General features: G+C 40.8%; 1 protein-coding gene across 2 annotated transcripts; it reads left to right on the plus strand.

The window, feature by feature from the left end:
• Nucleotides 1-28,239: 28,239 nt before the first annotated feature.
• On the plus strand, nt 28,240-58,246 carry LOC131253086 (glycine-rich protein A3-like). 2 transcript variants are annotated; one of them, XM_058253916.1, is made up of 3 exons: nt 28,240-28,397; nt 55,461-55,755; nt 57,784-58,246. In XM_058253916.1, the coding sequence occupies exons 2-3, from the start codon at nt 55,470-55,472 to the stop codon at nt 58,038-58,040; spliced, it is 543 nt and encodes a 180-aa protein (XP_058109899.1). In that variant the 5' UTR covers nt 28,240-28,397; nt 55,461-55,469; the 3' UTR covers nt 58,041-58,246. The 2 variants fall into 2 exon arrangements, with proteins under 2 accessions (XP_058109899.1, XP_058109900.1); XM_058253917.1 differs by having other exon boundaries at nt 28,262-28,397; nt 55,440-55,755.
• The last annotated feature ends 13,843 nt before the right edge of the window (nt 58,247-72,089 follow it).

Raw genomic sequence — 72,089 nt, forward strand, 5'->3', positions numbered from 1 at the left:
GGGAGAGGAAGAAACGGGAGAGAGATCGTCCGTAGGAGAAGAAACGTGAGAGGGAGAGCAGCGGCCAGCCGTTTGCTGGACGTGGCAATAAGAAAAGAAAGAAGAAAGAAAGAAAAGAAAAGAGGAAGAGAAGAGAAAGGAAACGAAAGAAAAGAAAAGAAAAGAAAGAGAGAGAAAGAAGGAAAGAGAAGGAGAGAGAGAGTTCGCCTGGTGGTCGAGTCAAACCGAGTCAACTCAGCTGAGACTTAATGTAGTACTACCCCGAGTTCAATTTAGGTTCGAATTCTTCTATCATCTTCCTTTTTCCCTTCCTTTTGGACCCTTCTTCTCTTTTCCCAGCAATAGAGGTAGAGAATTCCACCGAGATGAATTGAGTCGACTCGGTGGAATAACACTCGTATAACTCAAATATATATATATTCTAAGTTGAAACATGTAAAGCCGGAATTTTAATTTACCAAACTAAATTGAATCCAACAGTATTATGAAATCAAGCTTTAATCTTAATCGTTTGGGTCTTGTGAATTACGACAAGATTTAATCCTAAATTGTGCTTTTGAACATCTAACCTAGGTGGTAGACAGACCGATAACCAAGGTGAGGATTTTATCCTTTAAGCTTACACTAATTTAAGTTATTATATTTATGTTGTCTTTTTATGCCTTTTATGAAATGAATTATCCTGCCTTTTCATACCTTTAATGATGTGAATTATCTTGCCTTTCTATGTCTTTAATGATATGAATCATCCTGCCTCTCATGTTTATATATTTTTAAGAATTATCCTATCAATTGATTCAGTTATTATCATTACCATTGTTGGCCCCACTGGGAATTATGACATTATGTCAATTATAAGGGATTTCTCTGAATTTGTGTATGGCCATGGATACAAGCCTGCCCCTGCCTCATCAATTTATTGAGTTGGCCCTGCCACTCGTCTCTTTATTTAAGTTAGTCATTGCCGCTCTTCATATTATAGAGTTGACCATTGTCACTCTTTTCTTATTATGTTAGCCATTGTCACTTTTGTTGAGTTGACCATTGTCACTCTTCTTTTTATGTGGGCCTAGTGCTATCTATCGTTACGGCTTGGGCATGTGTCTTGCCATTCCAGAACCTCCATAATTCAGTTGATATTCTTTATTATTCGGATTTAGTTATATTCATTATGAATCAGTTTATATTCTTTATAAGTGCAAGTGATGTGTAAGATGTATCATAACTAATGATTCAAATATTCTATCATAGACGTAATGCGCTCTGGATAGAGACCCACTTGGGGCACGTAAGTCCTTGAGCCTTCGGGTAGTGGTGCGCAAATCGATGGGATAATTCTCAAATGTAGTTCCACATCACCCCGGGATTGGATGTCGCAAATAGTCGCTCCATGAACAAATTGTGTCACGTAAATCACCCAGCCCATGTGTTGTGCGCTCTAAAGAGTTCTCGTAAATCCACGGTAGCGTTGGTCATGCCGATGAATATCCGTATAGTGAGAGTGCGGGTCGAGTCGGTTATCTATGAATCGTATTCTACAATGTGATGATCACTACGTATGATGAGCTCCACATACTTTGCTAGACATGCATCTCATGTAGGCTGTTTGCACATTCTAATATCCTCATATTGGTGGACTATGGGACATATCAGAACCCTTTACGTTACTTTTGTGAATCTCTTGGATTATTGTTAATCTTAAAGGATAATCATCACTATGAGTAGGGCATTGACTCTCTCCCAACTGTACAGATTATATAGGTGACGTACAGGTTTAAAGACTTAGAGGGTCACTTCCTGTAGAAGACTACACTGAAAGAATTCGAAGCTAGAATTATTTAATTATATTTATACTTCCGCTGCGAACTCAATGAATGTAATAAGCTTCCATTGGAAATGCCTTGACTATTAGTTTTACTTTGATAATATATAATCAATACAGTTGATTTTATTCTTGTGAATATTACCTTCATGAATTTATCTAGATGTAAAAAAATGAAAAAAAATACGGTGCGATTTCAGAGCATCCAGTTGTACATTATTAACACCCTGTTTCCTCGGGCACGAGTACATACTCTAGCCGTGAAAATTCGGGATGTTACAAGAATGAATATCACTTCGTATTTATGATACACTATTACCTCTAAAACTGATGCAGTCATATCATTGTATAGTGTAAACATTGCTCAGTAAAGAAACTTGATGGCTTAACATGACCCAAGCTTTGTCGGGCCCACCATTTCGCTACCCAAGCTTTGTCAGAGAAGCTCATTTTTATCCACACTGTCCATATCGTACTAAAATTTGAGCAGGGAAAATATGAAATTCAGTGGGGCAAACATGAAATTCAACGGGGTATTCATGAAATTCAGCGGGGCAAACAAGCAAATTCAGCAGGGCAAAGAGGCAAATTCAGCGGGGCAAACTGAAATTTGAGCAGGGCAAACATAAAATTGAGCGGGGCAGACATGAAAATGAGCGGGGCAAACATGAAATTGAGCAGAGAAAAACATGAGATTCAGCAGGGCAAACATGAAATTCAGCGGGGCAAACTTGAAATTCAGCGGGGCAAACTTGAAATTCAGCGGGGCAGACATAAAAATGAGCGGGGCAGACATGGGATTGAGCGGGGCAACTTGAATTTTAGCAGGGCAAACATGAATTTCAGCTGGGCAAACATGATATTGAGCAGGGCAAACATGAAATTGAGCGGAGCAACTTAAATTTCAGCAGGGCAAACATGAAATTAAGTGGGGTAAACATGATATTGAGCGGGGCAAACATGAAATTGAACGGGGCAAACATGAAATTGAGCTGGGCAAACATGATATTGATCCGGGCAAAACATGAAATTGAGCGGGGCAAACATGAGATTGAGTGGGGCAAACATGAAATTGAGTGGGGCAACTTGAATTTCAGCGGGGCAAACATGAAATTCAACAGGGCAAATATGAAATTTAGCGGGGGAAACATGAAATTCAACGGGGCAAACATGATATTGAGCGGGCCAAACATGAAATTCAGTGGGGCAAACATGAAATTCAGCAGGGCAAACTTGAGTGAGACAACATGTACAATGTATATTCAACAATGAAATTTAGCGAGGCAAATGTGGAGTATACAACATGAAATAGTACATGAGTGGGACAACATGTACAATGTATATAATATAATATATATATATAATACAATATTTCACAAAAATTTCTCCCATGCCCTTGAATAATATCATCTACAGATGTCAGGCCCGTATCCTAGACCGTACCGTTCCGTAGGCTCCTGTGATCCTCCGAGTCGAATTCCGGCGACCCGCGATCTGTTATCGGTGTTTGCGCATGACCCTGAGACGTGTCCCATATATCAGAGTCGACTCGACTCGAGAGTTGTACCAGTGTGACCGTGCCGTCGCTGCGGTTCCGGTGCCGCGTCTCACACGCTGATGCGATACCTTGGCCAGGAGATGTGGACTCACGTTCAGTTCAGCAAAAAATGCCACGCGTTGCTAATTCCAAGAGAATCCATCTCATCAATCCCATCAATCAAGTACACATCACACCCCATCACACACCCATCCCCAAGTACAACTACCCATCTCCAAAGTCAACTCTCCCCATCACCCATCACTCACTCACCATCCCTCTCTCCCATCACCTCTCTCTCTCTCATTCTCTTTTCACCCAAGCAACTCTCAAGAGTAGCCAACGTCCAAAGCATTTCCAAGCACCATGAGAGCTAGGTGTGGCCCACCTTCCTATCTCCCATCCCCACCATCCAAAGTGTATCTCGACCGTTGAAGTCTAATCATTAGAGCTCTAGATCGCATCAATGGAAGGAAGAGTCCGTGATCTAACGGTGGGTGCTTCTATAGGCTAGTTTTCATATTTTTATAATGAGCCAAGTGAGGCCTACCGATCGATGGTATGGATCTCACTTTGGACCTTAAGATGTGGCCGATGGCCCACCTTGATTATCATGACCATTCCATGATGGGGCCATTCTCCATGGACCCCATCATGATGTTTACTTTCTAAGTTTGAAAAAGGTCATCTAGACCTTCTATTTTGGAGGAGAAGGAATCTCCATCGTTGATCTTTGATTTGATGGGCCCACATGTATTAGGACCCACTTGATGTAGTTAGCTTGTAAGGGAGGGCTCATAGTGGCGGAGCCCTCCATCACACGTGTCCCTCTCTCTTTCTATATCTCTTTGCCTCTCTTTTTCATATTTTTTTATGTGTTATGATGTGGCCGTGTGGCCCACTTGGATGGACCCCACCATGAGGCATGTATCTTATCCAAGTTATCTATTGGTGGGGCTCACTTTATATGTGTTGTATCCACACCATCCATCATTTGGTGGCCCACATGAGCAGGGCCCACCTTATATACATGTGAGCCCAAACCGTCCAGCGTCCAGGGACGCTGGACATTAACTGGAAAAATAAAAAATAAATATTAGCTTTGGTTCAAAGCTATTGGGAAAGGTTGTCCATGTAGGCCCCACCTTGATGTATGCACCCAATCCACGCCGTCCATTTCATTCCCCAGCCCATTTTAGGCGTTGAACCGAAATGTGAAGCTAATCTGATTTCTAGGTGGGCCATACCACAAATGCTAACGGGTTGGGCTACCCACGTCATTTCTTACTTTTTGCATGGGAGGTTTGGTGTGAGTTTTCACTCATGGGACCCATATTGATGTATTTCTTAGATCCACACCATATGTCCATTTTCTGGCACATTTTAGCCATGGAGCCCAGAAATCTACTCGATCCAACCATCAGGTGGACCACACTACAACCGATGGTGGTAGTAGGAGCACCCCCTCACATCAACCATGCGGATGTGGGGTGGGGGCATCCCAACCATGGACCCCACCTTGATGTATCTGCTTAATCCATGCCGTCCACCACCTTCCCCATGTAGTTTTAGGCTATGAGTTGAAAAATGAGACAAATCTTAGTTCTTAGTGGGCCGCACCGAGGGAAACAAAGTCCCACTGTTGGAATTTTCTAATACCTACTGTTGTGTGTATAAGTGGTGGACCTATCCATTATTAGACTCCTTTGGTCCATAAAGAGCCGGTCGATATAATAGACGGAATGGATTATCCACTTGTGGGCCCCACATAGTAGAATAAAATAAAAATAAAGGAAGAAAGAGAAGAAGAAAAAAAGTAAGTCCCTGGACTCTATTATCCAGTGACGGTGAGGGTGGAAACCTTACTGGGTTTGCCACCACATGTGGACTCTACCATGATGAATTTGTTTAATCCACATCGTCCACCATCTCCTCCTTATAATTTTAGGCCATGTGCCAAAATTTTGAGGCAAAAATGAGTCTTGAGTGGGCCGTACTAAGGGTATTGATGCCCATCTGTTGAAACACTCTAGGGCCCTCTTTGGAGTCCCTTGTCATCAAAACCAGTCCTAGTCAGAGTCTATTTGACCTCATTCGAGGTGGCCAAGACGGTGAATGAATTAAATTATCACTTGGGGTGGCCCACACGGCAGGAAACAGTGGTGTTGAATGTCTACATTGAAACCCTTTTCTGGGTCTAGAAGTTTTGTATCATTATGAAATTTGTTTTTCCTCTTCATACGGGTCTGTGTTACCTTATCAACAGATTGGATGGAAAATCAACGTTATAGTGGGCCCCACGTGGGACCCACCTGTTATTTGGAAGTGGATTGGTTGGCATACCACACACCAGCAGGCGACTGGTGTGATTGATGTCAACAAGTTCTGGTGGACCACACCTTGATGTACGTGGTGTATTTGCACCAGCCAGCAAATCTGGACGGTGGGCCACACTTTAATATATTTATTATATCCACATCATCCATCCCTAGATGTGGGTTCCACCTTGACGGATGTACTCTAATCCAACCAACTCTGTTTATATAATAATTATATTATATATATGTATTATATATATATATGAACGTGGTGGGCCCCATATGGGACCCACGTTGATGTATTTATATACTATATTATATATAATATTATATTGTATACGTGGTGGGTTCACGTTGATATATATATATTATATCTGGTGGGCCCCACGTGGGACCCACCTTGATGCAAGTATCTTATACCCACACTGTCCATATTTGGACGGTGGTGGGTGCAGCACACTGTGATGTAAGTGTAATCCACTCTGTCGGTCCAATAAGGGAACGTGGACCCCACCTTTGATATGTTTATGGCCCATCTGTGAGGCCCACCTTTGATATGTTTATGGCCCATCTGTGAGGCCCACCTTTGATATGTTTATGGCCCATTGTTGAGGTCCACCTTGATGTGTATGAGGCCCATTGTTAAGGCCCACCTTGATATGTATGAGACCCATTGTTAAGGCCCACCTTGATGTGTATGAGGCCCGTTGTTGAGGCCCACCTTGATGTGTATGAGGCCCATTGTTGAGGCCCACCTTGATGTGTATGAGGCCCATTGTTGAGGCCCACCTTGATGTGTATGAGGCCCATTGTTGAGGCCCACCTTGATGTGTATGAGGCCCATTGTTGTGGCCCACCTTGAGGTGTATGAGGCCCGTTGTTGAGGCCCACCTTGATGTGTATGAGGCCCATTGTTGAGGCCCACCTTGATGTGTATGAGGCCCATTGTTGAGGCCCACCTTTATATATATATATATGAGGCCCATTGTGAGGTATGCGAGGCCCATTGCAATGTATGTAAGGCCCAATTGGTGCGGCCTATTCGATGTATATATAAGGCCCATGTGATTAGGCCCACTATAAGTTTGGCCCCACGAGGGCCACTCCTTGGGAGCAATGTTGGTTGAATGTCCACATTAATGGGCAATGATGGTTAAATGTCTTCATTGTGACCTTCCATTCGGCCCTTTGTTAGGTTGATTACCAATTCTGCTTGTCGAGGCCGATTATCAGTGCCGGTTATCAATACCGATTATTGATACCGATTATGAGTATGTGACAGCATAGCATCATGATACATGTCCATACGCATTATCTACATGTTTGTTATAATGTGTGGTTGACCATTGCACATGTCATTGGGCAAATTGTTATGAGACTCCCTGATAGGTGGAGATTATCTCACATGAGCGCACGGTATGCACAGGACTGATGCGTGATTGGATTGTATGACTCATGCATCTTGCATTGTAACTTATGATTACTGTACGCCCTAGCGACATCAGGGCCGTAGTCTCCACAGGCATATTGTGGATGGCCAGATGGGACACCGAAAATCTGTTTGAGCATCGGGCTGCCATAGATGGCCCTAGGTGAAAATTCCTAAAACACTCTTAGTACCAGAGGACGCCCCAATGTCGAGACCGAGTGGATACATGAGCGCCCGAGTGCCGAATACCAGGAGGCCGCGTCTCCCACTGTGTCATGGTCAGTTGGGAGGGGGTGTGGCCTTACCCGCCCGAGCGTAGGGGGCATTGCTAGGCTGAGTTTGACCAGCTCGTGAAAGGGTCCGCTATCGATGTACCGGATAGGTATTGGCAGACTATTGGCCAGGCAGATAGTGAGGTTTCTTACGCTCACTTAGACTGTGCGGCTGGGAGAGCGGCAGTGCCATTTGGAGTGTACTAAACCCTGGTGATAATTCCAAAGAGGAACCATACTGATATGTGGATTTATTGAGCAGGAATTACATACTCATTCATTCATTTACTCGCTATCCACTCGGGCGGGTGGTACGCAACTGTTTGTTACATGTACCTTCGCATGGCCAGGATTTCGGTTGAGCACGCGACTAACCTGAGATCAGGAGTTTACCACATTGAGTCTGACTATCCAAATTTAGGTATGGGACTAGTTTGGATAGAAGTTCCTTGTGATGGACCCCGCAGTCTGCGATACTACGTACTATCATCCCGACCTCACACTTCTGCTTGGTCATTGCATTCGCATCGCATATTGCATCCACAGACATATGCCATTTTGGGTTGTTATGTTTTCTATATGTATATGGCGTAGACGGACCTAACAGGATTTACATATTGCATTATACCCTCGACATCTGATATTTGGCTCTTTATGACTTATTTTCATAACTGATCTGTGTTGCATATTCTGATATTGTATGACTTATGGACTTGTCAGTATTTTCGCTTACTCGGTTATCGTATGATTTATGATTTTGTCAGTATTTTCGCTTACTTGGTTATCGTATGATTTATGATCTTGTCAGTATTCCTGGTTACTCTGATAATTCATGATCTTGTCAGTATTTCTGCTTATTCCGATATTGTACGATTTATGGATTACCAGTATTTTCGGTATTGTATGATGACGGCATTGTATTGAATACTTGGCACTTACCTTGTGCACACACTTACACCATCCTCTAAGCTTTCTATAAGCTTATGCACGATAGATGCGTGCAGGTGATGTTAGGTTGCAGCAGTGTTGAGCTTGGAGCGTGCAGCGGTCTTATGGAGCATGATTTTCGATTGATGTATTTTCCTTTGAGCATTGTACTCAAATGATTATAATAGTGGATATGTGATGATGATGTTGCCTTTGTGAATTGGATAATCTTGTGGTTATGCTTATTACGAGTTAAATATACAAAAAAAAAATTCCTCCTTGTAGGATCCCAGGATCGGAATCTGGCGTATGGACGCTAGAAGCCGAAAATGGAGTACTATGGAGGCTGTCGGCACCAGATTCGGCGATCGGGATTCCTGTGAATCCGATTTCTAGGTTTGGGGCGTGACAGAAGACCAAAGATAAGCAATCATATGCTATTGACTTCCTCCAATTGGCGGTGAATGTTTTCAGGTCTGTTCTCGCCAAGGTGAGACCGGTACACAGAATGTCGATGAATTTCATTACGAATATACCGCAGTCATAACCATTGTCCTGCTTCAGCACCGATTCATCGACTCTGACAGTCCACTTCTTCCCTTCAATCGCAGTGCTGTCTCCAGTGGCATGGAAGAGAATGGGGAGTGCATCAATCATCTTCTTCATCTTCTGCTTGTACTTTAGTAATGGATTTGTTTTTAAGCTATCCACAATAACGATTTCTCTTTCTCTAGGATAGATGACCAGTAAAAACCAAAGCGAATTTTCATGGATTATGGGCGCATACACCTGTTCATGATTCAAAAAATAATATATTAGTCAAAACATGATAGAACACATTACAGTCAGAGATGATGTTTTGTGATGAATGCATTACCCGTTCATAACACCAAATCGCTTTGGCGCATGGTCTATCTCGTAACTTGGCAATTGCATAGGCCGTGGTCAACTCGCCTATTAGCGAGGCACGTTCTGACAATGACTTGGAGGCCTAGTATGCAATCAAAATCGGCAAACACCCCTCAAGGCTTTGCTCTTACAAACATGATCAAAGATCAATACATGTAAGAAAATAAAAAGGAAAATAGATTAAGGATTGTTTGAATTAAACAGTTACCGTAAAATACACGGGACAGAACTTGCAATCATGAGGATATGCTATTGACAAGTTGGACTGCCTTTTCTCAAGGAAATCGATATATTTGTCGATAGCCTAATCAATAGGATAGTACGATTTAACCATAGATTAATATAATAAATAATTATATGTCAATCAATGCATATATCGAATAAATTAGTAATGCTTACCTCTCTATTAACCCACGAATCCTTCACCCATATTGTACTAAACCATTTTCCCGCTGTCGTGTCCTTGTTTACTTCATACCAGTCATCTGCCTCTTTCAATTCCTGCATTGATAGTATCCTAAATGGATCAATCTATAAAGGAAATGGTATCAGAGAAGTAGCAAAAGTTGTTGCTTGCTCAGGTTCGGGAACCAAACCAGGGGTTGTATCAAATGCAGACAGGGACAAGTATGGAGAAACCTTATAATATGACGACTTCAATACCCTTTTAGTTCTCCTTTGATAGATGGGGTGAGAAGTGGATGCATCCAATACATTACCCTCGGCAATACTATACGATTGCACATCTAACTCCCCATGTCCAAGTTCTTTCTCTTTAATATCATTTACCTCCCTTCTCTTCTTCAACTCCTTACCCTCCTCCTCCATCATAAAATGTCCCCTCCGTGTACGACAATCTTCATTCTCCTTAATGAACTCCTCTCTCTCCTCCTCTAACTTTTCCCTACCCTCAAAAAATAAATCCTTCTCCCTCTTTAATTGTGTTCTCTCATTCAACTCCTCTCTCTCCATCTTCAATGCTTCTTTCTCTTTCAGTAACGCCTCCCTCTCATCAAACCTCACTTCTTTTCTTCTCAACTCTTCCTTCTCTTTCCTCAATTCTTCCCTCTCCTTCTTCAATTCCTCTCTCTCCTTCAACTCTTCCCTCTCAACCCGGAATTCCTCCATAAAAGGAACATTCTTCATAATACCCCCCTCGGTCCCTCTCCCTCTACACCTTTCTCATCATTTTCATCTGCTTCGTCATCCTCCTCATAATCATTCTCCTTACCCTCCTCATCATTTTCCTAAGTCTCAATGAGCTACAAAATGTATCGATGGATATGTAAGAGGAAGAATCGTCACGCCCCAAACTCGGAAATCGGATTCACAGGAATCCCGATCGCCGAATCCGGTGCCGACAGCCTCCGTAGTACCCCATTCTCGGCTCGTAGTGTCCATATGCCAGATTTCGATCCTGGGATCCTACAAGGGGGATTTTTTTTGTGTACATTTAACTCATAATAAGCATAACCACAAGATTACCCAATTCACAAAGGCAACATCATCATCACATATCCACTAATATAATCATTTTCAGTACAATGTTAAAAAGGAAATACATAAATCGAACATCAAGCTCCAGACGACCACTGTACGCTTCAAGCTCAACACTGCTGCAACCTAACATTACCTGCACGCATCTATCGTGCATAAGCCTATAGAAAGCTTAGAGGGTAGTGTAAGTGTGTGCACAAAGTAAGTGCCAAGTATTCAATACAATGCCATAGTCATACAATACCAAAAATACTGATAATCCATAAATCGTACAATGTCGGAATAAGCAGAAATACTGGTAGGATCATGAATTTTCAGAGTAAGTAGATATACTGACAAGATCACAAATCATAAGACAACAGAGTAAGTGGAAATACTGACAAGTCCATAAGTCATACAATATTAAAATACGCAATACGAATCAACTATGCAAATGAGGAGTTATAAAGCGTCAAATATCATATGCAGAGGATGCAATGCAATATACATTCCTAATGAGTAATACAAATAGCGTCAGTCGTACCTAGACCATATAAATTCAAAAACACAATAGCCAAAATTACCATATGCCGCGGATGTAATGCAATATGCGGTGCGAATGGAATGACCATGCTAGAGTGTGAAGTCGGGATGATAGTACATAGTATCGCAGGCTACAGGGTCTATCACAAAGGACTTCTATCCAAACCAGTCTCATACCTAAATTTAGATAGTCAGACCCAATGTGGTGGACTCCTAATCTCAGGTTAGTCACGTGCCCAACCGAAATCCTGGCCATGCGAAGGTACACAATAATTAGTTGCGCACCACCAACCCAAGTGGATAGTGAATGAAATGAATGTATGAGTATGCGATTACTACTCAATAAGTCCACATATCAGTACAGTTCCTCTCTGGGATCATCACCGAGGTTTAGTACACTCCAAATGACACTGCCGCTCTCCCAGCCGCACAGTCCAAGTGAACGTAAGAAATCTCACTATCCGCCTGGCCAATAGTCTGCCAATACCTATCTGGCACATCGATAGTAGACCCATTCACGAGCTGGTCAAACTCAGCCTAGCAATGCCCCCTACCCTCGGGCGGGTAAGGTCACACCCCCTCCCAACCGACCACGACACAGTGGGAGACGCGACCTCCTGGTATTCGGCACTCAGGCGCTCATGTATCCACTTGGTCTCGACGTTGGGGCGTCTCCTGGCTACGGAGGTTTAGGAATTTTCACCCAGGGACATCTATGGCGCCCGTATGCTAGAACCAACATTTTTGGTGTCCCATCTGGCCACCCACAATATGCCTGTGAAGGCTACGGCCCTGATGTCGCTCAGGCGTACAGTAATCATAATACAAGATGCATGAATCATACAATCCAGTCATGCATCAATCCTGCGCATGCCGTGCGCTCATGTGAGATAACCTCCGCCTATCAGGGAGTCTCATAACAACCTGCCCAATGACATATGCAATGATCAACCACATTTTATAACAAACATGCAGATGATGCGTATGAGCATGTATCATGATGCTATGCTGTCACATACTCATAATCAGTATCAATAACTGACATCGACAATCAGCCTCGTCAATGTGGACATTTAACTAGCATTGTTCCCAGGAAATGGCTCACATAGAGCCTAATATACAGTGGACCCATGGCCTCACACGAGGGCCAAATATACGACACCATGGGCCCCACTCAAGAGCTTAATTCACACTACGATGGGTCTTTCACATGGGCCTAACATACATCACAATGGGCTCCATCGCCTGGCCCTTAAATGCATCACAATGGGCTTCATCACATAGGCCTCATATACATCACACATTGGGCCTTAAACACGGGCTGAATACACGTTACAGCGGGCCTCAAATACCGGCCGCATATACATTACATTGGGCCCCAACAATCACAATCGGCAATCTGCTACGATAATCGAAATCGGCAATTGGTTAAGATAATCGGCCTCAATCGATAATCAACTACGACCGATAATCGGTAATCAACCACGACAAATCAGAATCAGTAATCGGCCTTGATCGATAATCAGCCTCGATCGTAATCAGCAATCGGCCACGACAAATCAGAATCGATAATCGGCCTCGATCGATAATCGGCAATCGGCCACGACAAATCAGAATCGGTAATCGGCTCGATTGATAATCAGCCTCGATCGATAATCGGCAATCGGCCACGACAAATCAGAATCGATAATCGGCCTCGATCGATAATCAACCTCGATCGATAATCAGCCTTGATCGATAATCGGGAGAATGGGCCTAATAAGGCCTAAGGGAAGGTCACAATGTGAACATTCAACCATCATTGCCCATCAATGTGGACATTTAACCATCATTGCCCATTAATACATCTCAATGGGCCATGACCTATGGGCCTCAGTGCATCACAATGGGCCTAATCGTATAGGCTGGAAACATATCACAATGGGCCACGGTATATGGGCTGGAATTACATTACAATGGGCCTTGCTAAATGGGCCATAAATACACAAGAGGTGGGCCCTGCACATGGGCCTCAAATATGTCTAGTGGGCCGCATCAATGGGTCGTGCCAATGGGCCTCGTATACATAAATCGGTCACATTACATGGGCCGCACCAATGAGCCTTAAACATGGGCTGCAATTACATCACAATGAGCCACACCACTTGGCCCTCAAATGCATCACAATGAGCCCTACTCATGGGCCTCAAATACATCGAGGTGGACCTCTGAAATACAACAAGTGGGCCGCATTACTCGGGCCACACCATTCATCCAACTATAGAGATCATTTTAGAGTATTATCCAAACAATGAATTAGATCAAAAGATCATCTGGACCATACTACAACTAATAGTGGTGATACAAACTTCCCACTTTCAACTTCTAGTGGGCCCACCACAACTTTTAATTTCCATCCAGACTATCCCCATGGTCACAAGGACCTAGGGAGAAAAAAATATCATATTGATTCAAGGCTTTTGTAACCCAAAAGGGGTTTCAATGGCAGGCATTCACTCCACTATTTTTTGTAGTGTAGTTCACCTGACAACTGGATCTGTCTCATTTTTAGTCTCAAGCCTTAAGACGAGCTTTCAAAATGGTTGAATGTCTTGGATGCACACATGCATCATGGTGGGTCCCACCAAAAGGGCTGATGGCGTGGGTATACGTACATACATCAGTGGGTCCCATGTGGGGCCCACTATAATGTTTATTTACCATCCAGATCGTTGCCAAGGTCACACAGACCCTGGATGGATAGGAAAACAAATTTCATAATGTTCCAGTGCTTCTGGGTCACCCAAAAAGGGTTCCAATGGCAGACGCTCAATCACCACTGATTCCTGCCATGTGGGCCACCAGAGTATTGTATACAGCTGATTTTTGGGGTAGGCCCACCGCAAGGAGGGGCCCTCCAAATACATGGTGTTGATGTTAATCACACGATATGGTGGGGCCCACGGCTAGGACCGTGGGTCCCTGCCTTTCTCGCCCACACGCGACGTCTCTAGACAGCAGCAGCAGACGCTGCTGCTACTATTTGAATTTTTATTTTTTTTAAAGAAACATTTTTCTAAGGAATTTTCTAGGTGGGGCCCACATTAGATAAATCCACCCCAGCCATTGGTCCCCATGGCTCAATACATACCCATCAAGCCCAATATTGGGTATGTTTAGGTGCACAAAATCATCAGGTGGGTTTTAACGGTAAGAAATACTATTTCTTATGCTATGTCCCGTCAGATAGTCGGATTAGGTTCCTTTTTCAGTTCAACGTCTGAAATGATCTAGGAAATGAAATGGACGGCTTGGATTAGGACCATGCATTAAGGTGGGGCTTGTATGAGCAGCCCATCAAAAAAAAATCTTAAACATATATATTATATTATATTATATTATATAAAGTATCATATGCATGTGAGAGGGAGGGGTGTGGCATCAGCGCTGTCAGCGCCCAGCGTCCAGAGACGCTAGATGGACAGCTGATGGTGGGGCCCACATGTATAGACGGTTTTGATGCAACACATACATCATGCAGTGGGGCCCTCATAGCTGGACGGTGTGGATTACGTCCACACGCATGATGGTGTGGCCCATTTAAATGGATGGGTAACGTGGATGGGTCCCACAGACCCCACGTCAGTGCACGCACTTCACGTTAGCCACCCCCACTGGGGATTGATACCAAGACCCCAAGTGTTGAAACGAGGTATCTCCTCTCTGCCTGATGGTTGAGCTGTATGGACATGGGTATGTCCAAACCTTGAACAGCCCCAGTATAAATGAAATTTCATGGTGGAGTTCCACCATCCATGATGGTCGGTGCGAATGAAATACGGATTGGTGGGGCCCACTTCATCGAAATGGATAGAAAGAAAGAGAGAGAGAGAGAGAGAAAGAGAGAGAGAGAGAGATGGTGATGGAGGGACCCCGCCACTATGGGCCCCTCATGGTTACATTACATACATCAAAATGGGTCCCACCAACAAGTGGGCCCTAAAATAAGAATCAACGGTGGATCACCCACCTATGGCCTCCTTCTTTAGCTCCTTGGACTCCTTGGCTCCTAAGCTCCTTCTTTAAGGGAGTGAGATGAATTTTGAAGGGTTGGATGGTTGGATGAGGGGTTAGGAAAATGGGTCCTCTCTTGCATTCTTCTCTCCTTAGAGATTTCCTCTCATGGAAGCTTGGAATGGAATGAGATGGAGAGAGAGAGTGATGGGATGAAAATGGGTGGGTGGAATGGGTGTTGTAAGAAAAGGATATGGATGGTATGGGCTTGTTTGAATTTTGGTAAAAGAGTGATGGGTAGGGAGAGAGAGAGTTTGACTTATGGAAAAAGAGGGAGTGGTCATTTGTACTTAAGATAGGGTGAGGTGGCATGGGGTATGGGTAATGTACTTGACTTGATGGATGTGACATGTTGTAGAGATTCCCTCGAAATTCGCAACGCGCGGCATTTCTTCGGAATGAACGCGGACCCATATCTTCAGGCTCGGGTATCGGATCGGTGTGCGAGTCGCAGCGTTAGAACCGCGGTGACGACGCGGTCACTAAGGTACAAGTTTAGGGTCGAGTCAACCTCGACATGCAGGACTCGGCTTAGGATTGCGCGCAAATGTCGGATACATGTCGAGGGTTGCCGGAATTCTACCGGGAGGACCGCGGAAGCCTACGGAACAGTACGGTCTACGATACGGGTCTTACAAGAATACTTTTACAATGACAGAAAAAATATAGTTCATTTTTCATAACATCTCACCTGAAAACTGTCACGGAGCGAGTAAACGGCGTCCGTTTCCCATTCTCGTAGGGTCGGTTCTAATTTCATTACTACTGATGTCTACAAAAGAACAAAGAGTAATGTTAAATAAAAAAGCGTATACGTCAAATTAAGCAAAGTAAATGCCGGAGAAATATATATACTTACAGCTTTATTATCAAAAATAGCATGTATTTTGTTATACCTCCAACCCTTCCAGCCTCGATATTGAATGAAGCGTGGAATTTGATGGGGAACATACGAAACAACACACTCTTATAGGGCCGATAATATCTCTACTGCCCATACCTGTTAGAATGAATTTGCACCAGGTTAAAAATCCACAATTGACTATAGATGGTAAACATGTAGAAAATAAGAGGTGTTCTTACTTGTAGAAGAATGACGCAACCACATAAAGTGTAGCGAGGGGCACTTGATGCGGCAACACTAGCTTCGATTCCTTGCAACATTGTATAATATCTCAAACTACCCCAAGGATAGCTATAGAAATCATCTAGCGAGTCTACTAGGTGAATATAGTCCATGTTGCACATGGTTTTCGGTTCGGTTCCCCTAAGAAATTACTCCACAACCAAAAGTTGAGCAACCTTCACGATATCCTCATGCTTATTGGTGTCAACTAATCTATCAAACATATTCATTAGGTGCTTCTTTAATACTGGATATTCTTTAAAGTATTTGTCTCTTAATGTACTCGTAGTGCAACGATTTTTCGGTACCATAAGCTCTCCGGTCTTAAGGCCCGTAATGAGGGTGAAGTTCATCTCCAGAAACTGCAAACGTCTCCCCCTGATCTCAAATACTAGATCACCTTTATATCTTACAAAAAGAAGGTGAAATAGAGCCCCTATAAATCTAAAGGATGTAATATACAATAAAAATGAAAATGGGGATTGGCTAAACAAATTTAGCTGACTATCATGCTTCTCCACTCCACCCTTCACCTTGTCAAACCATCATTTAAGTGTACACCTAGAGGTTAGGTTAGGGATTACAACAAAATATTCGCCACTTACAAAGATGAATTGAAAAACATATCAAACATAAAATTCACAAGATAATCATAATGTACAAAATCTGACATAATTGAAAACAATGTAACATTTCATAAAATTGAACAAGCTTCATATGAAATAGAGATAGAAATTGAGCGAAGAAATACTGAAAATTGTACGAGACAAACTATCAAAATAAGCAAGGCAAACTAGAATTTGAGTGGGGCAAACTACTAATTAAGCAAGGCAAACTAGATATTTAGCGGGGCAAACTGGAATTTGAGTGGGGCAAATTGCAAATTGAGCGGGGCGAACTGGATATTGAGCGGGGAAAACTACATATTCAGTGGGGCAAACTGGAATTTGAGCGGGGCAAACATGAAATTCAGCGGGGCAAACTAGAAATTGAGCAGGCCAAACATGAATTTTAGAGGGGCAAGCTGGAAATTCGGCGGGGGAAACTAGAAAATGCAAACTGAAATTTGAGCAGCGCAAACATGAAATTAAGCGGGGCAAACTAGATATTTAGCGGGGCAAACTGGAATTTGAGCGGGGCAAACTGAAATTTGAGCGGGGCAAACTGGATATTGAGCAGGGCAAACTACATATTCAGTGAGGCAAGCATGAAATTGAACGAGGCAAACATGAAATTGAGCAAGGAAAACATTAACTTTAGCGGGGCAAACTGGAAATTTAGCAGGGGAAACTAGAAAATCAGCGGGGCAAAACTGAAAATTGAGCAGCGCAAATATAAAATTCAGTGGGGAAAACTGAAATTTGTACGTGTAAGCTTGTCATAATACACAACTCGATTAAATAATAGAGGACTGAGTACTCACTTTCTATAATATATGAGAATGATAAAGAACTTAAGGAAATAAAGAGTAAGCAATGCATTAATTTTTTAAATAAACAACTAGAGAGAGTAAGCTTATATGGATCAGGGCTTCAAAGATATGAATGACTTCATGTGGTGCTCGCTAAATTCAACGACGATATCTATCATGGAATTACGTGAGGCAAGCATGAAAATTGAGCGAGGTAAGCTAGAAATTGAACGAGACAATCATGAAAATTAAGCGAGGCAAACTAGAAATGTAGTAAGGGAAGCATGAAAATTTAGCGAGGCAAGCTAGAAATTGAGGGAGGAAACCTATAAATTGAGCGGGGCAAACATGAAATTGAGTGAGGTAAACTTGAATTTCAGCGGGGCAAACATGAAATTCAGCGGGGCAAATCATGAAATTCAGCAGGGTAAAAATGAAATTCAGCCGGGCAAACATGAATTTCAGTGGAGGGAACATGAAATTCAGCGCGGCAAATATGAATTTCAGCAGGGAAAACTTGAATTTCAGCGGGGGAAACATTAAATTCAGCGGGGGAAACATGAAATTCAGCGGGGAAAACTTGAATTTCTGCGGGGCAAACATGAAATTCAGCGAGGCAAACTGAAAATTGAGCGGGGCAAACTGGAAAATCAGGGGGGCAGACTGGAAATTGAGCAAGGCAAACTAGAAAATCAGCGAGGCAAACTGAAAATTGAGCGGTGCAAACTAGAAAATCAGCGGGGCAAACATGAAATTGAACGGGGCAAACTAGAAAATCATCGGGGCAAACTTAACAAATAATTTTATGGCTTGAGCCCAAAAATCTAAACATATCTAATGTCCAAATGGACCATACCACATGATAATTTTGAATTGAACTTCTACTGTTGATCATATCTTAGGGGCCATAGAAGTTTTGGATCAAGCTTATAATTGTGTTTTCTATTAATTCATGTCTGTATGATCTTATGAACAGGTTTAATAACAAACAAACATCACTGGTGGGCCTACTATGGTTTCAACAGTGGAAATCATTATCTATAACGCCCTGACTTTTCAAGACCCGAGTATATGACCGGTATCCCAAAAACCCGAGTGTTAACCTTAAAGGATGGTCAAATTCGAGTATACATTTTTTTCATTAAGAGTAAACAAATTAGCGTAGAATGGACAAATCATACATAATGGAGAATTTACATTTATATGTAGAATGTGCAAAAGATTGCCCGTAATGACTTATACAAACGTCTCAAACTTACAATTACAAAGTGAAAATGTGTTACATGTAAACAAAGCAAATTATAACAAATTTGAAACTGTAAAACTATGTAGCAACTCTTGACAATACAATCATGCATCTTCAACAGAGGCACTCTACTCTTCATCAGTCTAAACTTGAAAATCAATTAAGCCACCTGTGCTACCTGTATGGTTATATATTGATGGATGAGTGACCAACTCAGTGTGAATTTCTCTCAAGATTACAGACCATCGCATTAGGTAAGCATAGTTATAAAACAAAGCATACAAAACAATACATGATGCAGGTCATGTTAGATGCATGAATGCGTGAATGCAATCATCGCCCCGGGGATTCCCATCCATGTGGACAGTGGCTCGTCACCCATGCAATCATTAACCTAGGAAAAGCATCCAGTTGGACAAATACGTACATCACGTACGATAACAATAGATGCTGGTTTGTGCCAAGTATGCATGATTAGCCAAACCATTATTAGTCCAGTTATAATCAACCAATTTAAATAAGCTCAAGGTCACTATGGGAGTTCGTCACCAGCGTAGGCTGACAACTCGGGCATAGGTCTCATACCACCATCCCCGGCTCATGAGACTACCATCTTAGGATGTTTAATGGAAACCCGTCGACTAGTGGTCAATCATATTACAGTATATGGGGCTTACCATCACATGGTTGCACAAAATAAAACGTCGAACCCATCTAGGACAAGTACTAAAACGAAACCACGTAGGGCGAATATCCAAAAGTAAGCCACATACGGCGATTAGTAAAACTAAGCCACGTAGGGCCAACATTGAAACCATACGATAAGAAACCATCCTTAAAACCATTGGACACGACAACCCTGGATGGTAAGCCCACATCATTGATCAATTTAAACCACCACTCAATAACCACTAAGCCGAAGGTCCATTACAATCACAACCAGTCGGGTTACATCCCAAGTATGGGTGTACATTTATAAGTGAGGGTTTCTCACTGATGTACCAGTTTAAGTTTTATAAGCAATCTACAAGTAATCCACAAATATAAAGGAGTATGCAGGATAAACATTAAGCATGTAACATAGCAATTCAATTCCAGCAATTAACACATGTGATTATAAAATGAATATATCAATTATCAATTAAAATTAAAATAAAACTATCACTTAAGCTAATGGGAAAATGGAAAGCTCAAGAGGAAGGAATCATCACCTTATAGTTTGAACCGCTCACATCGTCGCTAGGACACCCTTTGATTCGAGTCCTATCATGAACCATAAGGTCGTATGGTTAGATCAAGGTTCTACATACTATCTATAGTCAAGCTTACAACTTAGGGTTTGGGTCTTAGGTTTAGGGTTTCACCCTAGAGTCTAGGCCTAGGCTTAGACTTTAGGGTTTGAACTCTAGTTGGCGTGTTAGTTACAATTTAAACTTAAATAGTTATAAGATAATTATTAGTGTTAGTGTTATACTTTATATTAGCCATCATATTAATAAAAATGATAACTAATATTATGATCTACTATTTATGATAATATTTAAGAGTGACAAAACAATACACTAGTATTTAGTAATGATATTATTTTATATGTAATAACTAATATCGGTATAGATAAGTTACTAACGGCTATTCATTCCTAATATTAAAAATCCTAATAATGATAAGAATGGTAACAATGCTGATTGTAATCGAAACAATATAAATCTAGAAGGAGGATGTGGACTCACCTTGTGTTTTATCCGCTTTACACTAACAATGAATCAATTCAACACTTATATTGACGTCCTAATTTGGTACGACCGCGTGTGATGATTTATGCTTGGCAAAGCAAATTAGACTCCTTAAGCTGGCTATAGGTGGTGTTAGGAAGTTCTACAAATACATCAACAAGGGGGGAATTGACTCATTGAGTCGACTCAGTTGATTTGGACGTAGTTAGAAAGGTTACCTGAACAATGATAACTAGCACTATGCTCGGGATTGGGAACCCCAACGTAGCTGGCCTGTCGACCAAGCATGACCCCAAAATGGTTCGGGATTCGGGTCAGCCCCTGACTCAGTGAGTTGACTCGGTTTGAAACCGAGTTAACTCGATCTTCTTTCTCTCTCTCTCCTCTCCTACTTCTTCCCTTCTTCTCTCTTCTTCCCCGATTTTTTTCTCTCTCCCGGGTGAGAAGGACCGAGCCCGGCCCGCCCCAAACCTGAACCGAGTCCGCGACTCGGTCCGCTGAACTGTAATGTGATGCAACTCCACCACCCAACTCACTCTCTATTCTCTCTTCTTCTTTCTTTCTGTTTTAAAGGCTCAAGAGAGTCCAAACGAACCCAACTCGGTCAGATTGCTCAACCAAGTCGACTGTTGTGGCAGCCCCCAACTCCAACTCGAGCTCGGACGTGAGTGCGGCATCGTCCCCACTCTCTTCCTCACTCTTTTCCTTTTTTCTTTCTTCCTTCTACTTCTTTTCCTCCTGTTTGCCTCCAGCTATGCCTGGACGATGCCGGACAAGGGCTAAAACCACCAGCACCCGCCGGTTTCTCGGTGGAGGAGAAGACAGCCATTAATGGCGTTTTTGCAAAGGATGCTTCTCCCTCCGATCTGCTTCCTTCAGACAGTTCAAGTGGGTCCTAGAAAGCTCCCAGACAAGCTTTTTCAAAGCTTGAGGAAGGTTTTGGTGATGGGTTCGCTAGAGCAAGGAGACGGACGATTTTTCTCGGGTAGCTGCAAAAATGGAGGGTGAGCTGTAATGCATCTGATTTCGAACTCTCATGTGGAGTTTTTCTAACAATCCTAAGCCGTAGGATTTGAAATGGGCGGTCCGGATTGCGCCGCTTTGCCGCACTCCTTAATACAACCGGTATAACCAAACAACCTTAGTTCCTCTTTACTGTGGGCAGAAACCCCTGGTGGTTTGCAATGGACGGTTAGGATGGGTCTGTTTGGACGATCCAGATCACGCCAGACACCCCCTCACGCGGATCGCCAACCTGTCGCACGGAGACAGTTTCCGTTTTCGAAAATGTAGTTTTTCACAGTCCATATGTGACCGGATTTGTGGCCACATACGTGCACGTCTTCGTGCAAAGTAGCTAGGGTTTTGGTCAGCGGGACCGGCACCAGATGGACGGATCAGATCATGTAAATGGGCCCACCCTCATGGGCCACGATCAAAATCACGGACGACGTCCATTTGCTGGCCGAAAACGGGAAGAGAGAGAAAATCCCTCTTTTTGAGGGATTTCGGGTCAAACCCGATTTGACTGCTGTGGACGACCGGTGCACACGTGATGAATGTGGGGCCCACTACGGTGAACCCCACCAACCTGATCCGTTCGTTCATTCAGTCCACATGATTTGAGACTTAGCCCAAAAGGGTGAGACGTATCCATAACTTAGGTGGACTATATTAATTGAGATATGGCTATCAGGGTAATAATCATTGATCCGTTGGCTGGGTCGATCCCAATCTGACCATCAACAACCAGAGGATCCTAATGAGCCATTTCTAGGTTTAGGACTTATCATTGTTTAAATAATTAATTTTAAATTTTATTTTATTTTATTATTATTTCAGGGACATATTCTTTTTTAATCTCATTCTATAGGTTATTAGAACTACTCATCTCATGATTTTATATTATTAATATTTAATTATTATTACCTATACGTTGTTATTTACTTATCTTCATTTATTTACTTATTTATTTTATTATTATTATTATACTTATATGTAAGATGTGAGACAATTGTTGTGTGTAATTTAGCTATATACCTCAATATTAGCGTTATTTTGCATTAAAGTGAGCTACACTACATAAATATCTAATTTTCAACTCATGATTTATTAAGCATTCAAACAATTCAACGATTAGATTTAGGTCGGATTGGCAGTAAACGTTCCTTTAAATTGTGCTTGTACTTATATTAAATTAGGTTACTCGGTAGCACGCGAGCATAGAAGAGCATGAGGCATTACATTATTCCCAATGTTTCTCTTGGTATGATCCACTTGATCTTTTGATATGCTTCAATTTGGGGCTCAAACCCTTAAATTATATAAAAAAATGGATAGACGACATGGATATATTATATATATCTAATGTGAGCTAATGGAGTTTAAAATATACTTGTAATGCATGTTTTTTTAACTGGACCGATCATTTTCAGAAGAAAAAATATTGACGTATGAAGAGGATATAATCCAATGCTAATAAAGAAGGGGTTTTTTTTTGTCCCCTAAGTTGTATATTAAGGCCGTGTTTGTTAACGCTGAATTTTTGCACTTAACGTGGAATGGGGAACATTTTTCGTGTTTAGTGGTGTTTGTTAATGCGTTGTTAACGCAGAAGACGGAAAGCGGTAAGTGATTTTTATTGGCCCATGTAACTTTGATCTCTTTGAACCGTTGGTACAACGGACGCGTACTGCTCCGAACGGGCAGTTCTATGGACGCGTACTGCTCCGAACGCGTACATTGATGTATCTGTACATCCAAACTCTCTATCCCTTTTCTCATATTATTTTAAGGCATGTAAACAAAAATGAGGCAGATCCAACGATCAAATGGACTACATCTTTCATTTAATGCAACTGGTGCATTTTAATGCAACCAATATTATTATTTGGTGTGGTCCACTTGAACGTTCGATATGCCTCATTTTTGTGTTCATGCCTTAAAATAATATCGACGGCTTGGATGTACAAATATATCATAGTGGGACGGGAGTGGGTAGTACGCAATCCGCATCCTCGTTAAACAACTCCCGTCGGATTCCTGCCAAAGCCTTTCGCAGAAGTTCCTACACATCAACCGTGATGTTCATGAGAAATCATCCGTTCATACATTTTTGAGATCATTTTAGTAATTGAAGCGGATCCAATACTCAAGTGAGCTTCGTTAATTTATACCGTTGAAAACTTTCTAAGGTTTAATGTGTTTACATGCCATCCATACCGTTCTTAACATAATTCCTAGAGATTTAAATATATTCAAAACTTCTTTAGGAATACGTTGGACGCTCAATGCTCAGCCCACTTTAAGTATTGAATACCCCAAGCCTTAAAATGATCTCAAAAACGTATGGACGGTATGGATTTTCAAAAAATCACGGTGGGACCACTTGGGTTTCCAGTGCAGGACGGAAGGCTTTAGCAAGAAATCCCCGCATGGGCACTTCAATGATGTATGTGTTTCATCCATGCCATCCATCTATTTTTTCAAATCATTTATGGTATGGGACAAAAACATTAGGTATATCAAAATCTCAATTGGGCCACATTGTTGAATGAGCGTCGACCATTAAAAACCTTTTGGGGGCCATAAAAGTTTTAGATCAAGCTTATCTTTGTTTTTTCTCTTCATCCGGGCTGTATGACCTAATAAAAAGATTGGATCCAATTGTAAATGATCATATCAACAGTTGGATGGAAAATAATTGACAAAGTAGACCCTAAGAAGGTTTCAATGGTGGGCGTCCAATGTTTCTTGTGGTGTGGTCCACGCTTTCAATTTTAGCCATCTAAAATGATATTGAAATATGGATGGTATCCCGAGCTCGAAGGGTAGTACCTAATCCACCTTTCAAAACTTCTCAGGGCACAGAAGTTTCCGTTCAAGTTTATATTTTGTTTTCTCATCGATCTCTATGTTAACTTATGAATAGGTTGGATCTAAAAATACATCATGGGGATGGAAATGGTGGGGATCTTTAGTGCCATAAAACCATCTCTAAAAATTGCATGGTGGGGTCCACAGAACGCGTGAATTTGGCTAACTTACGGCAGGCCTTTCGAGAGCACCGCATCCCGATGAGAAATGGTTTAACAATTTTGGTCCATTAATTTTTATCAATTTGGTTTATTCAAATTAAATAAAATAATTTTATTTTCATTTAATAAAAATAATTTTTTATAATGTAAAACATTTCGATATTACAGACATTTAGATGTTTGTTAACAAACATATTGTTTCAAATCCTAAGTTGTATATTAAGTTTCCTTTGATTAATAAAAACCACGGGATAAAAGGTAGGGTCCGCAGGGGCAAATTTCTCGCCTGGGACGCGTGACATGATAACTCCTCGAAATGTGAAAGACGTGTCCAGATTCCGTGCACGGCAGTTTCCCTGTTTCCATGTCATTATGATACGCGGGGAGCATGAATTAAAGATATGGATTAGATCCAAACCGTACATTTCGTGCTTCAATCAATGATCAGCCCATGGACCAAAACTCAAAGTGTTTATATACTCTTTCAGCCATTTATATGTTTGCATTCAAATTAACAATAAACCGACAAAAAACAAGATTGGTTCCTATATTATTAGGTGGTTGAGATTGTATAATCAAACCTTATAAGGCTGAGTCATCTGGATTTCTGGTTCAGATATTGATGCACATGTGGCACGTGCGAGGTACGCTATCTGGAGGCAGGAAAATTCCGTGCCTCTTCACACGTTCTGAGGGCAGATACAGCCTATTTGATAACCGATCATTGACCACATATAGCTTTATGTCAGATGACGAAATACGAAAACTTAATAACTAAGCAACCATATATAGAGATAGTCCAGTCCCAATCAAACGTTAAGTTTTGTTGAATCATCCTTATTACGGCTATTTGTTTTTTGTCAATCTACACCGTTAAATTCTATAACCCATTGTTGATGTAGTATATTTTGAAATTACACCAATCAAAATATCCAAACTATCCAAATAATGGTTACATATATTATAAGGGGTGGTAAAGAGAGAGCCAGCCGTCCAAATTCAGTGATGAAAATCACATGTTAGAGATCCTTTGATCAGTGTAATTTCTGGCTATGATCTGCCGATGGCTCAGGCTATGGTCTCAACGACCTAGGTCTTTATGAATTGTTGATTATGTAGGGAGACTGCCATGCATGTGAATATTATTCTATGATACATATATTAAGTTCATGGCCTCGTGGTATTCGAAGGGATTAGGTGGTAACAAATTTCATTTGGTCCCAGCAAATTTTATTCACGTGGTGTATATCGCACGATTTAATGGATTCCAAAATCCATTACAATTATAAGCTCCGTTGATTCATTACAGTTGCATATGTATCAGTTGTAAAATGTGATTATTGGTTATAATTCAATAATTTTTAAAATATAATAAGAAATCAAAAGAAGTGATTATTAATTATAATTTAATAATGTTTAAAATATAATAAAAAATTAAAAGAAGACATCACATCATATTAGATGGATAACACAAACATGAGATGAGACATGACAAGTCTCATGGTATGAAAACAATCCATTGTCAACAACATTAATTGCAAAAATACATTTTAATTCATGGCCATACCTCTTAATTCTATGTGTGAAACATTGCCCACCCGCCATAGGTGTATCTCCGTGGCATGATGGGGCCCAAGATTTGTGAGCCCTACCGTGATATATGTGTATTATACACATCGTCTGACAGTTCATTTTAAGATAAAATAATGAAGATCCAAAGCTCAAGTAAACTACATTATAGAAAATAGTAAGAAGTGGGAATTGAACAACCATTATTGAAGACTTTATAAGGCCCACTGTAGAGTTTTATTTACCACCCAACCTGTTCATTATTGAGTGGATCCTTACTCTTGCTCCAATAGTAGATTCTTAAGAGTTTCAACACATGAACACTGCAGCATTGGTGTGTGTGTTAAAAAAAAAAAAAACAAAAAAAACAAAAAAATAAAAAGAAAGAAGAAAAAAAAAGAGAGGTGACATAGGCTTTGAGAAGAGAAGACACGAATTTAAACTTGAACCAAAACTTTTGCAAACTACGTTGAGTCATCGTACAATCGGCAACCTCTCTCTCTCTCTCTCTCTCTCTCTCTCTCTCTCTCTCTCTCTTTTCTTTTTAATTGTGTGGCTCACTTGAGTTTTGGTCTACATCATTTTAAGACCATGCCCTACATTGAGGGGGCAAAATGGATAGACAACATTAATTAAACACATACATAATAATGGGCCCAAGTTTGGGCTCTTACCTTAGTGGTAGGCTATGAGAACTTTTAACATGAGGTCTTGGTTTCTATACCTTGAGTTCCCACATGCATAAGTGTGTCGGGTGCATGTGTTATTCAAAAAAATAAAAGAGGTGACATAGGCTTTGGAAAGAGGAGGCATGAATTAAAACCTGAACCAAAACTTTTGTAGGCTGCAATGAGTTATCAACAATAGGCAACCTTTTTTTTTTTTTTTTCTTTTTCTTTTTTCTTTTAATTGTATGGCCTACTTGAATTTTGGTTTACATCATTTTAAGGCCATGCCCTACAATGAGGGGGCAAAATGGATGGACAACACTGATTAAACACATACATAATAATGGCCCGGGTTTGAGCTCTTACCTTAGTGGTAGACTATGAAGAGTTTTAATGGGAGGTCTTGGTTTCTATACCTTGAAAGAAATTTAACTTGAGGTCTTGGTTTCTATGCCTTGAAATCCCACATGCAAAGGTGTGTCGGGTGCGTGTGTTATTCCCAAAAAAAAGAAGAAAAAGAAAAAAAAAAGATAAAAGATAATAATAATAATAATAATAATAATAATAATAATAATAAGGGCCGACAAAGCTTATCCGTAGCCGGTGCCACAGGGGTTCTGCTTTTACCGTTCAAATGGTCCCCTGCTTTTTATTTTTCTGTTTTTTTGTTTTTTTTTAAACAACCGCGTCACAACCACACGCACCTACGGACTCGCACCATAATGAGATTTCACCGCAACAGTTACTCCAAACCATGACCCGTGTTGAAACTCTTGTGAGTCTACACGAGTAATGACTCATGGCTACCTACTTGATATGCACACATGTTCACTTTACATTAATTGGATTAATTTGGACTGGGACATTTATTTTTCAAATCTTGACCATTGAGTATTGTCATCTTCAACCATCCATTTGAAAGAAATCAATTCGACAGAAAAAACCAACCATTCGTTGTATTTTTCTTCTACGTTATACCTATAGTTTTAAAATTATTTGAACGGTTTGGATTGAGTAAAAAATATGACGTGTGAACATTGTTTTTGTGCAGGCGCATGCTTTCTCGTACTCCACATTATATCAGTACGTATCCGCTCTGTCTTTTTTCCGCAAAAGCAAACAGTCTCGTTAATCTCCCGCTCTTCGCTTTCGGTATAATAAACGTTTGTTACCTGTTCATCTCCTCTTTATATATACGTAAGCAAGGACAACCCAGTCAAACCAACAAAGGCTTTTTTTTCACGATCTGCGTATTTTCTCTTTCAAGGCAACCGCTCTGCATATACTCCCGTTCGGCTTTTCTAGGGTTTCCCCTCTTTTGGTAATTATTCTATCTCATTTTATGGATTTCTCCGTAAATTCATGTATTCTGGCGATTCTTGAATGAAAGTGGCTGGATTGGGTTGATTTTGTCTGGAAATTTTAAAATCTAGGGATTTTGGTAGAGTTTTTGTGCCGTTTGATCTCGTAATCGATATGTATATTTTCTTCTATTGTATTGTTGTGTTTCTGTTATCTATGTTCAGATTATTTTTCTTGTTAGTTCGTGCTTTTTCCTGAAATGTGGAATTGCGATTCATGGACAGAATTTGGGATCTGCGAGAATTTGGTGGGTTTTGATTTGATTTGGTTATTTTGTGTTGTATTTAAAAAAATAATAATTTCGGCCTTTCAAAATTTCCCTCCAATTTTAAATTCAAACGCTTTTGTCTGTAGTGCATGGTGTAGAATGCTTGGGGCGTCAGGGGGACATGGGGTTTGTGTTGGACTGTTTCTTTCCAACACGCTGTCGGGCCTCGGCTGTGTCACATGCATGTGCGCCGCACCAGGCCGGGGCCAGGGCCGGGGCCACCAGCGCATGTGCAGTATGTGAGTGTACACACGCGCCAAGTTGGTGTAGTATGATGCATTTGTTTGGGTGTATCCTTTCATTTTTAAAACAGAGAGATGCATCGGGTTTTCGCACCAGTTGGGTTTAAACTCAACGGAGTTTAAACACAATGGCTCTAACCCTTTTGAAAGGATGTTTTAATGCCTATTGAAGTCTATAAATAGACTTCCCTTTTCTCTGTCTCAATTAAAAACTCTCTGGTTCTTTAAGTTTTTGGGTTTACTGAGTTAGTCTCTGAGTTAACTCAGTACTGGGTTAAGGCTGCATTTGGTTCGAGCATGTGTACAATGAGTGAACCGCTGTGACTGGGTGATAGTCTTTGTATCTTGGAGGTTGATTGCCCTAGAATCCTGTTGCACTTGGGACGTGGTCCAAGGAGGGCAAATTCGATATCAAGCTGTGTGATTGAAATTGCGCCTGGACTTGACTCGTAAACTCAGTAATTTTTTTTTAATCTTTTATTTTATTTTCTTTTTTGAATCTTATTTTTACATAGTTTGAATTGTTTTCAACCACTTAAATTCCAACAATCTTGAAATAAAAAACTTAGAAAACATTTAGACTATGGCCACCATTAAGTCCAAACTCGAATCCTATTCTAGACAACATTTTAAATAGTGAAAACAAAAGTTGAGTTTTGCACTAAACACTCTAAAAGTGTTTTACATCTTGTTTGAATCATTTACAGTTGATCCAGTAAATGATACTAAAGTTAGAGATGCCAATGACTATAAAAACTACGTTCTTAATGCCCTATCCAATGAACTATACGATGTCTATGTTTCTTATGCATTTACCAAAGACATTTCGGCTGCTTTGGAAAAGAATATGTTATGGAAGATGCAAGGACTAAGAAACATGCCATCTCCAACTTCCTTCAATATATAATGACAAATGATAAACTTGTCATGAACCATATTCATAATTATCAAAATTTGGTACATGGACTCCTAGGAAGAATATAATAACTGTATGCAACACAAGAAAAATGACATGCTTATGCATATAAAGATTAAGGAGGCTAATGGAAACAATGACAAAAAAAAAATGTAAATGAGACAGCCTCAAAGGCAAACCTGTGGAATCTAATCAAGCAGATAAAAAGAAAGGGAATTGCTATAATTGTGGAAAGTCTGGACACCATGCTAACGAGTGTAGGTTAAAAAAGGAAACATGAAAGCAATTTAAGAAAAAAAAAAAGAAACTGCTACAATTGTGGAAAGCCAGGGGCACCATATTGGCGAATACAGGCTTAAGAAAAATAATACTAAGTCTCAAGTCAATCTCGCCGAAACGAAAAACAAGTCAAACATGATAGTGGTTGTTATGTCTGAAGTCTATCTCATGAACATGGAGTGGATGTTAGACTTCGGGGTAACTTGGCATCTGTGTAAGGATTGAAGCATATTTACCTCTTATAAAACAACAAGGGATGATGAATAAGTTTTCATAGGAAATGCTCTAGCATCTCTAGTTATTGGAAAAAAGGAAAAATACACTCCTGAAGCTCACATTTGGAAAGACTATAATGTAGCGGATACTGCGACAAATTAAGGGAGAAGATCACTGTCTTCCTATCCAAGAACCGTCCTTGAATCCACCATAAATTACAAAGGGAAAACCTAAAGGAGAACTTTCAAATTCATTGAAAAGATGATCCATTCAGAGCATTTGAATGGCAATTTATAGCCCAAAACATTTACTTCTAAGTTTAAAAATAAAATATAATAAAATATAATATTAGAAAATTAGAACTACTTTAATAAGATCTTTTAAAGTTTGAAAAGACTTGAATTCGAGCACTGAAATAGTCTCTTTTGTTGCGACATAGTCCCTTTTATTACTTTTTAAATTACGAAACTATTTCTTTTATCACTTCGGGAATTGCTCGGTAGACCTGTCCTACATCACTCTAATGTTAAATGATGTCCTGCATGTGCCTAATATAAGAAAGAATTTGGTCTCTGGTTCACTCCTCAACAAAACTGGGGTTAAATTAGTGTTTGATTTTCAGATAAGCTTGTGATGACAAAAAATGGGACTTTGTAGGGAAGAGATTGTAGTGATGGGTTATTCATTAAAAATGTATCATATGATAATAATAAGAAATCATTCAATTCTGTCTATATTATTGCTCGTCTTTATCTATGACATAATAGATTAAGACACTTGAACACAACATCATTAAAAAAAAATGAAAAGACTAGGCTTATTACCTAACTTCTCTAATGAGGAGTTCAATAAATATGAAACATTTATGAAAAATTGAAAGCAAAGTTTGCTGGAAAACCCTTTAACATTGTAAGCAGAAATACTGAATTATTAGAGTCAAATACATAGTGACTTGAGTGATTTTAAAAATCACATGTGCAGAAGTGGTAAAAGGTATATAACTTTTGTAGATGATTATTCTAGCTACATTAAAGTATATCTACTAAGGAATGAAGATGAAGCTTTAAAATCCTTTATTAAATATAACATCGAAGTTGAAAACCAAGTAAGAAAATTAAAAGACTTAAAACAAATATAGGAGAATATGAATCTTTCCAATTTAAAGAATTTTGTGAAAAGAATGGAATAATTTATGAAACTATTGCCTCCTATATACCATAACAAAATGGAATAGCTGAACGTGAGAATAGAACACCAAAATTAATGATGAATATAATGTTAAATAGTTCTGGCTTGCCCTCCAAAGTGTCGGTAAAAGTTATTCTATTTGCTTGTTATATTCCAAATGGGATACCCTATAGGACAAAAAAAAAAAAAAAAAAAACAACCATATGAACTTTGGAAAAGCCACACTCCAAGTTATAAATATCTTCGGATTATCGGCAAAGTAAAGGAAATTAGGTCATAAAACAATTAACAATGTGTTTATAGGATATGCAGAACACGATGCGTCATATAGATTCTTAGTTTTAAAATCTAAGGATAATATTCTAGATCTAAATATTACAATAGAAATAAGAGATACAGAGTCCTTTGAAAATATATTTCCTATAAAATCTAAGTCTGTAAAATAAAAGAAATTAGTGAAACAAAAATTGCATCAACTAGTAATGGTGTATAAGATAAAAATGAAGAAGAACTAGAACTAAGAAGAAAAAGAGTTAGGAAAGAAACTAACTTTGGAGATGGTTTTTATACCAGTGTGTTTATAGGATATGCAGAACACGATGCGGCATATAGATTCTTAGTTTTAAAATCTAAGGATAATATTCTAGATCTAAATACTACAATAGAAATAAGAGATATAGAGTCCTTTGAAAATATATTTCCCATAAAATCTAAGTCTGTAAAATAAAAGAGATTAGTGAAACAAAAATTGCATCAACTAGTAATGGTGTATAAGATAAAAATAAAGAAGAACTAGAACCAAGAAGAAAAAGAGTTAGGAAAGAAACCGACTTTGGAGATGGTTTTTATACTTTCTTAATAGAAGACACACTAACCTATACAAAAGCTCTTAACTCACTCGATTTAGCTTTTTGGAAAGAAGCAATTAATGACGAGTTAGAATCCATAATATCTAACCACACCTGGGAACTCATAGACCTACCACCTGGAAATAAACATATTAGGTGCGAGTGGGTGTTTAAGAAGAAATTAAAACCAGATGGAACTATCGACAAGGTTTTTTTTTTTTGGAAACAAGAATTTATTGATCTCAATCAGCAATATCACACATTCGGGCGGGGGCTGACAAAAAATTGGCCCCCCACCTATCATTCTCCACCTTGTACAATGCCCAAACCGAAGAGAAAAAAGGAAAAGAAAATGTAAAGGCCATCTAAATGAGAAACCTGGGCTACAATGGGGACTATATGAGATAACACAACCCTAGCAAAAAGCGGCCCGCCCGCTCTAGGGTACTAGAAGTAGAGCCGCTAAGAAGACGATGCAGCCAACATAAACCCATAACAAATTTCCATTACAGCGGCCAGAAAGGACCAAACAACCTGCAGGAATGTGCCAAGAGGGCCACAACAACTCCCAGAACAGCCAAAACCCGCAGTATTCGCGCTCTTCAAGAGATCCCCTTGGGCAAAGGACATCCCAACTCAATATTACCAAACTATAAGATTATCAAAAGGGATGCTAGACACAGGACAATCACCTCACCACCATGATCGAGCCAAACATTCCACTACCTCCATAGACCAAAACCAACATGCCAGCACTTGCCCAATTCTTGACCTTCCGGACAGCCCAAATCCCATCATCAACAGACTATATATCCTTTTGCCAAAATTGCAAAATTCAATTCTAGCCACCATCAAAAGCTTGCATCTACAAAGCATGCTAGAATGCCACTAGCCCCCCAATCTGCCCACTGCTGCAGACCATCCCATCAAAAAATAGCAACCAGCACACCGACGGCCCTGGTACCACCCACTTAGAAAGCTCCCAGGCTAACTCTCTAGATCACAAAGTAGAGCACAACCAGTGGGCTGCAGGTTCCGGACCGCGCCTATCATATACATCAGCTCCTACACATGGTTTATCAACAAAACAGAAAACGAGATCTAGTAAGCAGGCCGCATCATCCGATGTAGCAGCTAAAGAAGGGCAGCAGCGCAACACCAATCCAGAAAAAACAGGGCATATCTCAGCTCTTGCACAGTTTGGGCTGATCGCAGAACATTTGGGGGATTAACCTTGTGCTTGGCTAGAACCGACTGGCAAGATAAGCTCAAAGGAGTGGAGGTCGCCAACAAAACAGGGGCGAGAGCAGCATTTCGCTCGGGAAGTCCAGCAGACTCTAGCAGCAGAGTTTGCTGCATCGAGCACAGGAGGCGATGTTTATGTGATTCCTGATGTGTGGTCACCTGATCGACCCTAATGCGGCATTGCCTAGCACTAGAGTTCCTTTGATCATACTTGGAAGATTAGCTCGACATGTGTAGAGTGTAGAGTTTGTTGGGCTGTCCTTCGCTGGCCATTCTCGCCAAAGTGTCCGCTACCGAATTGCCTTCGCGAAAAGTGTGCTCGAATATGAGGTTGGGGTGGCGACTCTTTCGGTGGATGGCTCCCATCCTATACCAGATATTCCAAGGGTTGGGTGCTCTGGGGTCTCTTGCTGCATCCGCTATGAGTTTGGAGTTGGTCTCGACAATGATGTTAGAAAGGCCCAGATTAGAACAAATGTCTAGGCCATCCAGCATGGCCTGCGCTTCCACGATAGTGTTTGTTGCTCTCCCATAATATTTGTGGAAAGCAAAGACGACCCACCTTGCTTGATCCCTACATACTCCCCCACCCCCACTTTCACTTGGGTTGCCTCTTGATGAACCATTGATGTTCAATTTCAGCTAATCTCTACGTGGTTTTGTCCGTTTTGCGATGATAAATTTGCCCTTGTGGGGCATGGAACTGCTTTCCATCCCAAGCAATTAGAGAGTGACGCTTTCTGATAGGGAGTTCCCGTCCCTTCCTGGCATGGAGGAGTCAACTTCCCTCAGCCAATGAAAAATATTCAAGGTGATCTGCTTCTCTGACATCTTGTGACCTTCAAATCTGGCTGCATTTCGGCTTAGCCATAGCTCCCAGATAATGAAGCATGGTGATGCAAGACATGAAATTCAGAAGATGTGCAAGATTTTCAGGCTTTAGATCACACTAGTTCAGAAACAATTACACAAAATTCCACATCCCACACAAAAGTTCAAACACTTAATCAAGGGGAATCTTATGCGGATCTAGGCCTACACATGCTAGGGTTGGATCAATCAAAATTATAGACCAAACAAGAATTAAAGGAGGGTAAATTCATCCACACATGCATAGAAATAATTCCCCAATCCAAGAGATTTAGAAATTTCAATTCGGGGAACCCAAAGGTTGAAGAAATGGCATAAAATTGGGGATTTGAGTAATTTAGAGTTAGGTTTAGGGATTTTGGGTGAAAGAGGAGTGAAGGAGAGGAGAGAGACAAACTTAAAAATTGTCGCATGTGCGTGTGATCCTGGCCGCACGTGTGTGGGGCCCACTATTCAGAAAAAGGCCACCTTGGCCCTGGTCGGCCAGGGATGGACTCGAAAACCCCAATTCTCAACTTGATTTGATTCACGGTTTATACGTGGTGCTCTGCCGAAGTTTCAACCCCCCCACAGGGCCAGATTTTGAAAATCTGCTGCAGAGAGAAACGCCTGCAAATATTGATGGATTTGCAGATGGAATGCTTGTAGGAGGAGAGAAATATGGATGGAAGAAGGTGGGGGTGAATCGGGATAGGTGTGGCTTCGCACTACAGTAGTCAGCCCTTCGAGGAAGGATTTTGCATCCAATTGAATCTTCACAACTCAGGAATTTAGAGGAGCAGAAAAACGCAGCAATTTTATTAATCTTCATCGAGAAAAAAAGACTACAAGGGGTGCCTATTTATAATAAAACCCTATACCCCAAAACTTGCGCCATGTGCGCAACCTATTACTTGGAGACAAAGTAACAAAAAATAACAACTAATCAAAGCAATCTAAACCGTCCATGATATTCCTAATAATAATAATAAGCAAAACCTAAAGTACTAGATCAATTAGAATAGTGGGCCACGATCATGAGAGTGGGATTCACATGATTATCGGGTCCACTCCAACAAACCAAAACGCAGTCCTCTAATTAGGAGGCCCTCCCTGGACGTTGTCATCAATCCAGATCGGTGGTGCCCTCCTCCTCCTTCCGTACGTGCGTAGGGGGGCGTGCGTGTGCGCGTGATGTCCCCATCACATGGGGCTAATCTTAGTAAATGTTTGATTCTGGATGTACGGTTAGCCTTTGATGTCCAATGCTTGATCCTTTGTTGGATTGTCTGGTTGTGGATTTGAGGAACATCAAAAAGTCGCGTGAAGTAGGACCATACATTTTCTGCTATTTTGCTGTGACAGAAAAGGTAGTCGAGATCCTCCACTTTGCAATGTTGTGAGTTTGGTTGGTGCGGTTGACTTATGTCGTGCTTCTGTATCTACACAGGGGATGACAATCTTCTACTATCGACAAGTTGAAGGTTAGGTTAGTCGCTAAAGGCTTTAAACAAAAAGAAGGGATTGACTACTTCGACACCTACTCACCTATAACTAGGATTATAACGATTAAGGTCTTAATAGCAAATGGATGTTAAAACTGCATTTCTAAATGGAGAGTTGGAAAAAGAAAAATATATAGAACAACCGGAGGGTTATAAAATCTTAGGTAAAGGAAAGAAGTGTGTAGATTAATTAAATCTAAGTATGGTCTGAAACAAGTCCTTAAACGATGGCAGAAAATTTTGATAATGTTTTAAAATTAAATGGATACCAAATTTATTATATAGATAGACGTGTATATAGTAAATTCTCAGGAGATGATAGTATTATTAACTATCCTTATGTAGATGGCATGCTTATTTTTTAAAAACTAATATTAAATTAATTAATTCAACTAAGAACTTCTTGTCATCAAAGTTTGATGTGAAAGATATAGGAAAAGCTAGTATTATCTTAGGTTGAGAAAATATTGAGAAGGCCACTTTGACTTTTTGCTTATTAATAATTATATTGTGCATCTTAAGACAAATACAACTAATAGAATATAAAACTACAGTATTCTCAATAATTGGCAGCGTATCATATCTAATGAATTGCACTAGACATGATATATCTTTTGTAGCAGGTAGACTAAGTAGATATACACATAACCTTAAATATGAACATTTGAATGCCTTGTCTCTAGGATTTTAAGATATCTAAAAGGTACTATTGCTTATGATATTCATTATAGTGGTTCTACTATTGTATTAGAAGGAGACAGTGATGTTAAATGGATCACTGATTTAGATGAAACTAAATCTACTAGTGGATAAATGGAGGAACAATCTCTTTATTTACTAGGTAGATATATATTGCTCGATCTACTATGAAATCTAAGTTCATTACTTTAGAAAAAGCAAGATCAGAAGTTGAGTGGCTTAGAAACTTCTTAGCTGACATGCATCTGTGGCCAAAACCTGTTTCAACTATATCTTTATATTGTGATTGTCAAGCATCTATAGCTAAGGCTAAGAGTAAGATATAGAATAATAAAAGTAAACATATTAGATTCTATCACAACATAGTGAGACATCTGTTGCATGATGGGGTCAAAGTTGTTAACTTTGTGAGGTTAGAAAAGAATATGACAAATCCTCTGACCAAAGGATTATCTAAGATGTTAGTCATTGATACATCAAAGGAAATTGGGCTAAGCCTAAAAGAATGAGCTACCAGTGTCGGCAACCCAACCTATATAAGTAAAGATCCCATGAGACGGGTTCAATGGGTAAACAATAAGACACTAAGAGACGTTTGAGCACTGCAATGAGCATGCCCCTTTATGGTATAGGCAGTGCAAGCAACAATGAGAGGACGCGTTTTTAAAGACTCAATGAATCCGTAGCTATATATTGCTGATGTATCTAGTTGTTGCATACACTTAATGGAATTCACCTATATGAGTGTGGAGGTGAGGCTACTTTCTATGAGAATAATCGCTAACTCATGAAATCCAGGTAATGATACATGACCAAAATGCATCGAACAACAGAACCACTTTTAGTGGAAAAGTTGTATAAGTGGCATGTATAACTAATTTACACTAAAGGAGTCATGTTCAAGATTGTTTGTCACCTGACTTTTGTAAACTTATCTTGCTTACTCTAATGTCAATTTAAGTCTAATAGATATCTACACTAGCGCACAACTCTTCCACCTTAACCCAAGATGTCTTGAATTTTAAAACATGTGGGGGATTGTTGTATGTTAAATATATATATATATATATATATATATATATTAAATTTCAATTTCAATGTTTTAAAATTCCCTCCACAAAATTTTCCTTTAATTTTTCATTTAAATCTTGCCCCCTAGTGTATGTTGTATTGATAATGGTCCCGCGTCAGGAAACATCAAGTTTTAAGTGCTTATATGTAGTATGTAGTGTAGAAGGCTTGGGCCTTTAGGGGAACATGGGGTTACAACGCGCATGTGGAGAGCTGAGCCATGGTCGTGGCCGTGCCACGTGCATGTGCATGTGCGAGTGTGCTAGGCTGGGCGTGGGTGCATGTGCGGTGTGCGAGTGCAACTATGAGTTTACATGTGTGCATGTGGTGTAATGCAAGTGTACTCACACTCGCATGCCTTTGTTTTTAAAATAGTGAGATGTGTTGTTCCGGTGGTCGCATTAGTTGTGTTGAAACCCAACAAACCTAATCCTTTTGAAATGTTGTTTTAATACCTATTTGAAGTCTATGAATAGACTTCCTTAATCCGTTTTTAAGATCACCAAAATCATTCTCCTCTTCTCTATCTTTGTTAAAAAGTAAAAAAAATCTTTGGTTCTTTAAATTTTTTGGTTTATTGAGTTCATCTTATTTAGAGTTAACTAACTCGGTGCTTTTGGTTTAAAGCTACACATGGTTTGAGCTTGTGTACAATGAGTGCACTGTTGTGACCGGGTGATAGTCGTATCATGGAGGTCAATTGTTCTAGAATCTTGTTGCACTTGGTATGCGGTCCATGGAAGGCGAATTCAATTTCAAGCCAAGTGGTTCAAATCACGCCTCGACTTGACTCAAAAACATTAAAGTTCTTTTATCTTTCTTTTCTTTTTCTTTTTTTTCCCTTTTTTCCTTTTTCAATCTTATTTTTATAGTCTGAATTGTTTTCAACTACTCAAATTCCAACATTTTGAAGTTTCTTTGATTCTTGTGGTGTATGTTTTTTGTTTGTGGAATGAGTTTTGGGGAGTGTTTTGTAACATGACTTTGGGTTGCAAAGCATTGTGCCTTGGGCCAAAAAGCAGCCTGGTTCAACAACCTCCTCATCAAATCCTTATTTCAACAGATTGGATCAGCTGCATGAATCCTATTCCGCCATTCTAGTCTATCTTGAACTGTCATATCGTAAGGATTCATGAGAGGTGGGTGGATATCAGCATCAAGTGTGGACCATTGATCATTATTTAGAACTTCTGTTCATCCATGATGTTGCCCTCTTGATGGGCAGCGAGTGGGTAGGATATTGCATGCCATTGCACATTTAGGGATGGCAAATATGGAGAGCATCCTTTTTCAAAATAAGTTCTAGGATTTTTAGGAGTGGAACTCTTACACATCTGCTTCCTAGAGGGTATCTTGTAATTCCTATTTTCCCCCATCTATTTTGTGCACATGGTTTCAAATGTTGGTTTTGGAGTGCGACTATCTCGGGGATGGAGATTGGCACACCTCAAATCAACTTGTTCCATTTTCCAGGAGTAACTTGCCCAATGACATGTTTTATTCTCCTTAATTACCAATTCTACTCGTCTTGGACTATCTAAAACCATGTTTAGGCCTCTGGGCAATAGATATATAAAATTTTAGAAGTAAGACTGGAGGAAGGGAACCTGATATTGGGATTCATAAGTGTGAGAGAAGCAAAGAGTATGTACTGGCTTATTATCTGAAGGCACAAGGGGAGAACAATAGAGATATGGGAGGGAGAATTAAGAAAGTGGAAATACATGTATTTGATGATGACATCCATGAGGTTCTGACATTTATCCACACAAACCTCATGGTGCGGATAGGTCAGGACTGTGTCATTGTAAAATGTGGAAGACGTGATCAAATCAAACAATGGATCTACTTCCTCTGAATTTCATCTCTTGTTCCTGACTTTTACTTTAAAATAAGTTTGTTTTTATCTTGGATTGAAAAGGGCAAGATTTGGTGTAGTTATTTTTGAAATCGTCCTTATTTATTTGAGTCGATTGTTTTCCAAGAATGTTGAGCTCGATATGTAAGCCATGTATCTGGGAGGAACTTTAAAGAAGGGCTTTCGGTTCCCCTGTTTTGGTGTTGCAGCTATATTTCGATTCATCCTCTTCTTGTTTGAATAATTGGACGTTGAACCCATTGAATATGATGGGAGTTGCTTGCCTGAGTGATGCAGGACATGAAAATTAAATATGATATGCAAGATCTCAGGCTTTAGATTATACTAATTCAAAAACAATCACATAAAATTCCACATCCCACACAAAAGTTCAAACATTCAAGCAAGGGGAATCTGTGCGGGTCTAGGCCTACACAGGCTAGGGCTGGATCAGTAAAATTATGGACCAAACGATACTCAAAGGGAAGTAAAAATCATCCACACATGCACAGCAATCAGTCCCTAATCCAAGGGATTCACCAATTCCAATTCAAAGAACCCTAGGGTAAGAAAAGGGGCAAATAAATTGAAAGTAATGCAATATATGGTTAGGGTTAGGGAGAATAGGTATGAGAGGAGTAAAATTGGCGGAAATCTAAAACTGGAGATAGTCCCGGCGCACGGACAGCAGGCCAGGCTTGTCGCATGTACGCAAGGGTCTGGCCGCATGTGCGAGGGGGCGTTGAACGCGGAAAGCGCCTCCTTGGCTTTGGTCGAACAGGGGAAGGCCTCAAAACCCCCAAGTCTCGTGTCGATTGGATGCGCGGTCTGTGCGTGGTGTTCCGCTAAAGTTTTAGTACTCCTGTAGGGCCAGAATCTAGAATTCTGCTGTAAAGAGGAAAATTGTTGCAATAAATGACAGATTTGAAGCGCGGATGGTGGTAGGAGATGAGAAATAAAGATGGTAAAGGATGGGGGTGAATCGGAATAGATGTGGCTTTGCACCATGGTAGTGAGCCCTTCTATGAATGGAGGGCTTCGCACCCAATTGGATTTCCACAACTCAAGAATTCAGATGAGTAGAAAAATGCAGAATTTTTTATTAAACTTCAATGAGAAAAAAAACCTACAAGGGGTGCTTATTTATAGGAAAATCTTATACCCCAAAACTCGCGCCATATGCGCAACCTATTACTTGGCGATGAAGTAAACAAAAATAAAAACTAATCAAAAAAATCTAAACCGTCCATGATACTCTAAATAACATTAATAAGCAAAACTTAAAATATAAGATTAATCAAATTAGTGGGCCACGATCATGAGATCTTATGATGGGCTTTATTTGACTATCGGGCCCACTCCAACGAACCAAAACTTTCTAGCTAAGAGGCCCTCCCTGGACGTTGTCATCAATCCAGATCGACGGTGGGGCCCTCGCGTACGTGCGTAGGGGGCGGCGTGCGTGTGCGTGTGCACGTGATGTCCCCATCAACTCTCTCCGGCTGCAAAGATTTCGCCACTGGCGAAACAAAACTCCCAAACCGCTCTAAGATGTCAAGATCAAGTCTCTGAAGCTTCTCCTTAGTGAGCCACGTGCTGTTGAAGCTAGGCGTGACTTCCATTTAACCAGGTACTTTTGAAACCCGCTGTTCGACGTTGAAACTATCTGATGGTCCAAAATATCCTTTATTTCCTCTCTAGGTGTGTGAAGGTTAGGTATGGGAGGTAGAGGCTGAGAAGAAAAGTCGGGAAGAGGTCATGTATCAAGGGACAAATCTGGAGAATTAGGATGGGTGGGCGAAGGGCTGGACGAAGTATCAGGGGTTCCCTGAAAAATAACTAGATCATCCACATTGAATGTGGAACTAATTCCCATGGAAGGTGGAAGATCTACCACATATGCATTGAAACTGTTTCGTTTTATAATTTTGAAGGGTTCAGCGCTACGCGTGTATAATTTATGAACGGCCCCCTGAGGATATCGCTCGGGCCTAATGCAGACCATCACAGTCCCCTACATTGAATTCCTAGAAACGTTTATGTTGGTCTGCAGAAAATTTGTAATATTCATTACTAGTAGTGATCTTTCACCTGATTTCTTGATGCAATGAATGGATGTGATGCGCAAAAGACTTTGTAGACTTTGATGGCCTATGGGACAATGACATAAGGACAAGCTCAATAGGTTTCCTAGGCTTGTAACCAGTAATGACTTCAGAAGGACTTATACCTGTGGACCTAGTGACAGAACTATTGAATGCAAACTCGGCTATGGGTAGTACAGCGTCTCATGTCCTGGTATGCTCCCCCACTAAACATCTAAGCAAACTCCCTAGGCTCCTATTAACCACCTTAGTCTAACCATTGGTCTGAGGGTGATAGGTAGAAGAAAATTGGAGCCTAGTATTCATCATGTGCCATAGTGTCTTCCAAAAGTAACTCATGAATCGCACGTCACGGTCAAACACTATGGTTTTTGGTAAGCCTTGCAATTTGACGACCTCACTAAAGAACAGCTTGGCAACATGAGATGCATCGGATGTCTTAGAACAAGGAATGAAGTGGGCCATTTTAGAAAAAAAGTCCATGACAACAAATATGGAATCGTGTTTCCGAATAGTCTTGTGAAGTCCAAGCACGAAGTCCATACTAATGTCTTGCCAAGGGATGAATGGGACTGGCAAAGGTGTGTATAATCCTGTATTTTGTTTCTTTTGCTTTGCCAGTTGACAAGTACGACATTGCCTTATAATTTTGGTCACGTCTCGCTTAAGGCTTGGCCAATGAAGCCTATCCTCCACTAGGGTAATGGTTTTGTCTCGACCGAAATGACCCGTGACCCTTCCTGAATGTAAAACAAGAAAATCACGGAGGGAGGTGCGTGGTATGCACAAGCGGTCAGTCCTAAACAAATACCTGCCTAAAATTAAGTACTCACTGCTAGCTCCTGACGGACACTTTAATAACGACGCGTACACAACTCCAAAATCTGGACACTGAAAGTAATCTTTTTTGATGCGCTCGAGGCCCGTAACTTCGACACTTATGGAATTGAGTAACGCGACTCGACGACTCAGTGCGTCGGTAGGCTTATTCTCTACACCGGCCTTGTGCTTAAGCACAAAAGTGTACTATTGAAGGAATTGAACCCACTTGGCGTGCCTAGGGTTTAATTTCTTCTGAGAGTTTAGATATCTCAAGGCCTCGTGATTTGAGAATAAGACGAATTCTAGCGGCAATAAGTAATGACGCCAATGGCGCGGTAATTGCACTACCGCATAGAATTCCTTGTCATAGGTGGAACATCTTTGTTTCGCTTCTTTCAGTTTCTCACTAAAAAAGGCGATAGGGTGCCCTTCCTGACTAAGTACTCCTCCTATGCCAACTCCTGACGCGTCACATGCGACTTCAAAAGCTTTTGAAAAATCTGGAAGTCGCGTAACTGGAGCTTTAGTCATCTTGACCTTTATCTCCTTGAAAGACTTCGAGGCTGCCTTTGTCGATTGAAGCTCTCCGTTTTTTATGCAATCCATGATTGGAGTCATAGTGGAACTAAAACCTCGAATGAACTGCCTATAAAAGGTGGCTAAGCTGTGAAAGCCGCGCACCTTATGAATATTGCGGGGTTCAAGCAAGGTGTCCCGTATCTGTTACGATACGGCTATATCGGCCGATACGGGCCATAATGGCCGTTACGGACCCGTAACGATTGTTACGGGCCTTGAAAAAAAGAAAACTTTTTTCCTTTCTTTTCTTCTTCTTCTTCTTCTCGGGCAACTGCGGCTGCGACCTTCTTCCTGTTCTTCTTCTTCTTCTTCCTCTCTCTCTCTCTCTCTCTCTCTCTCTCTCTCTCTCTTCTTTCCCTCTTTCCCTCTTTCTCTCTTTTTTCTTTTCTCTCTTCTTTCCCTCTTTTTTCTTTTCGGTTTCCCTCACCCTTTTTTAAAAATAAAAAATAAAAATAAAAATTTGCAGGTGTACCACGCACCAGCTAGCTGCTATAGGTACGTGTCATGCTAAGACGAGCGCTGACACTCCTCGAGCTCCGAGTTGTACGAACGGTTCAAAGGAGATCAAAGTTATATGGGCTCCACAGTGATGTATTTATTACATCTACACCGTTCATCTATTTTCAGAGATCATTTTAGAGCACTACCCAAAAAATGAATTATATCCAAAGATCATCTGGACCACACCAAAAATAGCAGCAGAGAATGATTTTCACCGTTGAACAATTCGTAGGGCCCACGGTAACGTTTATTTTCCATCCAATCTGATCAGACCCGAGTGGGCCCCACCATGATGTATATATTTTATATATGTCGTCCATCCATTTTGCCACGTCATTTTAGGTTAGGATCCAAAAAATTAGTAATATCCAAATCTCAGGTGTACCACACCATAGGAAACAGTGGTTATAGAATGCTCACCATTAAAAATTTCTTAAGGTCCACTGTAATGTTTTTTTTCAATCTAACTTATTAATTGGGTCACACTGACGTGGATGAAGGGAAAACACACATGTCAGCTTGATCTAAAACTTTTGTAGCCCCCAATAAATTTTTAATGGTGAACGTTTAATTATTGTTGTTTCTTATGGTGCAGTCCACCTGAGCTTTGGATGTACCTCATTTTTGGGCTCATGCCCTAAAATTATTTGGCAAAATGGATGAACGGTGTGGATATAACACATTCATCACGGATGGGGCCCAAAAAACTTTGACACGTGTGCTACACTTCACAATCCGAGTACCGCCTAATTCGACCTTAAAAAATTGTACACGAGACATATATTAACTTAAAATTTAGCAATTAAATTATGGACTGCAATTGCTAACTCACAATGCCAAAATCAAATTGTTTGAATAGTTTTAATTGTTAATTTGTGGACTTTTATTTTTTAAAATAGGGCCTTTTGATTTTTTTCATGATTCACTATCCAATAAATGTCCACCAATTCATAAGTGGGATAATGACAATAAATTGCATGAATTTGAGGCTGATTTGGAGCATAGATTGGTCCTCCAAGTCAGCCCCAAATTGGTAATGCCATCTACCTGAATTTAATTTCATTTTTTTAAAGAACTATTGGGAGAAATGATATCAAGTTGTTAAGTATATAAATTAGATATTTAGAAAATTAAATATATGCATTTTGTAGTCAAATTCATGTTACCTGGTTCAAAAATTAATCAGACAGTCTGATACAACTTCTCACCAAAGAGTGGACCGTTACACCACCATGAACATGTTCCAATTTATAAATGAATGCATATTTGGAATGCTTAGAATATTTCGGATTTAATCAATATTTTTTTATATTTTTTTTTGGCCAAAAAAAATAAAAATTACACCGTTACGGTCCGTTACGCCTCCGTATCGCCGTTACACCCCCGTATCCGTATCGGTATCGGAGGGCACCGTTGTGCCAATTGATACCGATACAGGATACCTTGGGTTCAAGCCAATTGACGATGGTCCTGACCTTCTCGGGATCCGTCGATAAGCCCTCAGCTGACATAATAAAACCTAAGAAGATCACACTACTAGACAAAAACGCATACTTCTTTAGGTTGGCATACAACTTCTCGGCCCTAAGGATCCCACAAACTTGCCTCAAGTGGTTGAGGTGTTGCTCCTTGGTCATGTTATAAATCAAGATATCATCAAAGTATACGATCAGGAACTTCCCCATGAAGGGCCTCAACACTTAGGTCATCACACGCATGAAAGTGCTTGGGGCATTAGTTAACCCAAAAGACATAACTAGCCACTTGTATAGCACATCCTTTGTCTTGAAGGTCGTCTTCCACTCATCACTAGGGCGTACACGGATTTGGTGATAATCACTTTTGATGTCAATATTTGAGAAGATAGTAGCATTGGCTATCATATCCAACATGTCATCAAGACGCGGTATGGGAAACTGATACTTGATTGTGATTTTGTTGATGACCCTACTATCAACACACATCTTCCATGTGCCATCCTTCTTAGGTGTAAGAAGGGCGGGCTCAGCACACAGGCTCATGCTCTCTTGAATGAAATCCTTCTCTAAGAGTTTGTCAATTTGCCTCTTCAACTCAGCGTGCTCCTTTGAGTTTATTCTGTAATGCGGAAAGTTTGGTAGAGTCGCTCCAGGGATTAAATCAATGGCATGCTGTATATCCCTCATAGGGGGAAAAGCTCATTCGATAGATCATCAGGAAAGGCATCACGAAACTGATGCACTACCTGAATGGCCTCGGTGGGTAATTCTACACTAGCCTCTGGTACACTCTCCCTAGCCACAAGGGCGTATATCATCGAGTCCGCCTCCATTTCTCACTCAAAGTCTTTGGCATTCAGAATATAGAGAGTTTTGGACTTGGGCTTCAACTCCAATCCTTTTGAGCCGTTCACACCACTCTGTGTGGTGGACTCCTTTCCAGTAGTGTTCTTGGGTGGTAGTGGACTTAGCTTGGCCTTCTTGCCCTTAAACCAGAATGTACACACATTTGAATGACCAAATATGGTAACATCCCTGTCATAGAGCCATGGTCTACCCAGAATGATATGACCAACATCCATGGGAACAACATCACACCAAAGTGTCTTTATATGATCCAAAATGGATCGGAACAAGACAACGGTACGAGATTGGAATGGAAGTTTCAACCCAAGAGACTCTATAGGGTTGAGGATGAGCTTCCAGCTTTAAGCCCAAATGACTCACAGTGCTAGTCGATGCCACGTTGGTACAACTACCACTATCTACGATCATCTTACAGCTCTTTTCTCCACACTTTGTGTAAGTATAGAAGATCGTGTTACGACGCCAATCGTCGGTATTCTTGGCTTGAGCAAAGGCGCAACGCACAACTGCGAGGGTTGTAGATTCTTGCGCCCCCCTCTTCATCATCACTAGGGGTTTCTACTGGCTCATATTCTTCCTCCTCACCGCTACTCTCTGGGGGCACCACTTTTACTTGCCCATCAATAAGGAATACTTTGGTGCCCTCTCTCATGTCGCACTGGTGGGCAAAGTGACTAAACCCTTGATACCTAAAACACCTAGTTGCTCCACTTCCACGTGAGGTAGACTTGACAATTTCTTTACCCTTATCATCCTTGGGCCTGGGTTGAAAACTGTTGAAAGGTTTGTTTTGGTACCCAGTGTTAGGTTTAGCCCCAGAGGGGTTGGCCTTAGCACTAGGATCGCGAAGGTCGCACCGCCTTCCCACAGATGCCTTGAGGTATTGCTCGACGTCTAACACTATTTGATACAACTGTTCAATAGTGTCTATGTCTTTGGCAAGCAATTCTCTCCTAATGTTAGGATGGAGGCTCGTTTTAAAACGAGCAAGGGTGAATACGGGGTCCTCATATACCTCACAACGGGTCAAGTACTCTTTGAACTTCTCAATATGTTCAGCAACACATGGAACCCTGTCAAAGAGATTGTCATTCCTCAATCAACCGTAGGCGATAAGAGAAAGAGAGGTACTTCTCCTTAAGTGTTTCCTTCATTTCTCCCCAATGGATTATTGGGAGCTCTCTCGCTCTTTCTTTCATTCACTCTACCGTCGCCCAAAACCTTTTTGTTTGGCCTATAAGCTTCATCTTGGCGAATCTGACTTGATGAGCATCCAACATGTCGTACCACTCAAAATAGTGGTCCATATCCGCCAACCAATCTAAAAAGGCTTTAGGGTCCAAGTGGCCATCAAACGTAGGGGCATCTACTCTAACTCCCTTGAGGAGTTGTGCATATAGGTCATATTGATCATGATGTCCCTCACGGGGTGAGTGCACAGGTGCGCGCCCATGACCAACTCATTGGTCGCCTCCATTCTTTGCTCTAACCTCCTGACCATTTGCCTGAGATTGGACATCTTCCCCAATGGTGGGGTTTGCCCCGAGGGAGGTCTCTAGTTGGGTAACGCGATCATTAAATTGGTGAAGGCGTTGATCTATGCGTTGTTCCAAGCGCTTACTCAAAGAATTAACCTGCTGGGTTAACTTGTTCACTGATTCTTGCAGTTGCTTCATATTTAGTGTAGGGTGCAAACCAAAACCACGACCCGTACATGTGGGCATACAACTGCTAACTCCACCTAAGGACTATCTACTACGACTATATGCAACTAAATGGGACTAAATGACCCTATGAGACTCTATATGAAGGAAACTACGCAGTACTACTAAAATCTAGCAATATAGTTGTCAAAATAAGGGAATAACAGAAAGTTACAGCAATGTGAATTGCTAGCTTCTTGATAACAAAAATTTCAGCAACTAATATTAATAACTACGGACTCCTAAACAGCTGTATATGATAAAACTGGATGCATGATGGACTTAAACAAACTGCCCTAAACATGTAATGCATTCCCCTATAAGAACCCTAGGCTCTGATACCAAATTTGATGCAGGACATGAAAATTAAATATGATATACAAGATCTCAAGCTTTAGATTATACTAATTCAGAAACAATCACATAAAATTCCACATCCCACACAAAAGTTAAAAACATTTAAGCAAGGGGAATCTGTGCGGGTCCAGGCCTACACAAGCTAGGGCTGGATCAATAAAATTACGGACCAAACGATACTTAAAGGGAAGTAAAAATCATCCACACATGCACATCAATCAGTCCCTAATCCAAGGGATTCACCAATTCCAATTCAGAGAACCCTAGGGTAAGAAAAAGGGCAAATAAATTGAAAGTAATGCAATATAGGGCTAGGGTTAGGGAGAATAGGTATGCGAGGAGTAAAATAGGCGAAAATCTGAACTTGGAGATAGTCCTCGCGCACGGATAGTGGGCCATGCCTGTCGCACGTGCTCAGGGTTTTGGCTGCACTTGCGAGGGGGCGTTGAACGTGGAAAGCGCCTCCTTGGCTCTGGTCGCCCAGGAGAGGGCTTTAAAGCCCCCAAGTCTCATGTCGACCGGATGCGCAGTTTGTGCATGGTGCTCTGCCGAAGTTTCAGCCCTCCTACTGGGCCAGAATATGGAATTCTGCTGTAAAGAGGAAAATTGTTGCAATAAATGACAGATTTGAAGCGCGGATGATGGTAGGAGATGAGAAATAGAGATGGTAGAGGATGGGGGCGAATCGGGATAGATATGGTTTTGCACCACGATAGTTAGCCCTTCGATGAAGGGGGGCTTCGCACCCAATTGGATTTCCACAATTCAAGAACTCAGAGGAGTAGAAAAACGCAGAATTTTTTTATTATTAAACTTTAATAACAAAAAAAAAAAAAAAACTACAAGGGGTGCCTATTTATAGGAAAAACCTATACCCCAAAACTCGCGCCATATGCGCAACCTATTACTTGGCGATGAAGTAAACAAAAATAAAAACTAGTCAAAGAAATCTAAACCGTCCATAATATTCTAAATAACATTAATAAGCAAAACCTAAAATATAAGATTAATCAGATTAGTGGGCCACGATCATGAGATCCCATGATGGGCTTTACTTGACTATTGGGCCCACTCCAACAAACCAAAACTCTGTCTTCTAGCTAGGAGGCCCTCCCTGGACGTCGTCATCAATCCAGATCAATGGTGAGGCCCTCATTCTCCTTGCGTATGTGCGTAGGGGGGCAGCGTGCGTGTGCGTGTGTGCATGATGTCCCCATCACTGAGATTCGATTCTTGATCTAGTAATTTGTCTATGATCTTTTTCTTATTCACTTATTCTAAAATATTCCTGTGCATATCTTCTTATTATTGGTTTTCTCCCTCGTCTTGTTTTATTATGAATTATGTAATTGAGACTTGTAGGTGGTTTGGTGGAATCTAGACAAGTGATGATTTTAGTCAGCTTTCATCTGGGTCTTTGCCATTGTAGTTGCTACACAACTTCAAGTATTGTATTTTAGATTGAGATATTAGAAAATCTATGGGCTTGGATTAGCGGTGTTTTGCATCAGACCAACATTCCTTATAGATAGGGTCTACCTTCTAAATGATGAGACCTTTTACTTGGCAGGATCCCCTGCGGGATGGGAGATGGATGAAAAATATTCCCCACTAGGAAATCAAAACCATCCAATTATTGACTTTCCAAGTTGTGTTGCTAGGCATTAGTTTGTATCTTATTGTACTTGCGACGCATCATCTACCATTGCTTATGCACCTAAGCCCCACCAATTTGACAGCCAAAAAGCCGTATCACGCAAAGCACTCATGTTTTTGTTCTTCTAGATATGGTTTTGTTCCTACTTGTGCCCCCTTGTTTGCTTCTCACACTCACGGCCATAGGAAAGTACGTACCCAAATGGAAGACTGTTGTTGCTACTCCTACTTATGCTTATGGGTAAGTGTTGCTAGTGAGATGCAGCTATTTCTATAAGATGCCACCACGCTATGTGCCTACTATGAAAATAGTGGGGATTTTAGTGATGCCTTGTCTCCAACTACCTATGCATCTTCGTCCATTCATCATCCACCAACTCACTCCGATGCCTGAAATGATATACATGTTCCTATACTACCCATGCCTTGCCTTTTTCATTGGTGAGTATGGATACTGCTTTTTGATTGGAGCAACATAAAGTACTTAACATGTCGTGACCACCCAAAATATAGTATCAAACACTTACATGGTATAGAGTCATGCCTTTGCTTCTCCTGCACCTAGGGATATGTGACTTGTATGGAACACCTAAATGGACCCTAGGTAGGTATGTGAAAAGTAATGGAACATCACTTGTAGGAAGGTGTCAAAATCCAGATCGCTTGTTGCAACAAGTAGGGATGCTAGGCTATCTTGGTAGTAGCCTTGGGGGAATGTTGATCTGACTCTACCTTCTTTTGGGGCAGAACCTCCAAGTCCCAAATCCCTAGGGAATGAATTCCAGATGGTGTCATCTTGTTGACCGCCATTTGAGCTGTCAAATTCCACCGTACTCCACCAGTCCCAATCCAATGATTGGAACTCTACCTGGTCATATTCCATATAATATCATCCAAATCAATATGGAAATCTACAATCATAACCAAATGCTTTCTTGAGATCAACAAAAATATTTGAATGAAGAAAACTATGACGCTTCAGTCCTCACATCGATATAGAAACAAAAAGACGATAGTGAAAAGAATTAAACTTAGGCAATGGTCATGCACCACATAAGACTGCAATTGGAGCTGAGCCAGTGATTCCATGATCCCATTTAGAGTTTCAGGATGACCTACAATCTTTCCACCCTTTTGTATGGGTTAAGTTGTTTCAAAACAAAAGACAGCAATAAACCCTTTTTACATGGCAAGCTGATGATTTACCCTAAAAAATCTGCCCATCTTCACGTGTGGTGGTTAACTTGATAGATTTGACACGGCAGGGTAAGAGGATCATTTTTTTTCTAAGACAAACCCTTTCCTTTTTGTGTTTTAGGTCCCTACGAACTCCCTCTCCCATGTTCGGAAACATTTTATTCTAAAAGCTGCTAGTGGATTTGGAGGGTTAAGAGTCATAAAATTTTCTAGCTTCAAAGAGATGATCTCATCAAGCCATTTTATATGTTTTCCTCTTCTGGAAAACATTTATAGTCAATAACTTTGCCATTGTAAGGTGAGGGACCTTAGAATAACTAGCTCTTGAGTTTGATAGAAATTGGATGCATAGTCATTGGCATGGAAAGTCCACAGGGTTCCAATCAAGGTGTGCAAAATCAGTTATGTATCGGCTAATATGTAACGGTAACGGCTGTTATTGTTACGTGATATGGGCCTGAAATGGAGGGGCCCTCAAAAACAGAACCGCAACGGCTTTTACGAGGCCGTTACTGTCATTACAGTCCCCGTAACGACTGTTACACACAATAACCTTAAGAAAAAGGGAAAAAATGAAAAAAAGAATGAAAAGAAACATACTTCTTCTTTTCTTCTTCATCTTCATCGGTTGCGGCTGTTGTGGCGCTGCTTCTTCTTCTTCTTCTTCTACTTTCTTCCCCTCTCTCTCTCTCTCTCAGCCATGCATTTTTTAAGTACTCCGCGGCATATTCCGCCTAGTGCAAGTGCACTATTTCGTCGTGTGGGGCCTACCTTGATTTGTGTTTTATATCCATGCCATCCATTAGCTTTTCTAGTTCATTTTAGGGGCAATTTTAGGGAATTGCCCCTAAAATGAAGCAGATCCAAATCTCGAGTGGACAACACAGTAGGGGCTCATCGTTAAAAAACTTCCTAGGGCCCACTGTAATGTTTATTTGCCATCGAACTGTTGATAAAGTCACATAAACCTCAATGAAGGGAGAATGCATATATCAGCTTGATCCAAACTTTTTTGGTCCCAATAAGTTTTTAATAGTGGGAATTCAATCCCAACTGTGTGGTCCACCTGAAACTAGGATCCGCCTCATTTTTTGGACTATGCCCTAAAATGAGTTGACAAAAGGGATGGACAACATGGATATACAAAAATGCATCGAGGTGGGCCCCACATTCAAGGTGCCACTCACTAGTGGTTCGTCTGAGATTTGGATCTTACTCGTTTTTTTGAGAACATGCCTTAAAATGAGTTGGCAAAACAGTTGGACGACATGATAAACAAATATATCGATGCGAGCCTCACGTTTGGGGCCTCACTCACTAGTTGTCCCCACCTGATATCTAGATTTGCCTCATTTTTTGGACCATACCTTAAAATGAGTTGACAAAATGGATGGATGGCATGTATCCGCAGGGATTAGTCTCACTTCACAAAAGAGGTGGGGACACCCTATGTCTTCAAAAAAAAAAAAAGGATGGATGGCATGGATATACAATACACATGTTGAGGTGGGCCCACATACAAGGCCCTAAAAAAAATGTGCAAGGGGTATATATTAACTCAAAATTAAATAATTAAATTATGGGACCATTGTTGATAAGTCACAATCCTAAAATCAAATTGTTTGAATGATTTTAACCATTAATTTGCAGACACTTGTTTTTTGAAATAGGACCATTTGATATTTTCCATTCATTGTCCAATGAATGTCCGTGGATCCATTAGTGGGATAAGTACTAACAAATTGCATGAATTTGAGGCTGATTTGGGGCATGAGTGGTCCGCCAAATCAGCCCCAAATCAGCAACACTTTTACTTGAATCTAATTTCCAAATTTTTCTTAAGATCTATTAAAGGAAATGATATCAAATTGTTAGATGTATCATGTATGAATTACATAATAGGACACGGTCTCTAGATTTTGTATGTCGAAATGAAATATATGGGAGTCGCAAGGTATGTAATACATAAATACTATAAATAATAGTAAAATCCATAAATATGAGATGTTTTGGTATTACATTCATTCTAATAAATTTATATTGATATTATATAGTTAGAAAAATTAAATATAAAAGGTTTGCAGTCAATTCCAAGTTGTCAAATCTATAAATTCATCAAACAACCTGATACAACATTCTTACTAAAGACTGGACCGTTACACTATCATAAATATGTTCAAAATCATAAATGAATGCATATTTAGAATATTTACAATTTTTTTCGAATTATTTGGAGTAAAAAAAAATATCGACCGATACAAGGGTGTATTGGCCATTACGTCGATTCAGCATATCAGTAACAGTGGGCACCATTACGCCCACCGTTACTGCTACGGAACACCTGGGTTCCTATTGGCCAAAGTCTGAAGGCTCTTAAACAGTTATCTTGACAAAAAGTAATGCACAAAAATGATGAATCTGCAAAGATTCACCTTTAATGTTGGCACATAAGGTCAATTTTATTTCCACTCTTTAGATATTAGTGAATGCAGGTTGCATCCCATTACACCTAGCACTTAACTTTCTTGAGATGCTACAAGCCTGATGGATGTACATATCATGGATATGCTCGACTAATGAAGATGTTAAACTAACAAATGCCGGTGTTATCACTACTACTGCTGTGGTTTTCTACTGAATCTCATTATCACACTCGTAGCTCCAATATTGATTGTGGTGCTTTTCACAATTTTCACAGAGCAACTTATTATGATGTACAGTTTGCAAATGGTGTCAAGTCAACCTACTGCAATATGTGTACATCTCTGAAGTAGAATACCTACACTGTGGCTCATGAGCCCATTAGGTTGCCCATTGCATGTTGCCATCATTAGTTATAACGTCTTACCTCGACCAAAGTTGTGCGCATTTTGCATCTTGTGGCTGGTGTTTAGACTTCCTCTCTTTCACAGTCATCCACCTTCTCATTGAGGTTGTAACCAAAGCAGTCACAGTTGGTAGAACAAACCATTGTATTGTAGGTGTTGATACTTGATATTGATTTGGCATGACACTCCTCAAGGTTGGATTGCCCTACCTGAAGGAGTTTCCTTTTGGCTGTCCATGTGTTCCCTGTCATATGATGCAGATCTAGAGGTCTGAATGATCAAAGCATGAGGGAGAGTTCTAAATCATCCTGGTAGTAGCAATGGTGGTGGTGGTGGTGGCGGCACTAGAAACAGGGGAAGCAATAGCGGAAGAGGAGGGGGAGGGGTAAGAGGAATATGAGTGGTAAATGGAGTAAATTAGGAGCATTGAACTTCTGCCCAGAGGATGAAAGCCCACCATAGAACAGCCAATAAAGCAAGACACTACACCATCTATCAGTCTCAAGTTAGCTTCCCATGCCAACCACATCAGTTTCAGCTGGAATGTTGTCTTGATTGCTATCAAGTTAGGGAGAGTGCTGAGTGATTATGCTTACTATGGAGTATGGCACGTGCGATACCTGTGGGGCGAGGAGGGGATAGAAAGAGAAAAAGGGGGAGAGATTCGGAAGGAAAGAGGCGGAGGGACCGAAGTCCTCCACAACACCTGTTTTATGCACCGCTAGGCCCACCATGTTTTAAATGTAAAATCCACTCCATCCATCAAGTTCAAGAGTCAATGTTAGGCCTTGATGTCAAAATCAACTAGATCCTCAACTCAAATGGGGCACACCATATGGAATACTGGGGGATGGTGCTGACTATAGGTTTGTGTGTGGGTCACCATGTGGTGTATCTTTCAGCCCGTTAATCAAGTCTAAATCACCAGGATGAAGACAAGATACACAAATCAGCTTGATAAAAAAAAACTCAGGTGGGCCATACTGTGTGAACTTAGCAATTTTGGGAGCAACCATGCATTGTTCCTAATGGTGTGGCCCATGTGAGTTGTTAATCAGGATTATCTTTTGTACCGTTTAAATAATGGTTCTCACCTAATGGACGGGGTGGATTTTACATATACAACATGGTGGACCCTATAGAGGTCCACACGGTCTCCTCTTCGTCCATGCTACACAACATGAGAGAAGTCGGTGTCGGGCTTCCTGCATTAAAATAAGTGAAGGAAGCGGGTTGAATCTATGCCGTCTCTTGTGGTAAATTTCAACCATTCCACCCGTCACAGTTTGGGCGAATGGCTTGGGTTATGGGTTTGCTCCCCATAGACACGAGTTCGATTCCCCTCCCCATGGATGCATGTGGTTGGCGGGTGATTGCATGCATCCGCAGGAAATAGTCTCACCTAAAAAAGGGGGACGGGGACACCCTGTTGTCATCCAAAAATAAAAAATAAAATTCAACCATTCCTTGCCAAGCAGCTACATTTTTATGACAAATTTATTCTCTCTTAACCGATGCTGTGAAGACTAATTGTGAGGGAAAAAATGTCTAAAGCTATTGGCATTATATGTATTAGAGATTAATTTCATTCGTGCAACTATCCCCATGTTGCAGCAAACCTGTGTTTTCTATAACATGGAGGTCTTGTCTTTGCAGAAAGTAAATCTAGTCATCAGCCATTGTTGAGCTCAAGCTTGCTTAAATCAGTTTTTATTTGCTAACAGATTTCTACCATCTTCCTGCAGTGAAGAAGAATGGGAGGCGGGAAGGACCACAATGATGATGGATCAGACACTAGTGACAAAGGACTTTTCTCACATCTTGCACATGGACTTGCTGCTGGATATCATCCAGGATATGGGTATCCACCTCCACCTGGGGCATACCCTCCTCCTCAAGGGTATCCACCACAAGGATACCCCCCACAGGGGTACCCTCCTCAGGGATATCCCCCACATGGGTACCCACCTGCAGGATATCCTCCCCCAGCCGGATACCCTCCAGCAGGTTATCCAGGTCCATCTGCTCCCCCATATCCTGGTATGGCTGCTAAATATTCTCATAATTCGACTGTAGTTAGCCATTTCTGGTGCACGTCTAGTTTGGCATATTCACTTGCCTGCCTGCACCTCTGCACATGTGCATGTTTTCCTGCTATGGTGTTATTTCAAAGCTAGATTTTTGGCTGCCAGGTCTATCTGTGTAGTTGGTAGAAGCAGCCACAATATTCACAATCCTAAAAATGACCTGAAGAATATAGAATTGGTTTTGACTGCACTTCACATTTTTCTTCAGAATTGTTGGGAGACGCTAGTCCTTTATAATTGTTCTAAAACAGTCAAAGAATCCTAACTTGAAAATTTATTTGCAGTTTTCTTGCCAGAACTATCGTCATTTGATTTTTACACCAGATGTAGTGTTGCTGATCCCTTGCACTTTTGAAGCCTTCAACTTGTACAAACTCACACGTAACTGGTGCAGTCCTTGGGCTCTGTTGCGCATGACCAAACCATCAAGTCTACTTTCCCTCATCTTGCCACCTATTGATGCTACTCCTAAATCCCTCAAATGCATTCATTTCTAATCCTATCCTGCCTTGTCTTGGCACTCATCCATCTCAACATCATCATTTCAGCTACATTCATCATAAGGACATGTTGTTCCTTAACTGCCCAACAATCTTTTCCATAAAGCTTGGTTGATCTTATAGCGATCTTATCAAATTTCCTTTTCAGTTTGAGTGGTAAATGATGATCGCATAAGATTCTGAAGGCACATCTCCATGTCTTGCACCCGCTTGAATTCTATGAGCAACATCCTTCTTGTTCCTTCCACTCATGAATTATCGACCCAAGATATCAAAAGTGGTCATTTTGAGAGATTTCTTGGTATCTTTGGCAATTCCTCATTCCCACTCCAATTGTTATGTAAATTGTACTCCATATACTCTGTTTTAGTCTGACTAATTTTAAATCCTTTAGATTCTAAAACACCTCCTCCATAAATCTAGCTCTGTGTTTATGCCCCCTCTCATCTTCTCAATCAAAATTATATCATTTGCAAACAACATACACCACGGGATCTCTTGTGAAAAGATACGGGCTCAATGCTGACCCCTGGCGCAAGCCTACAGTAATTGGAAATTCACTTCTCTCCACTAGTAGGGTCCCTCATGCATATCCTTAGTCATGTCAATGTATCCTCTTGAAACTCCTCTCCCAATAGCCACCAAATTAGCTCTCTTAAGGACCATTCTTTATTTTCCATAAGTGGCAAAAAGAAGATGTGCAATTTCATTCAAGTTGCATTTGATTGGCCATTGGAAATGATCTTATTTCCACCTATGTGGGTTCCTAAATCTCTCTCAAATTGAGATATGCCATATTCTTATGACATCAAAGATTCTACAAATGTGGTCTCTAGTCCAACTGGTTGGACCACAAGGTATGGTCCACCCAGTGGATAACTTCCAATAGGTTAGCCACACTATGAGGATCACCTAGGACAAAAATCAGCACTATCTACTTATTTAAGTGGGCCACACAATGACAACAATGTGTTGGTAAATAGCAAAATACAAGTGTGGCCCGCTCAATAAGTGGATATGGTGGATTTTTCCACGAGGTGATCCTCATGATGGGCCAACCTATATTGGACAGGTTGGATGTCACATGTACATGGAAGATTGGAAGTTATCCACTGCATGGACCGTAATTGTCCAACCAGTTGGACTTGAGTCCTCTCTTAAAATTGCCTTTCTCATTGTACTCAAAAACTTTTTGGAGATTTACAATTTTTATTTGTTACTCGTATTTTGACATGATCAACTAGATGTGGGTGGTTTGTCTATTTCTGCCCCCCAAGTTGGCATATTTATCATTCACCACCTATATAGGGTCATTTCACCCTATTTCAGGCCTGTATTGGGCTGACGCGGTACATGTCTCGATATGTATCACTTTCAGATGATAATTTTGAACCTTGGAGCCGACTTCAGCCGAGCCACATGCCTCTTTTCTTCAGTCGTGCTTCATTCTCTTGGCTAATTGCCCAAAACTATATTTACAGGTCATGCACATGGATCATCTGGCATGGGTACACTGCTAGCCGGAGGAGCTGCTGCTGCTGCCGCTGCTTATGGGGCCCACCATCTTGCACATGGGGCCTACGGGCATCGTCCATTCATGCACCATGGCAAGTTCAAGCACGGGAAGTTCAAGCATGGGAAGTTTGGGAGGCATGGGATATTTGGGAAGCGTGGGAAGCATGGAATGTTTGGGAAGCACAAGTTCATGAGGTTCAAGAGGTTCAAGAAGTGGAAGTGATCGTGTGTTGCCAGTCTGTAGGAGAAAAAACATGGGAGCAGCAGCCAATGCTTTTTTCTTTTAACCCATTTCTACTTCTACTGATTGGGTATTGTTAGATTTTATAAGATTTGCCGTTATGGATTCTAAATACATTGTTTCTTAGCAGTATGTACATATGCTTGTTTGAATTAAAAATAACAATCTGCATGCCTTGGTATCTTCCATTGATTCAGACTGTTTATACAACTGAATCTCACTTTGTATCCTGAAAAATCAACAATTAAAAGCTCTCAATTGGATTATTTTGATCTTTTGATAATTTGGATCTTTAGCTTTGAACATGAACGGTCATCATGACAGCGCACATGGAGAGGGAGGGAGAGAGACACAGGGGAGATGCACTTTCAGAGGGAGGAAAAAAAGAAAGAAAGAAAGAAAGAATATTGGAAAATAGCAGGAAAGCATGCAGCTACATGTAGAGAAAGAAAAAGACAGCTATCGACTCATTGGGTTTTAAATTTGTAAAATAAAAAAGTACGGGAGGAGAGGGTATCATTCAAGCCTTAGTAAATCCAAGCCATCCATTTATAGGAAGCGGATTGCATACTGGTAAACTTCATGGGGCCACCATGGATGTGTCTCTCAAAAGCTCAAGTGAACACACCATAGGAAACATCCAAAACTTCCATAGACTAAGGAAGTTTTCAATGGCAGGTGTTTAATCACACTATTTCCTGCGGTGTAGTTCACCTGAGCTTTGGATTCGCTTCAAATTTGGGCTCGTGTTCTAAAAATGACATTGAAAAACAGATGAACGGCATGGATAAGACACAGTATGGTGGCCCCAAAGAGTTTCCTAAGCACGCAATCCACTACCCCATTTATAAACACGTAGATTTCAAAATTTAAGAAATATCACTTTTTATATGAAAAATCTCATTTAGTGTCCTACAGAATCACAAGAGGCCACTATTCTCTTGTACTACTCCCCTGTAAATAATTGCATGGTCAAAGATGGAAGCGGATTGACCGGTGTACGACACACCAGCTAATCAGCTATATAGCTTGTGTATTGACATCAGCAAGTTCCGTGGGACCTATCATGAGGCATGTATTATATCCAAACCGTCCATCCACTTGGCGACCTTGTCTTAATGCTTGAGACAAGTGGACCACACTACAAAATACGAAAGATTTAAATATCAAGTGGACCACACTACAAAAAGCAACGGGAGATTAAACGTCTATCATTGAAAGCCTTTTGGTGGTCACAGAAGTTTTGGATCAATATGATTTTCTTTTTCCTATTCATCAAGATATTTGTGACCTTATGAGCAGATTGGATGGACTGGATGAAAATAAACATTATTATGGCCCTACGAATGTTTTAACGGTGAAAATCATTATCCCCACCGCTGCTATTTGTGGTGTGGTCTAGTTGAACTTTGTATATGATTCATTTTTTTGGCTTATTATCTAAAACTAGATGAACGGTGTACATATAATAAATACAACATTATGGGGGCAACGTAACTTTGATCTATTTAACCGTTAGTACAACTCGGAGCTCGAGTAGCGCTCCTCTTGGCACGACACCTACTCACACCAGCTATATAACTGATGTGTGGTACCCAGGTACCCAGCCAATCTGCTTCCGGCGAGGATGTATTTGGCAGACGCGGAATAGATACTGACAGGTTGAGTAGCAGGACTGGCTATTGAAGTGACGTCACCAAGTTCCGTGGGACCACCATGATGTATGTATAAAATCCACACCGTCCATCCATTTGGATATTTGGATTTAGATCATGAGCCAAAGAATGAGTCAGATCCAAAGCTCGAATGGACCCCACAACAGAAAACAGTGGAGAGAGTGACACCCACCATTAAAAATTTCTAAGGGCCATGAAAGTTTTCGATGAAGCTGAAAATTGTGTTTTCCATTTTTTCATGTCTGTCTTAACTTATGGGCACGTTGGATCTCAGATAAACATCACACTAGACCTTAGGAAGGTTTCAAAGATGGGTGTCACTCTCTCCGATGTTTTCTGTGGTGAGTTCACTCCATATTTGGATCCGATTCATTCCGTCTCATGTCCTAAAATGATCTTTCCAAATGGATGGACGGTGTGAGTACAATACATACATCATAGTGGGTCCCACATAACTTGTGACGTCACTTCAGTTGGAGTCTCGCTACTCCAACCTGTCAGTATCTAATCCGCGTCCTCTTGCTGCTGGCGTTATATGCATGGAGATAATCAAATGATTAAAAAATTCGGTTGTAGGTTTCTCGGGCATCTCCAGTGGGAACCTTATCAAAGGGCATGTACCATTTACTTTGGCTGGCAGTATCCATTGTGAAGCTTTGTTAAGTCGAACGGTGTTAAAGGTAGCTCATGTTCATGCGACCCACGTAAATGCCCTGGCCCAAAATCAGTTGGTCCACTGATCAGGTGGCCCACTGTTCACAAAACAAAATGTACGGCTTAGGAAGGCTGATGCTTTTTTTTTTTTTTCCAGTCCAGTTTCTAACATCGTGACCCAGCTGCCCGAGTCGACGAAATTTGTTTTTGGGCGAGAATATCTACCCATAATCGGCACCACCTGTGGATGGTTTGGATTGAACGGCTCTTGCCGACTACTAGTTGCTGCATTGCCCACTGCCACGTAGGTTGCACTCTCATTAGATGCAACCCGTTAATTAGAGAAATTTACGGCTGTGGACCCCACCTTTTATCCATTGGATATTCTCGAAGCAATACAAATTTAACTTACGAACTTAGACCTCCTCGTACGGACGATAGACTCCAGGACGAACTCCCCCTGCCACCCGCCAATGGTGGATCGTCAGTGGTCTGTGGGCCCCACCATGATGTATGCTTTTCATCAATGCCGTCCATATATTTTTCCAGATCATTTTATGGTATGAGACCAAAAATGAGGTATATCCAAATCTCAAGTGGTCTGGCGTGAAGAGACGAGTGCTGACGGACGGTCCTGCGATGGGAACTCAGGTGGGGCCCGCTGTGATGTTTGTGAGAAATCCTCCCCATCTAAGTTCATTCATAGGGTCACAAAGAGCTGGATGAAGAGGAAAAACAAATTTCATAATAATCCAAAACTTCTGTAATCCCTAAACCAATGGTAGACGTTCAATTCCCCACACAGTGTGGTCCAATTGATGGTTAGATCTATCTTATTTTTTGTGTCAATTCTTAATATGAGCTCGTCAAATAGATGGACGGTTTGAATATAATACAGACCTCATGATGGGATCCACAAAAGCAACACAGCAAAAAAAAAAAGAAAAAAGAACATAGAAGGTTTATTTTTATTTATTATTATTATTATTATTATTATTTTATGGGGAGAACTTTTTTCCCCTTACATTTTTCTCTCATACATAATTATGTAAATATGTATATATAAGTATATAAAAATATTTTTCTATCTTTTAATTCATTTCGTTTCCTATTTATTTAACAAGCATATCTCTTAAACTAGAATGATTTACTTAACGTACCATATGATTTTGGGGTAGGAGAAGCTAATTTAGCCTACCAACCTAGTTATTTTCCAAGATTCCATCGGGTCAATGGTCAAAAATCCATTTCATTCACTTCGTAGTCAATTTCAATCACTTCGCTGTCAAACTGATAATTGAGCGGGGCAAACATTAACTTGAGCGGGGCAAACTAGAACTTCAATGGGGCAAACATGAAATTGAGCGGAGCAAACATGAAATTGAGCGGGGCAAACATGAATTTCAGCGGGGGCAAACATGAATTTCAGCGGGCAAAACATGAAATTGAGCGGGGCAAACTAGAAATTCCACGGGCAAACTAGAAATTGAGCGGGGCAAACATGAAATTCAGCAGGGCAAACATGAAATTCAGCAGGGCAAAGTAGAAATTGAGTGAGGCAAACTAGAATTTAATAGGACAAACATGAGGTCTGTGTTAGGGACCGAATGCATTTTATTTAAGGGAGTGGTTATGGGAGAGAGTCCACTCATTGTAGAACTCTTTCACTTACCTACGTCTTCTCAATCTCTCACGTACAAGGAGAGAAGTCATTCTTCAATACAATTCTATCTTGAGTTGTCTATAGTACTTCATACCTATAAAACCGTATATACCCAATATGATTAATTTAAACCAATCATTGCATTACCAGATGAAAACATGCCATACATGGCCAATGATTCCAACATTCTCTAACTTGGGATAATCATGATATTCTTTAATATGCAATGTATTATATGGTAATTCATTAACGATCGAGATTCTACTAGATATTTTAATGGATCCTATAAAGTATCCTGAATTATTTGGTCGATTGGAACTATCGACAATAGACCATGGCAATCATCACCTCATTTATCAAAGTAGAACTAGGCATGATTACAATGTCAGCATTTCTAACGACATAAATACTGAAAACATTAGTGGTCCAATCATCTCTATCAAGAGATGCCTTGGCTTCAATCATAGCCATTCATAACTGTTCATTTCACCTTATGCATGCATAATGAGTATATCTTAATAAACAAAAATCAAAACTTGAATCAGCGGTTAAATCTTAATTTACTGAAATGCGTATGCCAACTTAATATTTATACTCGCACTGAACATGAGCATGCTACGATACAATTATCAGACAGGGTTTACAAACAATATTTGATGATTACAGATCATCTTTCTTTAAAAGAACCTTAGTGTATGCTCAATTGCACTGCATTACTGATTCAAAGACACATGAGAAAAATCCTATCTTTTTCTTTCTTCAAAAATCCTTTCAAACCCTCCTTTTTTTTACGAAGGGGGGGGGGGAGGGGGAGGGTGTGTTAGCTTATTAGTACAATCCACTGTCAGTGCACACTCCACTATTAGCCACCCCCACTAGGGAATCGATACCAAGACCTTAATGTTGAAACGAGGTATCTTCACTTAGTCTACCACTTGAGATATGGTCCAAGGTGTAATCCTTTCAAACCCTTAAGCATGTCTAGCAGTAACCTTAATATCGATTACACCAGTATATATAATTAAAACTAGAAATAGAAACAAATTGCATAAAAACACTCAAAACTATGTAACCTATCTATCCATCGAGTCAACCGGTCGAAACGCTTTGATCGATCGAGTTGATATGTTAACTAAAGTTTTCGATATGTCGAAAACTGTAAAAATTGTCTAAATTTTTTTGTCAAAATTTTAAATTTCTTTGATAACCTTCAACCTTCATGTTTGCCCCGCTGAATTTCTAGTTTGCCTCGCTCAATTTCATGTTTGCCCCACTCAAACTAGAAATTGAGCGGGGCAAATTAGAATTTGAGCGGGGCAAACTAGAAATTGAGTGTGTGGGATCCAATTGTAATGGCGCAACTTTCAAGGTGACATGAAAGAAGCATAACTATGGTTTGAATGCTGGTTCCTCAGCATTACTTCTAGGAAACGTCATTATCTTGCGAATGTTTACAATTCAATTCATCTATGCATTGATACAATGAGTCCTATGCATTTGAAGGTCTGATGACATTTGGAAAATCCGTTGCTGAAATATTGTTTTCTGATGACACCTTGTGTATTCAGGAACTCTAGACTCTTTAATGGTGAGTATTGTGTACTTTAGATAGCTCCTCTCATTGAAGAACCAAATTACTTACAGCAATTATTGATGCTTAGTGTGGACATAATGCACAACAAAATGCTGCTAAGATGCTTGAGGAGGTTGGGAGGTACAGATAAATATCAACCACATTTTGATACTTGTCTTTTTTGATACATCATATATTGAGCCATTTCAATCAAAATGTCAGGATTCTCAAGGACAGAGGAATCTATGTTCTGGTATGTGTCTTATTCTTTAATAGTTGGAGCTTAAGAACTGTTCTTCCTAGAAATAGTTCGAGTTAACACAGGAGCTGTGTTTGGATGCAAAATGGAAATAGATTGAATTGCAAGCATTAGTTTAATTAAGAAGAAATGGTGAAACTAATGATGTTTTCCATGTGTTCATAATGAAGTAGTCTTCCAATTTTCAGTTTGCCCCGCTTAATTTTCAGTTTGCCCTGCTCAATTTCTAATTTGCCCTGCTCAATTTTCGGTTTGCCCCGCTCAATTTCTAATTTGCTCCGCTCAATTTTCGGTTTGCCCTGCTCAATTTCTAGTTTGCCCCACTCAATTTTCGGTTTGCCCCGCTCAATTTCTAGTTTGCCCCGCTCATTTTTAGTTTGCCCTGCTCAATTTCTAGTTTACCCCGCTCATTTTTCGGTTTGTCCTGCTCAATTTCTAGTTTGCCCCGCTCAATTTTCGATTTGTCCCGCTCAATTTCTAGTTTGCCCCGCTCAATTTTCAGTTTGTCCCACTCAATTTCTAGTTTGCCCTGCTTAATTCTGGTTTGCCCCGCTCAATTCCCAGTTTGACCGCAAACTGATTAAAATTGACCGCGAAGAGAATGAAATGGATTTTCAACTATCGACCCGATGGAATCTTGGAAAATAACTACATTGGTTGGCTAAATTAGTTTCCCCTACCCTAAAATCATATGTGGTACGTTAAGTAAATCATTCTAGTTTAGGAGATATGCTTGTTAAATAAATAGACAAAGAAATGAATTAAAAGATAGAAAAATATTTTTATATACTTATATATACATATTTACATAATTATGTATTAGAGAAAAATGTAAGGGGGAAAAGTTCTCACCATAAAAAAATAAAAAATAAAAAATTCTGCCAGACTGCAGCAGCACTACCGCCGTACCGGCGGTAGTGCCGCGACAGTCTTTTTTTTTTTTTGCTTTTGTGGGTCCCATCATGAGGTCTGTGTTATATCTAAACTGCCCATCTATTTGGCGAGCTCATATTAAGGCTTGAGACGAAAAATAAGATAGATCTAACTATCAAATGGACCACACTGTAAAAGGCAGTGGGGAATTGAACGTCTACCATTGAAACCCTTTTAGGGGTTAAGGAAGTTTTGGATCATTATGAAATTTGTTTTTCCTCTTCATCCAGGTCTTTGTGACCCTATGAATGAACTTAGATGAGGAGGATTTCTCACAAACATCACAGTAGGCCCACCTGAGTTCTCATCGCAGGACCGTCCGTTAGCGCTCGTCTCTGCACGCCAGACCACTTGAGATTTGGATATACCTCATTTTTGGTCTCATACCATAAAATGATTTGGAAAAATATATGGACGGCATGGATGAAAAGCATACATCATGGTGGGGCCCACAGACCACCGACGATCTGCCATTGGCTGGTGGCAAGGGGGAGTAGCCAATCCATTTCCGTGAAAAGGAGGGGTATTTTCACCCTAAAATTTGTCGTCCGTACGGGGAGGTCTAAGTTCGGAAGTTAAGTTTGTATTGCTTCAAGAATATCCAATGGATAAAAGGTGGGGTCCACAGTTATAAATTTCTCCGTTAATTAGATATGCTGCCTCTCTCGTTCAAGGGAGTGGATTCGGTCAGGTCTAGGTAACACCGCATTTGGTAAGGCTGTGACTGTGGGGTCCACCTTGATGTATGTGTTTTATATCCACTCCATCCATTCGTTTCACTAGCTTATTTTAGGGCATGGGGTCAAAAAATGAAGTAGATCCAAATCTCAATTAGAGCACACCATAAGAAGTTTCCTAGGGCCCACCGTAATGTTTATTTGTCATCGAACCGATTGATAAGGTCATGCAAATATGTATGTAGGGAAAACATAAATATGAGCTTGATCCAAAACTTTTATTGTCCACGAGAAGTTTTTAATGTCAATCACCACTGTGTTTTATGGTGTGGTCCACTCATTTTTTCACCCATGCCCTATGGGGAACTCATAAAATAGATGACAACATGAATATACAGCACATACATTAAAGTGGGCCCCACGGTCATGGCCTGACTAAACACGGTTACCCTAACCTGGTCGAATCCAGGCCCCTCGTTCAGGTGGAAAATGAGAAAACATGAAACAGGAGCCACACCATATGAAAGAGTACGGATAACCTACCATTAGTTTTGGGTAGGGTCGGGCTGTTGTCTATATTTCATCCAATTTATTTATCTAACTCATGTTGTACCCAATATAGATAAAGCCAATAGCAAGAAGACACGGGATTGTAGGGGAAATACAGGAGGTGGATGAAAATACCTTTAAAATATTTGGAGTACTTTCTGCGGAATTATATTTAATCTAAATATAATTTAATACATAAGTAGATGGCCGACGAAGTAATGTGGCCGAATTATTCAAAGTTTAACGAGCCAACCATAATGTGGTCCAACAGTTCAAGTAGAACTATACACGAGTCAAACCGATTTGAGATTGTCACAGCTTGGCTTAGCTCAGCAAGCAGCCAACCCCAGCTCAAACTTGGCTCGGATTGGTCCTTGAGCCTAACTGGCCATCTTGCTCTGTTAGGTCAGTAGCTTGGGCCAACTCAAGCTGAGTTTAAGCATGTGTGACATTTTCTCAAACACATATAATGCATCTTCAATCTCCCACACTTTGAATGTAAAACAATAACAATACTTCGCAAGCATTTCATCAAACACTCGGCGAGCAACATCGAGATTAAGATATGGGGGTAATCCTATAATGTAAAAAAAAAAAAATTATTTGTAGTGATTTATTTTTTCAATCTTCCCTCAAATGCCCATTTCAAGAATACCCTGATATAAGGGCAGTCCAAGAAACAATACTTCATTGAGTTATTTTATCAAACATTCGGCAAGAAGAATTAAGATCAAAATAATTGAGTCACCGAGCCGATTCGAGTTCGAGTTTGAACTGAGTTCAGTCGAGCTCAAACTTGGCTCAAAATTTTTTCAAGCTCCAAAACCGGCTCAACTCGGTCTGAATCCAGTTTCGAACCAAGGCAAATCGATCTTTACCCAAATCCATAGCTCAAGTGGTAGACGGAGTGAAAGATACCTCGTTTCAACATCGAGGTCTTAGTATCGATTCCCTAGTGGGGGTGGTTAACAGTGTGGTGTGAACTGACAGCGAGTGTACTAACAAGCTAACAAAAAAAAAGCGAGTTGACCGAGCTAACTCTACTCCTATACAGCTCTAAGTTCAAGATACAAAATGCGACCGCGAAACAAAATAGAACTTGGCCGATAGAGGAGGAACAATCACAAAAGGGAAACGTAACAAAAAGAATGATATAGAGAAAGACTTTTCAACTATTGTAACCATTATAGTAATGAAAGAAGTATATAAAAGAACAAGCTGCATGAGAAATCTATAAATAGCATAAGAGATTAGCAGACCAACACACCTAAAAACAATCAATCATTTCCAAATCCAATTAAACCAAACAAATTTATCAATTTACTTTATCTCAGCTTATCCTATGAGTAGCGATAATTCTTAGCTATAATTTTAGTTGTAATCCAAATCTAAGCTCATATACTGGATTTGTTCTCTATCTAATATCACGCAGTTCCTTCAAGAGATGCATTCTTGCAGTCGCTTCTAGTGACCAATTGTGAATTTTTCCTTTTGTCTAATTGCACTGGTATTATGAAAAGTCATTTCTTGTGAAAGGCATAAAGTAACACATCTTTAGAGGAAAAACTCCACTTTCCGATTATCACCTGATCGTTATAAAATTTTGCAAGTGGCTAAGTAAGGAACCAATCTTCTTAGAATTTGGTCACATGCGTTCATATTTGACATATTTACTTATTTCGGGGCTTGGGGTCAAAATTGATCGGTTTAGATTGAGCCCTTTATTGATTCTAGCACGCCCACACACACTACATGTGGTAAGAAACAAATAAAGCGCCAATAATTTTTGGTATGCTTGGTGGGACTTAAAAAATGATTTGACTGTCATCAATATTCATTTTGCACCAAATGTGCAAAAAGAATAATTTTAGGATGCGGCATACTTACCGATGCAATAATTTCTCGGAATCATGAGCAGAAGGGGTGGTTGTAATGCTTTAACAGTCGATACTAATGTTTTTGTAGCCAACGAGCCTCTTACTCACAAGGAGTTGCAAGTTCAACAAATGCTTGAGCAAGTAAATAAAATACCTAGTCTGTTGCCTATTCCACCAAGTCTAGATAGACCATCAATACCCCGGGTTAAATATCTTAAGATTATGTCAGCGAGGATAGTTGATGTGCAAAGGGGGATTCAACACATCGCAGAATTATTGCGAGTTCAGGTTCAACACTCACAAGCTCTGAATTAAGCCTTTAATAAGTGGATGGTTGGCCATATCAAGAGCATGAATTGGTTGGTGGCTTTGTTTATTGAAAGAGCACATGTTTCACCTCAACAACAGGTCGATACTAGTTCTATTAGGAATCTGACACCTATACCACCAATTCAGCTAGTGCCACTGTCAGGCCCGTATCTTAGTGACCATTCCGTTTCGTAGGATCCCACGGTCCTCCCGATTGAATTTCAGCGACCCGCGACCTGTAGGTTGCATCTGAGCGTGACCCTAAGTCTCATCCTATAAACCCGAGCCAACCCAACCCGAAACATGTGTCATTGTGACCGCGTCATCGCCACAGTTCCAATGCCACGTCTTGTGTGCCAATCCGATGCTTAGATCATAAGATGTGAACCGCGCATGATCATGGCCGTGGACCGCACGTTGCGGGACCCACCTAACCCATAGCACATTTCCTTAGGTCATTATGAGGATGACATCAACCATACACCTAGCCACCCTACTACCCTACTAGCCTCTTACATCTTACAAGCAATGATTATTTTTTTCTTCCCCATGAGCATGCCTCTTACAAGTCATGATGGCCTACCATCATCATTGCCTAGAAACTACCCCTCTCTCGCTCTCTCTTATCTCTCCCTCTCTCTTTCTTCTTCTTCATTTTCCTCCATTAGCAACCTTCAACCATCCCAAGCTCCCCAAAAATTATAGTCCTCTGCAAACTCTCCACCCCCAAATCCAACCCTCAAAAATCAATCTTAATCCTTCAATCTCACCCCTTGGAACATTGGAAGCCATTGGTGGAAGAAGGATAAGAAGATTTGAAGGTGGGTGCTTTTCTAGGATTAGATTTGTGTTTTTTTGCATGGATTTTCTAATTTTTTTAGCATGAGGCAACTAGGACCCACCAATCAATGGTGAGGTACCTTGACCTCTAAGTGTAGCCAATGGCCCACCTTAGCTCGCATGCATGAATCCATGGTGGGGCCATTCTCCATGGACCCCACCATGATGTTTGATTTGATTTTCTAGTGCATGAAGGCCACCTAGGCTTGATTTATGTGGTGGGAATAGGATTTCCTCCACCAGATTTTTTTGATGTATGGCCCACCTATTTTGGGCCCCATTGATGTATGTTGTAGATTCTAGAGGGGCCCGTAGTAGCGGGGTCCCTCCATCACACCTCTCTCTCTCTCTCTCTCTCTCTCTCTCTCTCTCTCTCTCCTTATGTTGATGATGATATGTGTGTGGCCCACCCTGAGGCACCCCACCATGAAGTATGTATTATATCCATGTCATCCATATATTGGGCCCACCTTGCTGGACAGTCTAGCGGTAGGCCCGTTGGTGGACAGGCCCAGATGAAGAGAAAATTCAAATATCTGCTTGATTAAATGCAGCTAGTGGGTCCCACACATGTGGACCCACCTGGAAGTGGATTGGCTGGAGCACCACAAACAGTAATATAGCTATTGTAGTTGACGTTAGCAAGTTCCGTGGGCTAACCATGAGGTATGTGTATATGCATATCATCCGCCCATCTATTTGATAAACTGTGGGGCCCACCCCACACGGGTGGCATGTGTGGGGGTGGGACCCACCTTGGCGTATGTGTTTTGCATCCACACCGTCCGTACATGGACGATGTTGTAGGACACCCCCTGATGTATTTGTTTTAACCATGTCGTCCCCCTATTTGGGGTGTGGGCCCACCCCACAGTGTGGGCGGGTGGGACCCACCTTGATGTATTTATTTTATATCCACGCCGTCCACTGGATTGGGACGATGGGACGCTAGCCGTGATGTATGTGTTCTATACACGCCGTCCATCTGTATGTGGGGCCGACCGTGATGTATTGGCCTTAACCATGCCGTCCATTGCTGGTGGGGCCCACCTTTAATGTACGTGTTTGATTTGCACCATCTAGCTTTCTGGATGGTGGGCCCTGCATGATGTATGTGTTGTATAAACACCGCCCATCCACGTGGCTCCCGCATGATGTACGTGTCTTATCAGCGCCATCCAAGTCCAGCCTGTGGACCCCACATAGTGATGTATATGAGGCCCAATGTGATATATTTGTGGCCCATTCGATGAGGCCCAATGTGATATATTTATAGCCCATATAATGAGGCTCGATGTGATGTACATGTGGCCCAAATGTGAGGCCCAATGTGATAAATTTATAGGCCATATAATGAGGCCCGATGTGATGTACATGTGGCCCAAATGTGAGGCCCAATCATATGTATATGAGGCCCAAAATGATGTCTATGAGGCCCAAATGTGACGCTCAATATGATGTCTATGAGGCCCATATGTGAGGCCCAATAGGACCTTTGTGGCCCATTTGGTGAGGCCTAATATGATGTATTTGTGGCCCATTTGGTGAGGCCCATTGTGATGTATTTGTGGCCCGTTTGGTGAGGCCCATTGTAATGTATATGCATGTGGCCCAGGAGTGAGGTCAATGTGATGTATATGAGGCCCATATGATAAGGCCCATTGAGAAGTATATTAGACCTTTGTGTGAGGCCTATTGTGATGTACATTAGGCCCTTTTTGTGAGGTTCATTATGTTGTGTATGAGGCCCTTGTGTGAGGTCATGGGCCCACTATATGTTAGGCTCTATGTGGGCCACTCCTTGAGAGCAATATTGGTTAAATGTCCACATCGATGGGCAATGATGGTTAAATGTCCACATTGTGGCCTTCCCTTAGGCCTTATTAAGCCCATTCTCATCATTCTCTGAGTGGGTTAACCCAAATCATTGGGCCCCATTGATATTACATGGTTCATCATTGCTATAAATGGATGGATCCATGCTATCAGATTTGGTATATCCATGGCCGAGAGCTAATGTTTATATTATGGTTTAGATCGGATGTTCATCTATGAACCCCGCCTTGCATATAGGCCGATTATTGATGCCGATTATGAGTATGTGACAGCATAACATCATGATACATGCCCATACGCATCATCTGCATGACTGTTATAAGATGTGATTAATCATTACATATGTCATAGGGCATGTTGTTTATGGGACTCCCAGATAGGCGGAGTCGTCCCACATGAGCGCACGATATGCGCGAGATTGATGCATGATTGGACTGTGTGACTCATGCATCTTGCATTGTGTGTTTTAATTGTTGTACGCCTTAGCAACATCAGGGACATAGCCTCCATAGGCATATCATGGATGGCAGGTTTGGACATCAGAAATCTTCTCTTTACATGAGGCACGAAGGATGTCCCTGAGTGAAAGTCCCTAAACCTGACAGTACCGAAGATGCTCCAATGCCTAGACCGAGTGGATGCATGAGTGTGTGAGGGCTGAATACCAGGAGGTCGTGTCTCCCACTATGTCGTAGTCGGTTTGAAGGGGGTGTGACCTTTCCTACCCGAGGAGAGAGGGCAATTACTAGGCTGAGTATGACCAGCTTGTAAATGGGTCCGCTATCGACGTGCCAGATAGATATTGGCTGACTATTGGCCAGACGGATAGTGAGGTTTCTTCCACTTACACGGTTATACATCCAGTGTAGGGCAACAATGTGGTGTATAGTATATTAGACCCCGGTGATTATCTAGAAAGAACTGTACTGATATATGATGCTTCAGAGCTGAGTTGGATTGATATGCGGATTGGTATGCTTGAGCTGCATATTGCACATGACATTGGTTATGTAGGCCTTGTATCGCATGGCCTTGATGTGGCCGATAGCATTCATGCCTTACATCACATGGCCTTGATGTGGCCAATAACATTCATCCCTTACATCGCATGGCCTTGATGTAGCCGATAGCATTCATGCCTTACATCGCATAGCCTTAGTATGACCGATAACATGCATGGACTAC

The sequence above is a fragment of the Magnolia sinica genome, chromosome 8 (genome assembly GCF_029962835.1).
Source record: "Magnolia sinica isolate HGM2019 chromosome 8, MsV1, whole genome shotgun sequence".
NCBI lineage: Eukaryota > Viridiplantae > Streptophyta > Magnoliopsida > Magnoliales > Magnoliaceae > Magnolia > Magnolia sinica.

What these genes read in the sequence shown, in the direction of transcription:
- LOC131253086 (XM_058253916.1), top strand. Translation starts at nt 55,470, where the DNA reads ATGGGAGGCGGGAAGGACCACAATGATGATGGATCAGACACTAGTGAC. An exon ending in ATCTGCTCCCCCATATCCTG is followed by an intron (nt 55,756 to 57,783) that starts GTATGGCTGCTA and finishes CTATATTTACAG; the next exon opens with GTCATGCACATGGATCATCT.